The following is a 72,089-nucleotide window of genomic DNA, read 5'->3' as shown; positions in this document are numbered from 1 at the left end:
GGTTCGGGTATTAAGGGTTGGGTTTGGAAGGGAAAGGATGTGAATTTGAATGTTGAGGTAGGTGGGGTTTTTGGGGAAGAGTGGTTGGATGTGAGTGGTGAAAGGGTGATGGGGAAGAGAGATGGAGGTGATTGGTGAAGGGTATTTGGGGAAGGGTGTTATTGGAACGTGTGAAGAAGAGAGAGTGTGAGTTGAGGGAGGTGGGGATCCTGTGGGGTCCACAGATCCTGAGGTGTCAAGGATTTCTCATCCTTGCACCATTTTGGTGTGTAAACGCCCTCTGAGTGCTAATCATGGCGTTAAACGCCAGGTTGCTGCCCATTTCTGGCGTTTAACGCCAGCTTTCCTTCCCTTTCTGGCGTTGAACGCCAACTTGGTGCCCTTTTCTGGCGTTAAACGCCAGTCTGATGCCCTTTTCTGGCGTTAAACGCCCAGAATGGTGCCAGACTGGGCGTTTAACGCCCATTCTACTACCCTTACTGGCGTTTAAATGCCAGTAAGCTCCTCCTCCAGGGTGTGCTATTTTTAATGCTGTTTTTGAGTTTGCTTTGATTTTTGTAGTTGTTTTTGTGACTCCACATGATCATCAACCTAAAGAAAACATAAAATAACAATGGAAAATGGAAAATTATCATAAAATAAAAATTGGGTTGCCTCCCAATAAGCGCTTCTTTAATGTCAATAGCTTGATAGTGAGCTCTCATGGAGCTTCACAGATATTCAGAGCATGGTTGGGGCTTCCCAACACCAAACTTAGAGTTTGAATGTGGGGGCTTTGGTTGACTCTGTATTGAGAGAAGCTTTTCATGCTTCTTCTCCATGTGTACAAAAGGAGATCTTTAAGCCTTAAACACAAGGTAGTCCTCATTCACTTGAAGGACCAACTCTCCTCTGTCAACATCAATCACAGCTTTTGCTGTGACTAGGAAGGGTCTGCCGAGGATGATGGATTCATCCTTATTCTTCCCAGTATCCAGGATTATGAAGTCAGCAAGGATGTAAAGGCCTTCAACCTTCACTAATACATCCTCTACAAGTCCATAAGCCTGTTTCCTTGAATTGTCTGTCATCTCCAATGAGATTCTTGCAGCTTGTACCCCTAGTTTCTCCATTACAGAGAGTGGCATGAGGTTTACACTTGATCCCATGTCACACAGAGCCTTCTCAAAGGTCATGGTGCCAATGGTACAAGGTATTAAGAACCTTCCGGGATCTGATTTCTTATGAGGTATCTTCAGCTGAGCCAAGGTGTTTAGTTCATTAATGAGCAATAGAGGTTCATCCTTCCAAGTCTCATTACCAAATAATTTGGCATTCAGCTTCATGATTGCTCCTAAATATTGAGCAACTTGCTCTTCAGTAGTAACTTCATCTTCTTCAGAAGAAGAATATTCTTCAGAGCTCATGAATGGTAATAGGAAGTTCAGTGGAATCTCTATGGTCTCTAGATAAGTCTCAAATTCCTTTGGTTCCTCATGAGGGAACTCCTTTTCGTTCAGAGGACATCCGATGAGGTTTTTCTCACTAGGAATCACGTCCTCCTCACTCACTCCAGGTTCGGCCATGTTGATCATGGTTATGGTCTTGCACTCTCTCTTTGGATTCTCTTCTGTATTGCTTGGGAGAGTACTAGGAGGAGTTTCAGTGACTCTTTTACTCAGCTGACCCACTTGTGCCTCCAAATTTCTTATGGAGGACCGTGCCTCAGTCATTAAGCTAAGGGTGGTCTTAGATAGATCAGAGACTATGTTTGCTAAGCTAGAGAGGCTCTGCTCAGAATTCTCTGTCTGTTGCTGAGAAGATGATGGAAAATATTTGCTATTGCCAAACCTATTTCTCCCACCATTATTGTTGTTGAAGCCTTGTTGAGGCTTCTGTTGATCCTTCCATGAGAAATTTGGGTGATTCCTCTATGAAGAATTATAGGTATTTTCATAGGGTTCTCCCATGTAATTCACCTCTTCCATTACAGGGTTCTGAAGGTCATAAGCTTCTCCTTCAGAGGAGGCTTCTTTAGCACTGCCAGATGCAGCTTGCAATCCAGTCAGATTCTGAGAAATTATATTGACTTGCTGAGTCAATATTTTGTTCTGAGCCAATATGACATTCAGAGTATCAATCTCAAGAACTCCTTTCTTCTGTGTTGTTCCATTGCTCACAGGATTTTAATGAGTTCTGATGATGAGATTTGAGTGTCGGTTTAGATTTCCTTCTTATAGAAATAAGAACTACTTTGTTGTAAGCATAGTTCTAAATCAGCAAACAATCCTCCCAATCAAAAATATTGGTTGTCACAAGTACAAACCCCAAATAAGAATTAACCGAAGTATTTTAACTCCGGATCGTCTCACAAGGAATTGCAATGAAATGCTCAATTATTGGCTATGAGGATGCAAGAGGGTTTGATTTTATATTTTTTTTGCAAGAAAAGTAAATGGCAAGAAAAGTAAATGAACAATGAACTAACAAAAGAAATAGAAAAGTACTCTTGGCTAGACATAGGTAATTGATATCACCATCCTTGTCTACAAATCAAATATTGATAATTATGAGAGGCCAAGCTCATTAAGTCTACCTCCAAAAGCTTTAAGTACGTATAATCTACTCCTAAGCTTGAGGTATGTCAAATGGCTTGATCAACATCAAACCATAAGGTCTAACCTCACTACTAATTAACCTAGTAGTAGGCTAGTGTCAATGGCTATCAAGTTGATCACCAAGGATTCTCAAATCACCAATTCATTGAGACCCAATGACTCAAGGTTACTCAATTCCCTTAGCCTAGGCCAAGAGTAAAAGAAACTACACAAAAACTAGTGAAAGCATTTTAACAAACACCTAGAGTGCAAGAAAATTAAACATCACAAAATGTAAGAATTAGTGAAACACATGACTACCACAAGCAAAAAATCAACAATAGTAATTAATATGAACATAAAAAGGACATAGAAACATAAAATTGCATTAAAGAAAATTAAGATTCAACAATGGTTCATCAACATAAAAGAGAGCAAAACAAGAAATCAACAAGGGAAACTAAGAAGATTTAGACAATAGAACACTAAAATATAATGAAATTAAAATCAAAACAAGAATTGAAAGAGAAATTTGAGAGTGATTAACCTAATTTTACCCTAATTTCTATCCTAAATATAGAGAGAGGAGAAAGCCTCTTTCTCTCTAGAATTCTACCCTAAAACATGATGAAAACTAAACTATGACTACTTGGTTCATTCTCCCTTCAATCCTTGGGTTCAATAGCATCAGAAGTGAGTTGGATTGGGCCCAAAATAAGCTAGAAATCACTGGCCACAATTTCACTTTTAGTGAATCACGTGCTCCATCAGCATGCACGCGTACATGGCACGTCCGCGCCCCTATACGCAAAGCAACATATGACAAAATTTATATAATTTTGAAGCCCTGGATGTTAGCTTTCCAGCACAACTAAAACCGCTTCATTTGGACCACTGTAGCTCAAGTTATTATCGATTGAGTGCGAAGAGGTCAGGCTTGACAGCTTTACGATTCCTTCATTTCTTCATGAGTTCTCCCACTTTGCATGCTTTTCTCCTCACTTCTTCCATCCAATACTTGCCTTATGGACCTGAAATCACTTAACAAACATATCAAGGCATCGAATGGAGTTAAAGTGAATTAAAATCACCAATTTTAGGGCCTAAAAAGCATGTTTTCACATTTAATCACAAATCAAGGGAGAATTGCAAAACCATGCTATTTCATTGAATAAATGTGAGAAAAGGTGATAAAATCCCCCAAAATAAGCACAAGATAAACCACAAAATTGGGGTTTATCAAGTTCCTGGGCTTCTGCAGGCATTTTCTTTAGATGAATAAATCCGCCTGCAGAATGGTCCAATGACATTTTGGATAACTCAGACAGACCATCATAGAAGATACCTATGATGCTCCATTCTGAAAGCATGTCAGAAGAACACCTTCTAATCAATTGCTTGTATCTTTCCCAAGCTTCATAGAGGGATTCACCTTCCTTCCGTTTAAAGGTTTGAACTTCCACTCTAAGCTTACTCATCTTTTGAGGTGGAAAGAATTTAGCTAAGAAGGCATTGACTAGCTTTTCCCAAGAGTTCAGGCTGTCTCTAGGTTGTGAGTTCAACCATATACTAGCTCTGTCTCTTACAGCAAAAGGGAAAAGCATAAGTCTTATAGACCTTAGGATCAACTCCATTGGTCTTAACAGTGTCACAGATTTGCAAAAATTTAGCCAAGAACTGATGAGGATCTTCCAATGGAAGTCCATGAAACTTGTAATTCTGTTACATAAGAGAAACTAATTGAGGCTTAAGCTCAAAGTTGTTTGCTCCAATGGCAAGAATAGAGATGCTTCTCCCATAGAAGTCGGGAGTTGGTGCAGTAAAGTCACCAAGCACCTTCCTTGCATTGTTGGCATTGTTGTTATTTTCGGCTACCATGTCTTCTTCTTTTTCAAAGATTTCTGTCAGGTCCTCTCCAGAGAGTTGTGCTTTAGCTTCTCTTAGCTTTCTCTTCAGAGTCCTTTCAGGTTCAAGATCAGCTTCAACAAGAATGCCTTTATCTTTATTCCTACTCATGTGAAAGAGAAGAAAACAAAGAAAGTATGGAATCCTCTATGTCACAGTATAGAGATTCCTTGATGTGTCAGAGGAAAAGAAGAATAGAAAGATGAGGTAGATAAAGAAGAATTCGAACTTATAAAGAGGGAGGGGGTCTGAATTATCAAAGGAGGATAAGTGTTAGTGATTAAATAGAAAGAGATGAGAGAGAGTTTTCAAAAATTAAAAACATTTTTGAACAAGTGGTTAGTGATTTTCGAAAATTGGGAATGAAAAAGTGGTTAGGTGGTTTTGAAAAAGATAAGAAATAATGATTAGTTGAAAAAAAGATTTGAAAATCAATTTTGAAAAGATAAGAAGTTAGAAAAGATTTTTGAAATCAAAATTTAAAAAGATATGGTTGAAAAATATTTTTATTTTAAAAAGATGTGATTGAAAAGATATGATTACAAAACAATTTTAAAAAAAGATTTGATTTTTAAAATTGATGATTTGACTAACAAGAAACTAAAAGATATGATTCTAGAGTTCAATTTGAACCTTTCTTAACAAGAAAGTAACAAACTTGAAATCTTTGAATCACAACATTAATTATTAGCAAGGATTTTTTAAAATATTAAAAGAAAAAGGAAAAAGATTTGATTTTGAAAAAGATATGATTGATAAGAGAGGATATGAAAAAGATAAGATCTTTGAAAAATTAGTCTTAAAACTTGAAAAATTGAAAAAGATTTGAATTGAAAACAAAACTACCTCCTTGGTGCTATCCTGGCGTTAAACGCCCAGAATGGTATCCATTCTGGCGTTTAACGCCCACTTGTCTACCTCCTTGGGCGTTAAACGCACAGCCAGGTACCCTGACTGGCATTTAAACGCCAGAATTCCTTTTTCACTGGGCGTTTTGAATGCCCAGCTTTTTCTCTGTGATTCCTCTGCTGTATATTCTGAATCTTCAATTTTCTGTATTATTGACTTGAAAAGACATAATTTTGAAAATTTTTTTGAATTTTTAATGATGAGAGAGAAAAACAACAAAATGAAATTAATCATAAAAAACTAAGATCAAATAGACAATGCATGCAAGAACACCTTGAATGTCAAAATGAACATCAAGAACATATTGTTGAAAATTTTTAAGAAAAGAAAGACATGCAAGACACCAAACTTAGAAATTTTCATACTAGAGACACTAACAAATTGAGAATGCATATAAGAAACTACAAAAGACACAAAACAAGAGAATTTAAGGATCAGACAAAGAAAATCATCAAGAACAACTTGAAGATCATGAAGAACACAATGCATGAATGCAAGAAGAATAAAAACATGCAATTGACACCAAACTTAAAATTTCATACTAGACTCAAACAAGAAACACAAAAATATTTTTGATTTTAAAAATTTTTTTGTATTTTTTTTCAAAAATTATTTTGAAAAAGAAAATAAGAAACTAAAAAATTTTAATACGAATTCCAGGAATCATGTAATGTTAGTCTAAAGCTTCAGTCTAAAAAGATTAAACACGGTCAACCAAGCTTCGGCAGGACATTACATACAACAGCTAAATTGATGGGAATCAACTAGCTCCTGTGATGATAAAAGCATCATCTGAAACTCTAGAATTCGTTCTTAAAAATTCTGAAGAACAAAATAAAAAAGAAAAATACCTAATCTAAGCAACAAGATGAACTGTCAGTTTTCTAAACTCAAAGAATCCCCGGCAACAACGCCAAAAACTTACATGAGTTTCAGATATGGGTCGTCCAAGTAATACCTTACATGAGTAAGGGTCGATCCCACGGAGATTGTCGGCTTGAAGCAAGCTATGGTCATCTTGTAAATCTCAGTCAGGCAGATTCAAATGGTTATGGGGTTTTGCTAATTAAATGAACGAAATAGAACATAACGTAGGATAGAAATACTTATGCAATTCATTGGTGGGAATTTCAGATAAGCGTGTGAAGAAGCTTTGTTCCCTCTGAGCCTCTGCTTTCCTATTTCCTTCATCCAATAATTTATACTCCTTTCCATGGCAAGCTGTATGTAGGTGGATCACCGTTTGTCAGTGGCTACCATGCATCCTCTCAGTGAAAATGGTCCTCTACGTTTCCGCATGGCTAATCAGCTGTCGGTTCTCGATCATGTCGGAGTAAGATCCATTGATCCTTTTGCGCACTATAACTGCACCTCACAGTCGTGAGTTTGAAGCTCGTCACAGTCATCCCATCCCAGATCCTACTCGGAATACCACAGACAGGGTTTAGACTTTCTGGATCTCAAGAATGCTGCCAATTAGTTCTAGCTTATACTACGAAGACTCTGATCACACGGAATGGAAGCTCTGTTGTTAGGAGAGGCAACCATGCATCGTGAACCAGTAGGCCAAGAGATACACACTCAAGCTCTCGCAGATAGAACGGAAGTGGTTGTCAGGCACGCGTTCATAAGGGAGGATGATGATGAGTGTCACGGATCATCACATCCATCAGGTTGAAGTACGAATGAATATCTTAGAACAAGAATAAGCGTGAATTGAATGGAAAACAGTAGTACTTGCATTAATTCATGAGGAACAGCAGAGTTCCACACCTTAATCTATGATGTGTAGAAATTCCACCGTTGAAAATACATAAGAACAAGGTCTAGGCATGGCCGAATGATCATACCTCCCAAATATCATGAAACAAACGAATAAGGGGTTCAAAGACCTAATCCCAAGATCAAAGATGGTCAAAATATAAAAATACAATAGTAAAAGGTCCTATTTATAGTGAACTAGTAACTAGGGTTTACAGAAATAAGTAAATGATGCAGAAATCCACTTTCGGGGCCCACTTGGTGTGTGCTTGGGCTGAGCATTCAAGCTTTCACGTGCATAGACTTTTCTTAGAGTTAAACGCCAATTCTGGTGCCAGTTTGGGCGTTTAACTCCAGCTTTTATGCTAGTTATGGCGTTTAACGCCAGAAAAGGGTCTCTGACCGGCATTTTGACGCCAATTTGGGCCATCAAATCTCGGAAAAAATATGGACTATTATACATTGCTGGAAAGCCCAAGATGTCTACTTTCCAACGCATTTGAGAACGCACCAATTGGGCTTCTGTTGCTCCAAAAAATCCATTTTGAGTACAGAGAGGTCAGAATCCAACAACATCTGCAGTCCTTTTTCAACCTCTGAATCAGATTTTTTGCTCAGGTCCCTCAATTTCAGCCAGAAAATACTTGAAATCACATAAAAATACATAAACTCATGGTAAGGTCTAGAAATATGATTTTTGCATAAAAACTAATAATTATATACTAAAAACTAACTAAATCATACTAAAAATTACTTAAAAATAATAACAAAAAGTGTATAAATTATCCGCTCATCAGTTGCCTTAATGAACGCTACTTCCTTGGCATAATGAACGCTTGCTTCATTCTTTTCATTGCCAACTTAGTGCTTATTTCCTAATGAACGCTAGTGTTCATTTATTTATTCATTGGCATTTAATAATCATGCATGCATTCATTGGCATTACGTTAAAGCAATTTGCTTTAATAATGTACTTCATGCATTCTTCCATTGGCTTTAATTAATAATGCATTCATTTCATTCATTCTTCAATGCCAATGCATGGTTCATGATGATATCAATTAATCAAATGCATGCATGCTTTCATTAATTTTAATTACTTAGTAATGCCGTAAAGCTCATTCATTTAATTCATTAAATGCATGCATGCATGATATTTCATGATAATAAGGTCAAGACTTCATGGTCATGGGCCACGCTTTTAAAAACGTGGCCTAAAGTTCCAAGCGTGCTCAAACTTCAAAGTGTGTCCCAAAATCTTTCTTTTCTTCTTTTGAATTGATTTTGTGCTATTTTGCTTCTTTTTCCACTTATTTCCTACAAAATTTATAAAATCAAAAGATCAAGGAAATATATCATTTAAGCACAAAAAGAATGCAATATTTAAGCACTAATTATCAAGTTCTTGTATAAAAAAGCCTAAAAAAACATGACATGATGATATGTCATCAAGCGCTCTTCAAGTGATTCGGCTTTCCCTCAGCACCTAGCCTCCACTGAGAACCCGGAATGCATAATTTTTCAATGACCAGACCTAGCTCTTGATTATGGTCCATTCGCCAACTGTAACTGGGGCTAGTTGATGTGGACACAGCAGGTGGAGAACGTCTCTGACGCATTTTGGGGAGAATCTAACGGTCTTGCCTCTTACATAACTTTCATAAGTCTTCTCATTTACTCCCTCAATGTCCTTGTATGTGATCGAGAGGTTTCCGTAGAACTCTTGGACCATTAATTGCCCAACCTCCGTGTGTGGGTTGCACATAAAATTCCACCCTCTGCTGTCAATTTGAGACTGGATTTTTGGATAGTTGGTGCACGAAATTGTGATCATCAACAATGGCGGCAATAGACTTTGTGCTCTCAAACGTGAATCACACTTTGTCACAACTCCGCACAACTAACCAGCAAGTGCACTGGGTCGTCTAAGTAATTCCTTACGTAAGTAAGGGTCGATCCCACAGAGATTGTCGGCTTGAAGCAAGCTATGGTCACCTTGTAAATCTCAGTCAGGCGGATTCAAATGGGTGATAGAGTTTTAATAATTAAAAAGATAAATAAAACACAAAGTAAAGATAGAGATACTTATGTAATTTATTGGTGAGAATTTCAAATAAGTGTATGGAGATGGTTGATAAACCCCATTTTTAGGGTTTATCTTGTATTGAATATAGAGCATTTCATCAACCTTTTGTCACATTTAGCCAAGGAATTAGCATGATTTTGTAATCTCTCCCGTATTTGTGCTTGAATGTAAAAACATGCTTTTTAAGCCTTATTTTGATGAATTCTAATTCCTCCTTAATTCCATAAGATGCCTTGATGTGTCTGCTAGTAATTCCAGGATTGAAATAGGCTAGGCATGGATCAAAGGAGCAAGGAAGGAAGCATACAAATGGAGAGAAGCATAAAAATCCAAAGAAAAGAATTCGACCAAGCACGCGCACGCGCACAAGACGCTCGCGCGCACCTTGTGGAATCGGCCGAGGACGTGCACGCGTACCGTGCGCGCACGCGTCGCAGTCCACACGTGATCTCATTAAAGCAACACGTGCTTGGCGATTTTGGAGAGTTTATGGACCCATTTTGGCGCCAGAATTCTGGTTGAAAGGATTAAAAGGACCAAGGATGAAAGGGGGATTGATCATAGATTGATTCACAAGGAGTTAGTTTTAGTTTAGAGTTAGTTTTCTAGAGAGAGAAGCTCTCACTTCTCTCTAGAATTAGGATTAGGTTTAGGTTAATCTCTCCTCTTAGATCTAGGTTTAATTCATGCTTTAATTCACTTCTCCTTTACCAATTCTTACTCTTCTCATCTTCCTCTTTCTAGTTATGTGCTTTAATAATTGTAATTCTTCACTTTGTTTTGGATAGATTGTTGTTCCTTTGTTTTCTTTCAATAATGCAATATTGAGGTAATTCATGATAATTGTGGTTTTCTTGATTGTTGTTGTTAATTCTTTGCATTCAATTGTTGTTAGAATTCATTCTTGTTGTGATTTGCTATACTTTCCTTTGTACCTTCCAAGTGTTTGATTAAATGCTTGGAAGAATGTTAGAATAAAATTTTATATTCTTGGCTTGAGAAGGTAACTTAGGATTTCTTGAGTTACTAGTGTCTAATTGATTGATAGTTGATAGCCATTGACTCTAGCCTTCATTAATCCAATTAGTGAAAAGCTAGGATTTATAGACTAGGATTGATATAACTCACTTGACTTTTCTTTGTTAATTGATTTAAGGATGACTAAGTGGATCCTTGCAACTACCATACTTGTGGCTAGTGATAATGATGAAGTCCCTTGACAACAAACCTTGCCAATACCATTTTGTTAATAAAATTCCATTACCTTTTACCATTCATGTTCCTTATCTAAAATGCCAAAATAAACAAGTTCATAACCAATAACAAGAACACTACCCTGCAAGTCCTTTGAGAGACGACCCGAGGTTTAAATGCTTCGGTTTATAGATTTTAGGGATTTGTACTTGTGACAAACAAAATTTTTGTATGAAAGGATTATTGTTAGTTTAGAGACTATACTTTACAACGAGATTTCATTTGTGAAATTCTAAACAGTCAAAAATCTAATCATCAAAATGGCGCCGTTGCCGGGGACTTGAAATGGTGTTATGTTATTGGTTATTGTATATATGTGAATAGTGTGAATATCTTGCTTGTTGCTTTCTTACTTTGTTTGCTAGTTGTAGAATTTTGTTTCTCTTGTTTTCTATTAGCTTTTGATTTTTGTTTTTTTTTTCATAATGAATTCTCACTTTGGCTATGAGTGTAATTACAACTATGTTGTAGGAAGTGGAGATTACAATGAAGAGATGCATCAAGGATGGAACCAACAAAGATGGGAGGAGCCTCAAGGAATTGATCACTGGTGCGCGAAATTGTGAACAATACTTTTTCACAACTCTCATAATCCCCGGTCATGAACCCCAAAAACTTGGTAGTTCAGTACCATGGCATTACACAACTTCGCACAACTAACCAGCAAGTGCACTGGGTCGTCCAAGTAATAAACCTTACGCGAGTAAGGGTTGATCCCACAGAGATTGTTAGTATTGAAGCAAGCTATGGTCATCTTGTAAATCTTAGTCAGGCAAACTCAAATAGTAATGGTGATGAACGAAAATAACAAAAAGGTAAAGATAGAGATACTTATGAAATTCATTGGTAGGAACTTCAGATAAGCGCATGAAGATGCCTTCCCTTCCGTCTCTCTGCTTTCCTACTGTCTTCATCCAATCCTTCTTATTCCTTTCCATGGCAAGCTTGTGTAGGGTTTCACCGTTGTCAATGGCTACCTCCCATCCTCTCAGTGAAAGCGATTGCATATGCTCTGTCACAGCATAGCGGAATTCAGCTGTCGGTTCTCAGTCAGGCTGGAATAGAATCCATCGATTCTTTTGCGTCTGTCACTAACGCCCTGCCTGCTAGGAGTTTGAAGCACGTCACAGTCATTCAGTCATTGAATCCTACTCAGAATACCACAGACAAGGTTAGACCTTCCGGATTCTCTTGAATGCCACCATCAGTTCTTGCCTATACCACGAAGACTCTGATCTCACGGAATGGTTGGCTCGTTTGTCAGACGAGCACTCGGTTGTCAGGCGATCAACCATGCATCGTGCAATCAGGAATCCAAGAGATATTCACCCAATCGAAGGTAGAACGGAGGTGGTTGTCAGTCACACGTTCATAGGTGAGAATGATGATGAGTGTCACGGATCATCACATTCATCAAGTTGAAGAACAAGTGATATCTTAGAACAAGAACAAGCGGAATTGAATGGAAGAACAATAGTAATTGCATTAATACTCGAGGTACAGCAGAGCTCCACACCTTAATCTATGGTGTGTAGAAACTCCACCGTTGAAAATACATAAGCATAAGGTCTAGGCATGGCCGAATGGCCAGCCTCCCAATGAGGGTTCAATCATAAAAATGTATGATCAAAAAGCTCTAGTGATCGAAAGACTGTCAATACAATAGTAAAAGGTCCTACTTATAGAAAACTAGTATCCTAAGGTTTACAGAAATGAGTAAATGACATAAAAATCCACTTCCGGGCCCACTTGGTGTGTGCTTGGGCTGAGCAATGAAGCATTTTCGTGTAGAGACTCTTCTTGGAGTTAAACGCCAGCTTTAGTGCCAGTTTGGGCGTTTAACTCCCATTTGGGTGCCAGTTCCAGCGTTTAACGCTGGGATTTCTGAGGGTGATTTTGAACGCCGGTTTGGGCCATCAAAGCTTGGGCAAAGTATGGACTATCATATATTGCTGGAACGCCAGGATGTCTACTTTCCAACGCCGTTGAGAGCGCGCCAATTGGGCTTCTGTAGCTCCAGAAAATCTACTTCGAGTGCAGGGAGGTCAGAATCCAACAGCATCTGCAGTCCTTTTCAGTCTCTGAATCAGATTTTTGCTCAGGTCCCTCAATTTCAGCCAGAAAATACCTGAAATCACAGAAAAACACACAAACTCATAGTAAAGTCCAGAAAAGTGAATTTTAACTAAAAACTAATAAAAATATACTAAAAACTAACTATATCATACCAAAAACATACTAAAAACAATGCCAAAAAGCATACAAATTATCCGCTCATCACAACACCAAACTTAAATTGTTGCTTGTCCTCAAGCAACTGAAAATCAAATAAGATAAAAAGAAGAGAATATGCAATAGACTCCAAATTATCAATGAAACTTAGCTCCAAATTAGATGAGCGGGACTAGTAGCTTTTTGCCTCTGAATAGTTTTGGCATCTCACTCTATCCTTTGAAATTCAGAATGGTTGGCTTCTTTAGGAACTTAGAATCCAGATAGTGTTATTGATTCTCCTAGTAAAGTATGATGATTCTTGAACATAGCTACTTATTGAGTCTTGGCTGTGGCCCAAAGCACTCTGTCTTCCAGTATTACCACCGGATACATACATGCCACAGACACATAATTGGGTGAAGCTTTTCAGATTGTGACTCAGCTTTGCTAAAGTCCCCAATTAGAGGTGTCCAGGGTTCTTAAGCACACTCTTATTTGCCTTGGATCACAACTCTTATTTCTCTGTTTTTTTTTCGTTTTTTTTTTGAATAGAAATGCTTTTTCTTGCTTCAAGAATCATTTTGATGATTTTTCAGATCCTCAGTAACATGTCTCCTTTTTCATCATTCTTTCAAGAGCCAACATTCATAAACCACAAATTCAAGATACATATGCACTGTTTAAGCATACATTCAGAGAACAAGAGTATTGCCACCACATCAAACTAATTAAGCTAGTTTTAAAGATGAATTTGAAATCCTGTACTTCTTGTTCTTTTGTAATAAAAACAGTTTTCTTTTAAGAAAGGTGATGGATTCATAGGACATTCATAACTTTAAGGCATAGACACTAAGACACTAATGATCATAAGACACAAACATGGATAAACATAAAGCATAATTTTCGAAAAACAGAAAAATAAAGAACAAGGAGATTAAAGAACGGGTCCACCTCAGTGATGGCGGCTTGTTCTTCCTCTTGAAGGTCTTATGGAGTGCTTGAACTCCTCAATGTCTCTTCCTTGTCTTTGTTGCTCCTCTCTCATGATTCTTTGATCTTCTCTAATTTCATGGAGGAGGATGGAGTGTTCTTGGTGCTCCACCCTTAGTTGTCCCATGTTGGAACTCAATTCTCCTAGGGAGGTGTTGATTTGCTCCCAATAGTTTTGTGGAGGAAAGTGCATCCCTTGAGGCATCTCAAGGATTTCATGTGTGCTCCATCCTCTTCTTAGTGATGAGCTTGAGGTCATGCCTTCTCAGTTGAACCGGCCTTTTTTTTTTTGAATCTCTCTTCCATTGAGCGCCCTCTTCACAAATGTTTGTGAGGACTTGGTCCAACCTTTGATCAAAGTTGACCCTTCTTCATGGCCACAACTTCATTGAAGTGGTCTTGATGCACCCTTGAGATGAATCTCTCCATCTCCCATGACTCGGAGGTGAAAGCTTTTGCCTTCCCTTTCCTCTTTCTAGAGGTTTCTCCGGCCTTGGATGCCATAAATGGTTATGGAAAAACGAAAAGCAACGCTTTTACCACACCAAACTTAAAATGTTTGCTCGTCCTCGAGCAAAAGAAGAAAGAAGAGAGTAGAAGAAGAAGAAATGAGGAGAAAGGGAATGGCTTTGTATTCGGCCAAAGGGGAGAGAAATGGTGTTTAGGGTGTGTGAAAATGAAGGAGTGAAGATGATAGTGGGATTTGATAGGTGGGGGGTTTTTGGGAGAGAGGTGTTGAGGTGATTGGTGAATGGGTGAAGAAGAGAGAGGGTGGTGGGGTTGGTGGGGATCCTGTGGGGTCCACAGATCCTTAGGTGTCAAGGAAAAGTCATCCCTGCACCAAATGGCATTCAAAAACACGTTTTGAGCCAATTCTGGCGTTAAACGCCGGGCTGGTGCCCATTTCTGGCGTTTAACGCCAGCTTCTTGCCCCTTTCTGGCGTTTAACGCCAGTCTGGTGCCCCTTTCTGGCGTTAAACGCCCAGAATGGTGCCAGACTGGGCGTTAAACGCCCAACAGCTAACCTTACTGGCGTTTAAATGCCAGTAGGTGCGTCCTCCAGGGTGTGCTATTTTTCTTCCTGTTTTTCATTCTGTTTTTGCTTTTTTCATTAATTTTGTGACTTCTTATGATCATCAACCTACAAAGAAATAAAATAACAAAAGAAAATAGTTAATTATAAAACATTGGGTTGCCTCCCAACAAGCGCTTCTTTAATGTCAATAGCTTGACAGAGGACTCTCATGGAGCCTCACTGGTGCTCAGAGCAATGTTGGAACCTCCCAACACCAAACTTAGAGTTTGAATGTGGGGGTTCAACACCAAACTTAGAGTTTGGTTGTGGCCTCCCAACACCAAACTTAGAGTTTGACTGTGGGGGCTCTGTTTGGCTCTGTTTTGAGAGAAGCTCTTCGTGCTTCTTCTCTATGGTGATAGAGGGATATCCTTGGGCCTTAAACACCAAGGATTCTTCATTCACTTGAATGATCAACTCTCTTCTATCAACATCAATCACAGCCTTTGCTGTAGCTAGGAAGGGTCTACCAAGGATGATGGATTCATCCATGCACTTCCCAGTCTATAGGACTATGAAATCAGTAGGGATGTAATGATCTTCAATTTTAACCAGAACATCCTCTACAAGTCCATGGGCTTGTTTTCTTGAGTTGTCTGTCATCTCTAGTGAGATTTTTGCAGCTTGTACCTCAGAGATCCCTAACTTCTCCATTACAGAGAGAGGCATGAGGTTTACACTTGACCTTAAGTCACACAAGGCCTTCTTGAAGGTCATGGTGCCTATGGTACAAGGTATTGAAAACTTCCCAGGATCCTGTCTCTTTTGAGGCAGTTTCTACCTAGACAAGTCATCCAGTTCCTTGGTGAGCAAAGGGGATTCATCCTCCCAAGTCTCATTTCCAAATAACTTGTCATTTAGCTTCATGATTGCTCCAAGGTATTTAGCAACTTGCTCCTCAATGACATACTCATCCTCTTCAGAGGAAGAATACTCATCAGAGCTCATGAATGGCAGAAGTAAGTCCAATGAAATCTCTATGGTCTCAGTTTGAGCCTCAGATTCTCATGATTCCTCATTGGGGAACTTATTGGAGGTCAGTGGACGTCCAGTGAGGCCTTCCTCAGTGGCGTTCACTGCCTCTTCTTCCTCCCAAAATTCGGCCACGTTGATGGCCTTGCACTCTCCTTTTGGATTTTCTTCTGTATTGCTTGGGAGAGTACTAGGAGGGAGTTCAGTAATTTTCTTGCTCAGCTGACCCACTTGTGCCTCCAAATTTCTAATGAAGGATCTTGTTTCAGTCATGAAACTTTGAGTGGTTTTGATCAGATCAGAGACCATGATTGCTAAGTCAGAGTTATTCTGCTTAGAACTCTCTGTCTGTTGCTGAGAAGATGATGGAAAAGGCTTGCTATTGCTAAACCTGTTTCTTCCACCATTATTGTTATTGAAACCCTGTTGAGGTCTCTGTTGATCCTTCCATGAAAGATTTGGATGATTCCTCCATGAAGGATTGTAGGTGTTTCCATAGGGTTCTCCCATGTAATTCACCTCTTCCATTGAAGGATTCTCAGGATCATAAGCTTCTTCCTCAGATGAAGCTTCCTTAGTACTGCTTGGTGCATTTTGCATTCCAGACAGACTTTGAGAAATCATATTGACTTGTTGGGTCAATATTTTGTTCTGAGCCAATATGGCATTCAGAGTGTCAATCTCTAGAACTCCTTTCTTCTGACTAGTCCCATTGTTCACAGGATTTCTTTCAGAAGTGTACATGAATTGGTTATTTGCAACCATTTCAATCAGTTCTTGAGCTTCAGTAGGCGTCTTCTTCAGATGAAGAGATCCTCCAGAAGAGCTATCCAAAGACATCTTGGACAGTTCAGAGAGACCATCATAGAAAATACCTATGATACTCCATTCAGAAAGCATGTCAGAGGGACATTTTCTGATTAATTGTTTGTATCTTTCCCATGCTTCATAGAGGGATTCTCCTTCCTTCTGTCTGAAGGTTTGGACTTCCACTCTAAGCTTACTCAATTTTTGAGGTGGAAAGAACTTTGCCAAGAAGGCATTGACTAGCTTTTCCCAAGAGTCCAGGCTTTCTTTAGGTTGAGAATCCAACCATGTTCTAGCTCTGTCTCTTACAGCAAAAGGGAATAGCATAAGTCTGTAGACCTCAGGGTCAACCCCATTAGTCTTGACTGTGTCACAGATTTGCAAGAACTCAGCTAAAAACTGATGAGGATCTTCCAGTGGAAGTCCATGGAACTTGCAATTCTGTTGCATTAGAGAAACTAATTGAGGCTTAAGCTCAAAGTTGTTTGCTCTAATGGCAGGGATAGAGATGCTTCTCCCATAGAAGTTGGGAGTAGGTGCAGTAAAGTCACCCAGCACCTTCCTTGCATTGTTGGCATTGTTGTTGTTTTCGGCTGCCATTTGTTCTTCTTCTTTGAAGAATTCGGTTAGGTGCTCTAAAGAGAGTTGTGCTTTGGCTTCTCTGAGCTTTCTCTTCAAGGTCCTTTCAAGTTCAGGATCAGCCTCAACAAGAATGCCTTTGTCTTTGCTCCTGCTCATAAGAAAGAGAAGAGAACAAGAAGTGTGGAATCCTCTATGTCACAGTATAGAGATTCCTTGAAGTGTCAGAGGAAAAGAAGAGTAGAAGACAGAAGTAGAAAATTCGAACTTATCAAAGGAGATGGAGTTCGAATTTTGCATTAAGGGATAGTGTTAGTCCATAAATAGAAGGATGTGAGAAGGAGGGAAGTGATTTTCGAAAATTAAGTAGAAAATTTGAAAACATTTTTGAAAAACATTACTTAATTTTCGAAAATGAAAGTGGAAAAGAAATCAAGTGATTTTTGAAAAAGATTTTGAAATTAGAAATCAAAAAGATTTGATTGAAAACTATTTTGAAAAAGATGTGGTTAAGAAGATATGATTAGTTTTAAAAAGATGTGATTGAGAAAATATGATTTGAAAAACATTAAAAAGATTTGATTTGAAAATTAAAAACTTGACTAACAAGAAAAGATATGATTCAAACATTAAACCTTTCTCAACAGAAAAGGTAACATACTTGAAATGTTGAATCAAATCATTAATTGATAGTAAGTATCTTTAAAAATGGAAAGAAATTGGTTTTGAAAAAGATTTGATTGAAAAATTGATTTGAAAAAGATTTGATTTTGAAAAGATTTTGAAAACTTAGAAAAAAATTTGATTTGAAAACAAAATCTTCCCTTCTAGCCATCCTGGCGTTAAACGCCCAGAATGGTGCACATTCTGGCGTTTAACGCCCAAAATGCTACCCTTTTGGGCGTTAAACGCCCAACCAGGTACCCTGGTTGGCGTTTAAACGCCAGTCTGTCCTTCTTCACTGGGCGTTTTGAACGCCCAGCTTTTTCTGTGCAATTCCTCTGCTGTATGTTCTGAATCTTCAATTCTCTGTATTATTGACTTGAGAAGACACAAATTAAAAATATTTTTGGATTTTTAATAATCAAAATGCAACTAAAATCAAATAACAATGCATGCAAGACACCAAACTTAGCAGTTTGTATACTACTGACACTAACAAAATGGAAATGCATATGAGACACACAAAACACTCAAGTCAATTGAATTCAAAGATCAGAGCACGAAAATTTATCAAGAATTACTTGAAAATCCTTAATACATTTGAATGAATGCATGCAATTGACACTAAACTTAAGATGAGACACTAGACATAAACAATAATTTTTTTGATTTTATGATTTTTTTTTAATTTTTTTGTGTTTTTCAAAAATTAAGTGGAAAAAGATATCAAAATTCTCAATGAGAATTCCAGGAATCAGTGCAATGCTAGTCTAAGACTCCGGTCTAGGAATTAGACATGGCTTCACAGCCAGCCAAGCTTCCAAAGAAAGCTTCGGTCCAAAACACTAGACATGGCCAGAGGCCAGCCAAGCCTTAGCAGATCACTGCTCCAAAAGCAAGATTGATAGAAATCAACAAGCTCTTGTGATGATAAGTTGAAACCTCAGTCCAATGAGATTAGACATGGCTTCTCAGCCAGCCAGATTTCAACAAATCATCATGAAACTCTAGAATTCATCTTCAAGAATTTCGAAAAAATAAATACCTAATCTAAGCAACAAGATGAACCTTCAGTTGTCCAAACTGAACAATCCCTGGCAATAACGCCAAAAACTTGGTGTTGTTGCCGGATCTTGGCACTGATGTTACCAAAAGCTTGCTCAAAACTTGAACAATCACCGGCAACGGCGCCAAAAACTTGGTGTTGTTGCCGGATCTTGGCACTGATGTTACCAAAAGCTTGCTCAAAACTTGAACAATCCCCGGCAACGGCGCCAAAAACTTGGTGCGCAAAATTGTGAACAATACTTTTTCACAACTCTCATAATCCCCGGTCATGAACCCCAAAAACTTGGTAGTTCAGTACCATGGCATTACACAACTTCGCACAACTAACTAGCAAGTGCACTGGGTCGTCCAAGTAATAAACCTTACGCGAGTAAGGGTCGATCCCACGGAGATTGTTAGTATTGAAGCAAGCTATGGTCATCTTGTAAATCTTAGTCAGGCAAACTCAAATAGTAATGGTGATGAACGAAAATAACAAAAAGGTAAAGATAGAGATACTTATGTAATTCATTGGTAGGAACTTCAGATAAGCATATGAAGATGCCTTCCCTTCCGTCTCTCTGCTTTCCTACTGTCTTCATCCAATCCTTCTTATTCCTTTCCATGGCAAGCTTGTGTAGGGTTTCACCGTTGTCAATGGCTACCTCCCATCCTCTCAGTGAAAGCGATTGCATATGCTCTGTCACAGCATAGCGGAATTCAGCTGTCGGTTCTCGGTCAGGCCGGAATAGAATCCATCGATTCTTTTGCGTCTATCACTAACGCCCCGCCTGCTAGGAGTTTGAAGCACGTCACAGTCATTCAGTAATTGAATCCTACTCAGAATACCACAGACAAGGTTAGACCTTCCGGATTCTCTTGAATGCCGCCATCAGTTCTTGCCTATACCACGAAGACTCTGATCTCACGGAATGGTTGGCTCGTTTGTCAAACGAGCACTCGGTTGTCAGGCGATCAACCATGCATCGTGCAATCAGGAATCCAAGAGATATTCACCCAATCGAAGGTAGAACGGAGGTGGTTGTCAGTCACACGTTCATAGGTGAGAATGATGATGAGTGTCACGGATCATCACATTCATCAAGTTGAAGAACAAGTGATATCTTAGAACAATAACAAGCGGAATTGAATGGAAGAACAATAGTAATTGCATTAATACTCGAGGTACAGCAGAGCTCCACACCTTAATCTATGGTGTGTAGAAACTCCACCGTTGAAAATACATAAGCATAAGGTCTAGGCATGGCCGAATGGCCAGCCTCCCAATGAGGGTTCAATCATAAAAATGTATGATCAAAAAGCTCTAGTGATCGAAAGACTGTCAGTACAATAGTAAAAGGTCCTACTTATAGAAAACTAGTATCCTAAGGTTTACAGAAATGAGTAAATGACATAAAAATCCACTTCCGGGCCCACTTGGTGTGTGCTTGGGCTGAGCAATGAAGCATTTTCGTGTAGAGACTCTTCTTGGAGTTAAACGCCAGCTTTAGTGCCAGTTTGGGCGTTTAACTCCCATTTGGGTGCCAGTTCCAGCGTTTAACGCTGGGATTTCTGAGGGTGACTTTGAACGCCGGTTTGGGCCATCAAATCTTGGGCAAAGTATGGACTATCATATATTGCTGGAAAGCCCAGGATGTCTACTTTCCAACGCCGTTGAGAGCGCGCCAATTGGGCTTCTGTAGCTCCAGAAAATTTACTTCGAGTGCAGGGAGGTCAGAATCCAACAGCATCTGCAGTCCTTTTCAGTCTCTGAATCAGATTTTTGCTCAGGTCCCTCAATTTCAGCCAGAAAATACCTGAAATCACAGAAAAACACACAAACTCATAGTAAAGTCCAGAAAAGTGAATTTTAACAAAAAACTAATAAAAATATACTAAAAACTAACTATATCATACCAAAAACATACTAAAAACAATGCCAAAAAGCATACAAATTATCCGCTCATCAATCACTCCTATTGGCAACAACCTCCGGACACTTATAGGTATAATTCTCATCCTAATGCATGCCAATTCAATGGCTATGGTGACTCCTTTTATGATAATCAACCACCACCATATGCTTATGAATCTTATCCTCAACATGATGCTCAACCATACTCACAAGCCTCTCCATACCAAGCACCTTCCTATGATCCATATCCACCATATGACCAATCACCCATACCACACCCTCGTGACCATCATGAGCAAGAACCTTTAGAACCACCACAACCCTACCAAGATTACTACCAAGAACCACATCAATGCACACCATCTCCACAATTTTACCAAGAGGAACCACCTTCTTACCATGAACCCTCTCTCCAACATAATCAACCTTCCTACTCACCCCGAGTCCCAATAGACGATCCTCTCACCTTGTTACTTCAAGGACAAGAAGCCATGAAGTGGGATACATTTGTGTTTGTAACCAATTTGACCAAGGTGGTGCACGCTTTAGCCCACCAATATTTGAATACTCAAGTTATCCCCGTAGCCTCATGTGGAAAGCCTAAGGAAGAGCAAAGCATGGAGGAGATATCGGATAATCCGGTGAAAAAGGAAGAATCGGTAGTATTAATGGAGCAATTGGAGAAGCCTACGGTTATTGAAACAAAGGAGGAAGTGGTCCAAAATTTAAGAGATGTGGAACTACCATGTGAATCTCAACAACCTCTAGAGCATATCAAGATCAAAGAATACGAGAAGGTTAATCAAGAACTAGATTCAATCATGGAGGAATTTTTATCTACAATTGAATCTCTTCCTAGTAGACATGAAGTTGAAACCATAGAAGAGTGTGCACAACCCCCCAAGGAAGAAGAAAACGGCATGGTGTATATTGAAATTGAAGAATATAAAGAGGTTGATCAAGAGATGGATTTATTCATCAATGAGTTCCTATCCAAAATTGAATCACCTCCCATTGGGCAAGAAATCGAGGTCCTTGAAGTCAACACCAAGCCAAGTGATAAAAAGGAAAAGGTTGAAATTGAAAAAAATTATCAAGAGGTGGAATTACACAAAGAAGAGCACAGGGAAGTAGACCTTGCATTGTCTAAGTGTGGGGAAGTATCCCTTCCCAAGTCACCATCCAACACAATATTCGAGTGGGTAAAATCCTTATCTCTAAGCTTTATTTTCTCACTTGAATTTAGTTTGATTGAAACAGCCGGACAACTTAGAGCTCTTTGTGAAATTAAAAGTAAGAACGAGTTGTGTAGTGGTCGGAAATTCGGTGTAAAGCTCACCAAGGTCAAAGCTTAAAGGTATAGTGATTATGATGGGACAAGAACCACTTTGTATGGGTCTAGAAGGAAGAATCGGGGGACTAAAGAGAATTCTATGTGTCAACCACCCGGAAAGAAAAAGTATGAATACCAAATTGGAGACGGGTGCGAAAATAAGATATGGGACCCCGGATCGAAGAATGAAGACCAATTAGGAGGACTCATATCTTGGGTAAAACTTTGCCCAAGTTTGGTGAAGATGGTTGGAAATTCTGTCAACCATTCAAGAAGCAAAGATCCTTGGAGATTCAAGGAATGTCCAACATAAGGACTTAAACTAAAAGTGCTAGGTGGGAGACACCCCACCATGGTAAACTCTTTCCACTCTCTTTTAATTTTGTCTAATAAGTGATTTGAGTTGCCATTGTAGGTACATTTCATGTAGATTTGTTTGTATAAATTGATTGTTAGCATAGTCACATATATGCTGTGTTTAGTAGTAGATGAATAAAATCAAATAGCATTTTTTATGAATTGTATGATAGTTGGAAGAATAAAGAGTTGTGAGCATTATAGGGAGCACCTGGGCATCTTTTTCTGCTTAGAGGGCAATTAAAAAAAGGGGGGGAAGGACACGCACGCACAACGTACGCGCACGCGTCCATAAGCGGAAGCACCATCATACACTTTCCAGAGAGTTGGGCCTCTCTCGGGCGAACCCTATGCCCTGAGCCCAACATGCCTCCCGTGGACGCGCATGACGTGCGTGCGCGCCCATCATAAAAATAAGGGAGTGCGCACGTACACGCACCTTCCGCGTACGCGCCGGTCTGGTGATGCAACTTCTAAGCCAAAATCCAGAGAGTTGCGCTGGCTCTGGGCCAACCTTAAGCCCCCCGCCCAACTCAAGTCACACGGACACGCACTTACCGCGTACACATCTCTACGCAAAAAAGGGGAAGCACACGAGCGCAGCACATATCACGCTTGCGCGCCATTAAGATAAACTGTCAATGCACGCGGACGCACGCCTACTGCGTACGCGTCACCTAGCTGATGCAACCATCCCATACATTCGTCCAGAGAGTTGGGCGAGCACTGGGCCAGCACTAAGCCCCCAGCCCAACTCCTTGCACACGTGCGCGCACCATACGCACACGCGTCCATACCAATTTTCACCATCCACGTATAAGCGCTCAAGACGCGCACACGTCAGTTCCCAAATCCATCAATTCACGCAGACGCGCACCGTGCGCGCCCGCGTCGATATAAAAATATGTTAACCCTAAGGACGCGAGGAACGCTGCGCAGTCACGCACCCCACCCTCCACCCTCCCTCTTCTCCCTCTCGCCATCTCTTCCCTCCTTCTTCTGCCACCGACCCCCAACCTCTGCCACCACCGCGCGCCACCGCCATCGCCGCCGGTGGGTGTCCAGCATCACCCTCAGCCCCACTTTCTCTCCCTCTCATTTCCTTTTCCTTTTACAACACTTTCTCAACCCACTCTACCTCTGCCCATTCTCTCTCTCTCTCTCATCCCCTCTGCCTCACCCACTCTATCTCTCTCACCGATCCGGCACTGCTTCACCGCCGTGAAGCCCAGCCACCGCAGCTCTGCCGCTACCATCTGAGGTGGCACGTCTCCCCTCCTCCACCCCGCTGCCTAACCACCCCTATTTCTGATTCTGCCCATCTTCCAGGTTACCTGCTTCAACTCTATTTCCTTTCCTCTTTATTACTGTTATTTTCAGTTAGTTAGAACTTGATTTTTGCATGCTATGCTAGATAGATATAACTGCGGTTAGGTAGCTAGGTTGTGGTTAGAGGATTCTAAGCTTGATAATTGCTCCGTTTGTGTTCATTCTCCGCTTGATTACTTGTCTGTTGAATGCTGATTTTGGGATGCTCTGTATTCAATTTGTGTTGCCTGGATTCTATCTCACTGCTGCTGTGATTAATTGATGTTGTCCTCATACTATTTGCGCTATGTTGCTATCTAGGAACCTCCAATTTTAAGCCGAAGTGCTGCCCAATTTTCAAGAAAACTGTTTTCACTTCTAATTTCTATTGACAAATTGAACTTGGCATATACATTTTCTATGCTTTACTTAATGCACACCAAGTTCGAATTGGGCTAATCTCCATTTCTATTTGACTCTCGCGATTGGCATTGACCTAATGGGATTGAGAATTGCCTAACACTCTCTGTAAACCAATTATTGCAATTTTTCAATCTCATTCCTTCACAAACATTGGTGTACCCTTATGTGTAACTTCTTTTCTTTTTCCAAATTCGATTTCTACTTGTTCATAGTTGCACATTCACTTTCTATTGTTTATAACACCAATTATTGTGAAAGCTAATTTTGTTATGTCTATACTCTCATGATTGTGAACATGATTCGTATGCTTAGTCACAACTCTTCCTTCGTTAAGCTCATCTATCATCATACCACTAATTTCTAATTCCACATTCCTAACTCACTAATTTCTTTAGCCACCGACTTAACTTCACTTACACTTAACTTTCTTTAATCATTTTTTCAAGGTATGATGGGAAATGCTTAATTTGTGAGAGTTGTTTATTTCATTGAACATTGAATCCTTGGTTTATGTTTCCACTTATGCTTATTTGCAAACCAAGTTTCCAATTCACATCATGATTACTTTCCACTCCTACATCGCGAATATACCTATTATTTGCTATTTGCCTACTTGCTTAATTGCTTATTCTACTTTTCAGGATGTCCGACAAAAGAAAAGGGAAAGCATCATCTTCCAAAAAGAGAAAGAAAACACCAGATCCTACTTTTGCTTCACTTCTAGCTTATGCTCAAAACCCTCTAAATGACATAGACAAAGCAAACCAATTACTACCGGCTTAGGATACGGTCAAATTTCCCAATCTCTACTGTGAACTCAGATTCCCATCCTACAATTCAAAGAATCTGAATACTGAGAAGAAGCTAGTTATCCCATCGGATTTGACTGACATCATCCACCAACGCATTGACCGGATGGATTTGGCTTTTGTGGATAGAGAGTTGAGGCGGGTGAACCGGTCTTGGGTGCAAGAATTTTACTGCAATTTCTTCCGCCACACCCTTGACTTGGTACTTGTTAGAGGGATTGAGATACCTATCACAGAGCAGGCCATTGAGGATGCCCTTACCTGCCGGCCTAAGACCGGTGACACTGATGCCTTCCTACAGGCTGATATAGACCTTCATTGCATGACCTTCGATTTTGACGCACTGAGAGCCGTGGTTGCTACTCTGGAAGCCCCCTGGGTGATGGATGCCGATAACAAGGCACCCAAGGGGATGCACTTCAGTTATCTGAGCTGAGAGGCCAAGACTTGGCAGCAGATCTTCGCTCACTACGTCATGCCTACCACCCATTTTACAGAGATCCCGGTTGCTATGCTGATCTTGATCAGCTATGTGATAGAGGGGAAAGAGGTTTATTACCCCCAGTTGATCAGGCGGTTCATGTGGAGAGCCCATATCCGAGGCATCATTCCTTTCTCGGTTATGGTCACTCAGATGATTCAGAGAGCCAGAGTTTCGTGGCACCAGGATGATGTATCGCCACCTCCACCGCTACCTCAGAAGGAGCCAGTTACCATTCCATGGGGATCCTGGGTGCACGATAAGCCTGCCTCTCGACACCGATCTCGGGCTAGAGCAGCAGTTGAGGGAGCTAGACCCTCTTCATCATCAGCCCCTGCAGGAGCATCTGCCTCAGCCACAGCACTTCCTATGCCACCACCGACCACACCTCAGCCGACTTACTTACTAGTTCAGCGTCTCTTCCGCTACATGGAGCGCAGCAAGCGCCAGATCAAACGTCGCCTGGACCAGCTTGACCAGCTGTTTGTGGCCCAGGGCCTTGAGCTACCCCCTCTACCAGAGTCTTCCGGTTCCGATGAGGAGAACCATGAGGAGGAGCAGCCCAATTTACATGATGAGAGTACTCATGAGGAGGAGCCAGTTCACGTGGAGATACCACCTCAGACTCAGGAGACTCAGTCTCAGCCGACACCTGCCTACCGGTGTACCTATCCCTGATCTTCAGGATTAGCATCGAGGACGATGCTTGATGTTAAGTGTGGGGAGGTTGCCGGTGGCACCATTAGAGGACCGGTGAACATTTTAGCTATTTCCTAGTTATGCTATCTAGTTATCCTATTTTGCGCACTTTTGTATATACCTGACATTTTGGTTTATTTTGGGATATTCTTACTGCGTATTTTGGATTTTAGATGTTTTGGATGCTAGATTCTATACTTTTATTTGGATTTTTCTTTATATACTTTTGCATATCTTTCTTTTTAGCTTATAGTTGTGATTAGGAACCATGTTGAATTGATAAAACTTAGCCACCCTTTTTGCATAAGAAATTGGTTTTAAATTGATGAAGAAAAGGGTAAACGAGGGAATTTTTTAGAATTTCTCAATCACAACAATGCTTAGTCAAATATTGAGATTTTCCAAGGAACTTAATTATAGGGCAACAATCCAATTAATTGAAAAAAAATATTTTTGTGAAACTTGCTTGAATTCTATACTTTGTGAAGCATGTATTGAGCTAAGAACACAAGCTTGTGAGTTTTTGAGCCTATTAATGTGGTTACATTTTATAACCATTTATTTTCCTTCTTGTGTGTAATTATTCTCTTTCTTATGATTGTGATCTTTGATTTGCCCAAATCTATATGTCCAATTACTCCTTGTATTTATGCATTTATATGATTGAGGCCATCATTTCATTTAACTCACTTACCCAAATAGCCTTACCTTTTATCTCCCATTGTTAGCCAATTTTAAGCCTACGCTTAACCCACTAGTTCTTAATTTAGCACATTACAAGCCTTAAAGCGGAAAATAAGAAAAGTCCTTATTTGGATCCTTGATTGGCTTAGACTAGTGTGTGTGAGTATCATTCAAGTGTGGGAACCTTGAGACAGTGGGTGAATAAAAGGGTAGTTTTGTATTATCATTGAAAATATTGGGAATTAGGTACATATTCATGTATTGATCAATTATAAAACCTTATGCATTGAGATTCTTGTATATAGAAAAAAAATGAGGAGAAAAACAAAAGAAAAAAAGAAAAATCCTCATTGTATGGACAGGAAAAGAAAAGCAAAATATAGAAAAGAGAAAGAGAAGAAAAATAATAAAAGGGGTCAAAATACCCCAAAGTGAACCGTCAATAAAGGATCAATGCATAAGTGTTGTGAAATGAGAAGCAAACGCATGAGTATGTAGAAAAGTGAAAGAAGGGTAGTTAAGTTAGAACTCAATTATATAGGTCATTATATAGGTTAGGTGGAAAAGTTTAAGCTCATCAAAGATCCAATGCTAGTCCACTTATCCATATATGATCCTACCTTGACCCTAGCCCCATTACAACCAATGAAAAGACCTCATGATATTTGTATACATGCATTGAATGGTTGTTGATTGTTAGAAGAGGAACAAATCATGGAAAAACATGACTAGAAGAGAATTGAGTGAATTAACCCTTAAACACTTGAGTGAATAGAACGGATACACATCCGGTGAGGGTTCAAAAGTTCAATTACATGTATTCACCTATATTATCTATATTCTTGCAAGCTTGAATTTCTTTTCATAATTCAATACAATTGTGGTTTGGACTCGATTCCTATTGCCCTAGCTCTTGTTCTTACACGTGTTCTCTTGGGAATTGATTTGTTTGAACTAAGTATTTTCATTTACTATAGATAGTCGCATTTAGATAGGTTCATGTAGCTTAGTTGCATTTAATAAATGTCATACCCCTTAGTTCCTTCTTATTTTAGCATGAGGACATGCTAAGGCTTAAGTGTGGGGAGGTTGATAAACCCCATTTTTAGGGTTTATCTTGTATTGAATATAGAGCATTTCATCAACCTTTTGTCACATTTAGCCAAGGAATTAGCATGATTTTGTAATCTCTCCCGTATTTGTGCTTGAATATAAAAACATGCTTTTTAAGCCTTATTTGATGAATTCTAATTCCTCCTTAATTCCATAAGATGCCTTGATGTGTTTGCTAGTAATTCAAGGATTGAAATAGGCAAGGCATGGATCAAAGGAGCAAGGAAAGAAGCATACAAATGGAGAGAAGCATAAAATGCCAAAGAAAAGAATTTGACCAAGCACGCACACGCGCACAAGACGCTCGCGCGCACCTTACGGAATCGGCCGAGGACGCGCACGCGTACCGTGCGCGCACGCGTCGCAGTACACACATGATCTCATTAAAGCAACATGTGCCTGGCAATTTTGGAGAGTTTTTGGACCCATTTTGGCGCCAGAATTCTGGTAGAAAGGATTAAAAGAACCAAGGATGAAAGGGGGATTGATCATAGATTGATTCACAAGGAGTTAGTTTTAGTTTAGAGTTAGTTTTCTAGAGAGAGAAGCTCTCACTTCTCTCTAGAATTAGGATTAGGTTTAGGTTAATATCTCCTCTTAGATAATTCATGCTTTAATTCACTTCTCCTTTACCAATTCTTACTCTTCTCATCTTCCTCTTTCTAGTTATGTGCTTTAATAATTGTAATTCTTCACTTTGTTTTGGATAGATTGTTGTTCCTTTGTTTTCTTTCAATAATGCAATATTGAGGTAATTCATGATAATTGTGGTTTCCTTGATTGTTGTTGTTAACTCTTTGCATTCAATTGTTGTTAGAATTCATTCTTGTTGTGATTTGCTATACTTTCCTTTGTACCTTCCAAGTATTTGATTAAATGCTTGGAAGAATGTTAGAATAAAATTTTATGTTCTTGACTTGAGAAGGCAACTTAGGATTTCTTGAGTTACTAGTGTCCAATTGATTGATAGTTGATAGCCATTGACTCTAGCCTTCATTAATCCAATTAGTGAAAAGCTAAGATTTATGGACTAGGATTGATATAACTCACTTGACTTTCCTTTGTTAATTAATTTAAGGATGACTAAGTTTGATTAATCCTTGCAACTACCATACTTGTGGCTAGTGATAATGATGAAGACCCTTGACAACCAAACCTTGCCAAGACCATTTTGTTAATAAAATTCCATTACCCTTTACCATTCATGTTCCTCTTCTAAAACCCCAAAATAAACAAGTTCATAACCAATAACAAGAACACTACCCTGCAAGTCCTTTGAGAGACGACCCGAGGTTTAAATACTTCGGTTTATAGATTTTAGGGGTTTGTACTTGTGACAAACAAAATTTTTGTATGAAAGGATTATTGTTGGTTTAGAGACAATACTTTACAACGAGATTTCATTTGTGAAATTCTAAACCGTCAAAAATCTAATCATCAATGCTTTGCTCCTTTTGAATCTCTGCTTTTCTACTGCCTTCATCTAATCCTTCATACTCCTTTCCATGGCAAGCTGTATGTTCGGGTTTCACCGGCATCAATGGCTACCTCCCGTCCTCAGTGAAAATGGTCCAAATACGCTGTCACCGTATGACTAATCATCTGTAGGTTCTCGATCATGTTGGAATAGAATCCAGTGATCCTTTTGCGTCTGTCACTACGTCCAACACTCGCGAGTTTGAAGCTCGACATAGTCATCCCTTCCCAGATCCTACTCGAAATACCACAGACAAGGTTTAGACTTTCTGGATCTCAAGAATGGCCGCCATTAATTCTAGCTTATACCACGAAGACTCTGATCTTTCAGAACGGAGGCTAAGAGATACACACTCAATCTTAAGTAGAACAGAAGTGGTTGTCAGTCACACGTTCATAGGTGAGAATGACGATGAGTGTCATAGATCATCACATTCATCAGGTTGAAGTGTGAGTGAGTATCTTAGAACAAGAATAAGCATGAATTGAATAGAAGAACAATAGTAATTGCATTAATACTCGAGGAACAGCAGAGCTCCACACCTTAATCTATGTTGTGTAGAAACTCCACCGTTGAAAATATATAAGTGATGAAGGTAGGCATGGCCGTGAGGCCAGCCCCCAATGTCTAAGAAAAACGTTCCAAAGATGTCTGATTCCAAAGATGTCCAGATGAAAATACAATAGTAAGAGGTCTTATTTATAATGAAACTAGCTACTAGGATTTACAGAAATAGGTAAATGATGCAGAAATCCACTTCCGGGCCCACTTAGTGTGTGCTTGGGCTGAGCATTGAGCTTTACACATGTAGAGACTTCTCTTGGAGTTAAACGCCAGCTTTGGTGCCAGTTTGGGCATTTAACTCCAACTTTTATGCCAGCTCTGGCATTTTGACTTCAGAATAGGGCAGAGAAGGGGCGTTTGAACGCCAGTTTACATTGTCAAAACTATGGAGAATTATGAACTATTATATATTGCTGGAAAGCCCTAAATGTCTACTTTCCAATGCAATTGAGAGCGCGCCATTTGGTATTCTGTAGCTCCAAAAAATCTACTTCGAGTGCAGGGAGGTCAAAATCCAACAGCATCTGTAGTCCTTTGTCAGCCTCTGAATCAAATTTTTACTCAGGTCCTTCAATTTCAGCCGAAAAATACCTAAAATCACAAAAAAACACCCAAACTCATAGTAAAGTCCAGAAATATGAATTTTGCATAAAAACTAATGAAAACATCCCAAAAAGTAGCTAGATCCTACTAAAAACTACCTAAAAACAATGCCAAAAAGCGTATAAATTATCCGCTCATCAATAGTCATCTGGCTTCAGAGCAAATCTTACCTCCAAAACCACAGGCCTCTTTATAGTATACTCATAAAAATGTTTTTCGTGGAGCTTGGACCTGAATCTGTTTGTGTCATAAGAACTAGTGGGCGGTTCTTTCCCTTTTCTTTTCTTTGAAGGTGTAGTCTTGGGTGCAATTTCAACAGAAAGAAAATAGAAAGCAGAGCGACAACACCAAATTTAAACTCTTTTCTCATCCCCAAGCAAACTAAAGAAATACAGAGGGGGAGAAAAAGAAATACAGACTGTGAACCAAAAATTAATAAAACAGAAAATAAAAAGAGCCAATGCTAAAAGTTTTTTTTTCAATCAGAAAAGAAAAAAACTAAAACAGAAAAAGAAAACGGGGATGAGGGGGCAGAGGAAATGAAGAGAGAGTTCTGGGAAGGTGATGTATGATAGAGTTTGTGGTGTGGAGGGCGTGAAGGAGGGAGGTAGAGGAGGTTGGGGGACGAGAGATGGAAAGAGGGGTAGATGATTGTTGTAAGAAGGAGTGGGGCTTATATAGAAGGGTGGGGTTGATGGTTGATGAATGAGGGGGTAGGTGTGGGTGATCACGGGAGTTTGGGGAGGTTTCAAGGCAAGGTTTTGGTTGGAGTTTGGGAAGGGGGGTGCTGCGGTCAAGGGGGCAAGGGCTTGTGTTCAGGGTGTGTAGTGTTGGAAAAGGGGGAGAATATAATGGGAAAGAGAAGGTGGACAGGGGAATATGTGGGGAAGAGGCGCAAGTCACGGGTGGTGTTGGGTTGTAAAAGATGGGAAAAGATAGGCAAGATAGGGATGATCTTGGATTTGGTGGGGAGGTTTGGGGATGGTTTGATTTGATTTGGAGTGAGGAGGAGCAGCTTGAGTGTTGATTTGGTGGGAGGAAGACCTGGGACGTTGGGTTGCACCTTACATGAAGCATGACGCGCCTTACTTGGGCCAAGTAACAGGGCCTTGCACCTTACTTGGGCTGAGGTTGCGCCGAACCCCTCACTTTTTTAATTTAGGCGCCTAACTTGGTGGATGTTGCATTCCTCTCTTACGCCTTACTCAAGGCATTGTCCTCATGGCTGCGCCTTACTTGGACTAAAGCTGCGCCTTACTTGGAGCAAGAAAGTAAGGCCTGCGCCTTACTTGATGGTTGGAGGCGTGGACTGGCGCCTTACTTGAGGCAGGAGTGCGTCTAACTTGAATGCTTGGAAGTAAGGCATGAACTGTCCCAAATTGAGCTCTCCTTTCTGCGCCTAACTTGAATGCTTGGAAGTAAGGCGTGGACTGTCCCGAATTGAGCTCTCCTGGCTGCGCCTAACTTGGAAATTCTCAAGTTAGGCGCACACACTCCCAAGAGTAGTAGTTCTTGATGTGTATCACGGTGCCTAACTTGGAAATTCACAAGTTAGGCACAGGCCCTCCTGAGAGTAATTCTCCTCTGCGCATCCTGTAATTCTGTATTTTTGTTTTATTTTGTAAGAACCTGTTCTGTTTCAAAGTAATTCTTCATGATCCAAACATACGTAAAACAAAGGAAAAATAGTAAAAATTTCGACCAAAACTAAATGAATAACAAAATCAAACCACTAATAATTAAAACAAAGGATACGAAAACATCGGGTTGCCTCCCGACAAGCGCTTCTTTAACGTCACTAGCTTGATGGTCAATTCTGCTAATTCAGCAGATGAGCAGACCTCTGGCGATCAATCTCGCCTCCAAGATAGTGCTTCAACGGCTGGCCATTCACTGTAAATTTCCTGTCAGAATTCTCTTCCTATATTTCCACATGACCATATGGTGAAGCTCTGGTAACCACAAACAGTCCTGACCACCGGGAGTTCAGCTTCCCAGGAAAGAGTTTGAGCCTTGAATTATACAGAAGCACTCTCTGTCCTAGCTCAAATACTCTGATGGTAGTCTTTTTGTAATGCAATAACTTGGTTCTCTCCTTATAGAGCTTGGCATTCTCATAGGCTGAATATCTGAATTCATCAAGCTCATTCAACTGAAGCATTCGCTTAATTCCTGCAGCTTCTAAATCAAGATTCAGATACCTGATTGCCCAGTAAGCTTTATGCTCCAGCTCAACTGGCAAGTGACAGGCTTTGCCATAGACCAACTGATAAGGGGACATGCCAATAGGAGTCTTGTAAGCTGTCCGGTATGCCCAGAGAGCATCATCAGGCTTCCTAGACCAGTCCTTTCTGAAAACACTGACGTTCTTCTTTAGAATCCTCTTGAGTTTCCTGTTGGAAACTTCAACCTGTCCACTTCTCTAAGGGTGATAGGGGGTTGCCACTTTATGATGGACTCCATATCTCTGCAGAAGAGAGTCTAGCTATCTGTTACATAAGTGGCTTCCTCCATCACTAATGAGTGTCCTTGAGACACCAAACCGGCTAAAGATATATCTTTGAAGAAAGCTCATTACCACCGTGGCATCATTGATGGGTAGAGCCACAGCTTCCACCCACTTGGACACATAGTCGACTGCCACTAGAATATAGTTATTTGAATGTGAGGGTGGGAAAGGTCCCATGAAATCAATACCCCACACATCAAATAACTCAACCTCAAGAATCCCCTGCTATGGTATTTCATGGTTGGCAGGGAGATTTATGGATTTTTTGTATATGTCACAGTGCTTCACAAATGATCTTGAGTCCTTGAAGAGAGTCGGCCAGTAGAACCTATTCTGAAGGACCTTTGTAGCTGTCTTTTCACTACCAAAGTGGCCTCTATAATCAGAACCATGACAATGCCAAAGAATCTGCTGCTTTTCCTCATTTGGGACACATCTCCGGATTATACCATTTGAACACCTTTTAAAAAGGTACGGTTCCTCCCAAATGTAGTACTTTGCATCAGTCAATAGCTTCTTTACTTGTTGCCTACTGTACTCCTTTAGAATAAAATTTATGGCCTTGTAATTTGCAATGTCTGCAAATCATGGAGCCTGCTGAATGAGAAATAATTGCTCATCAGGAAATGTTTCAGTCACAGCTGTGGGTGGTTGTACTCCTGCATCAAGCTCAATTCTGGATAGATGGTCAGCTACTTGATTTTCTGACCCTTTCCTGTCTTTTATCTCAATATCAAACTCCTGAAGGAGTAACACCCATCTGATTAATCTTGGTTTAGAGTCCTGCTTGGTTAGAAGGTACTTCAAAGCAGCATGGTCAATATAAACAATAACCTTAGAACCAATTAAATAGGACCTAAACTTATCAATAGCATATACAATAGCTAATAATTCTTTTTCTGTAGTTGTGTAATTCTTTTGGGCATCATTTAACACACGACTGGCATAGTAAATGACTGATGAGCGGATAATTTGTACGCTTTTTGGCATTATTTTTAGTATGTTTCTAGTAGGATTTAGTTAGTTTTTAGTATATTGTTATTAGTTTTTAGTTAAAAATCACTTTTCTGGACTTTACTATGAGTTTGTGTGTTTTTCTGTGATTTCAGGTATTTTCTGGTTGAAATTGAGGGACCTGAGCAAAAATCTGATTCAGAGGCTGAAAAGGACTGCAGATGCTGTTGGATTCTGACCTCCCTGCACTCGAAGTGGATTTTCTGGAGCTACAGAGGCCCAATTGGCGCGCTCTCAACAGCGTTGGAAAGTAGACATCCTGGGCTTTCCAGCAATGTATAATAGTCTGTACTTTTCCCAAGATTTGATGGCCCAAACTGGCGTTCCAAATCAGCTCAAAACTGCCCGGTGTTAAATGCCGGAACTGGCACAAGAATGGGAGTTAAACGCCCAAACTGACACAAAAGCTGGCGTTTAACTCCAAGAAAAGTCTCTATATGAAAATGCTTCAATGCTCAGCCCAAGCACACACCAAGTGGGCCCGGAAGTGGATTTTTATGTCATTTACTCATTTCTGTAAACCCTAGGCTACTAGTTCACTATTAATAGGACCTTTTGCTATTGTATTTTCATCTTTGGATCACTTTAGATCTTTGGATCATTTAGATCTTTTGATCATCTTTGGACATCTAGTTCTTAGATCATTGGGGGCTCGCCATTCGGCCATGCCTAGACCTTGTTCTTATGTATTTTCAACGGTGGAGTTTCTACACACCATAGATTAAGGTGTGGAGCTCTGCTGTACCTCGAGTATTAATGCAATTACTATTGTTCTTCTATTCAATTCAACTTGTTCTTATTCCAAGATATTCATTCGCACTCAAAAACTTGATGAATGTGATGATTATGTGATGCTGGTGGACGAAATTGTGATCCTCAAAGTTGGTCTCTTTGTATTTTGTATGAAATCAAAAATTCCCCAAAGAGATCATGGTGTGATAAATTGGGATCTTAATAATCCCTGGTGTGATCATAACTCCGTTCAACTTAACCAGCAAGTGTACTGGGTCATCCAAGTAATACCTTACGTGAGTAAGGGTCGATCCCACAGAGATTGTTGGTATGAAGCAAGCTATAGTCACCTTGTAAATCTCAGTTAGGCAGATTAAATTGGTTTATGGGTTTTTGAAAATAGGAATAAGAAAATAAATTATAAAAGGGATAGAATACTCATGCAGATTCATTGGTGGGAATTTCAGATAAGTGAATGGAGATACTGTATGGCTCAAGGACGCCTGCTCTCCCACTACTTCAACTCAATCCTTCTTACTCCTTTCCATGGCAAGCTGTATGTAGGGCATCACCGTTGTCAATGGCTACATCCCATCCTCTCAGTGAAAACGTTCCTATGCTCTGTCACAGCACGGCTAATCATCTGTCGGTTCTCAATCAGGTTGGAATAGAATCCCTTGATTCTTTTGCGCTTGTCATCACGCCCAGCCTTCAGGAGTTTGAAGCTCGTCACAGTCATTCAATCACAGAATCCTACTCGGAATACCATAGACAAGGTTTAGACTTTCCGAATCCTCATGAATGCCGCCATCTATCTAACTTATACCACGAAGATTCTGTTGGGGAATCTAAGAGATACACATTCAAGCTCTTGTTGCATGTAGAACGGAAGTGGTTGTCAATCACGTGCATTCATAAGTGAGAATGATAATGAGGGTTACTTATCATCACATTCATCATGTTCTTGGGTACGAATGAATATCTTGGAATAAGAATAAGAGAGAATTGAATAAAAGACAATAGAATTGCATTAATACTTGAGGTACAGCAGAGCTCCACACCCTTAATCTATGGTGTGCAGAAACTCCACCGTTGAAAATACATGAGTAATAGGTTTAGGCATGGCCGAATGGCCAGCCCTCTCCATGATCAACTGACCGAATAGTCAAGAGATTAAACTGTCAAAAGATGTCTAATACAATAGATAAATGTTCTATTTATAATAAACTAGCTCCTAGGGTTTACATGAGTAAGTAATTGATGCATAAATTCACTTCCGGGGCCCACTTGGTGTATGTTTGGGCTGAGCTTGATCAATCCACGAGCTAAGGCTTCTCTTGGAGTTGAACTTCGAGTTATGACGTGTTTTGGGCGTTCAACTCCGGATCATGACGTTTTTCTGGCGTTTAACTCCAGACAGCAGCATGAACTTGGCGTTCAACGCCAAGTTACGTCATCAATCTTCGAATAAAGCATGGATTATTATATATTGCTGGAAAGCTCTGGATGTCTACTTTCCAACGCCGTTGAGAGCGCGCCAATTGGAGTTCTGTAGCTCCAGAAAATCCATTTCGAGTGCAGGGAGGTTAGATTCCAACAGCATCAGCAATCCTTTTGTCAGCCTTCTTCAGAGTTTTGCTCAGGTCCCTCAATTTCAGCCAGAATTTACCTGAAATCACAGAAAAACACACAAACTCATAGTAAAGTCCAGAAATGTGAATTTAACATAAAAACTAATGAAAACATCCCTAAAAGTAGCTCAAACTTACTAAAAACTATATAAAAACAATGCCAAAAAGCGTATAAATTATCCGCTCATCACAACACCAAACTTAAATTGTTGCTTGTCCCCAAGCAACTGAAAATCAAATAGGATAAAAGAAGAGAATATACTATAAATTCCAGAATATCAATGAATATTAATTTAATTAGATGAGCGGGACTTGTAGCTTTTTGCTTCTGAATAGTTTTGGCATCTCACTTTTTCCTTTGAAGTTCAGAGTGATTGGCGTCTCTGGGAACTCAGAATTTCAGATAGTGTTATTGACTTTCCTAGTTAAGCATGTTGATTCTTGAACACAGCTACTTATGAGTCTTGGCCGTGGCCCTAAGCACTTTGTTTTCCAGTATTACCACTAGATACATCAATGCCACAGACACATAACTGGGTGAACCTTTTCAGATTGTGACTCAGCTTTGCTAGAGTCCCCAGTTAGTGGTGTCCAGAGCTCTTAAGCACACTCTTTTGCCTTGGATCACGACTTTAACCACTTAGTCTCAAGCTTTTCACTTGGACCTTCATGACACAAGCACATGGTTAGGGACAGCTTGATTTAGCCGCTTAGGCCTGGATTTTATTTCCTTGGGCCCTCCTATCCATTGATGCTCAAAGCCTTGGATCCTTTTTACCCTTGCCTTTTGGTTTTAAGGGCTATTGGCTTTTTCTACTGCTCCTTCTTTTTCTTTCTATTTTTTTTTTCGCAAGCTTCCTTTTTCACTGCTTTTTCTTGCTTCAAGAATCAATTTCATGATTTTTCAGATCATCAATAACATTTCTCTTTGTTCATCATTCTTTCAAGAGCCAACAATTTTAACACTCATAAACAACAAGATCAAAAATATGCACTGTTCAAGCATTCATTCAGAAAACAAAAAGTATTGCCACCACATCAATATAATTAAATTAAATTCAAGGATAAATTCGAAATTCATGTACTTCTTTTTCTTTTGAATTAAAACATTTTTCATTTAAGAGAGGTGAAGGATTAATGGATTTTATTCATAGCTTTAAGGCATGGTTACATACTAATGATCATGAAGTAGAGACACAAAACATAGATAAACACAACATTAAAAAACCGAAAACAGAAAGAAATAAAGAACAAGGAATGAATCCACCTGAGTGAGGGTGGCGCCTTCTTGAAGGTCCAATGGTGCTTTTTGAGCTCCTCTATGTCTCTTCCTTGCTTCTGTTGAATGATTCTTAGTAATTTTGGTGTTTCTACCCTTAGTTGCTTCCAATATTTGTGTGGAGGATAACTTATTCCCTGAGGTATCTCAGGGATCTCTTGATTTGCAGCCACATGTTCTACCACTGAGCTATGACGGCTTATATGAGTCTTTCCATCTCCCAAGACTCAGAGGTGGAAGCTTTTGTCTTCCCTTTGAGGTTTCTCTGGCCTTAGGTGCCATTAATGGTAATGGAAAAGCAAAAAAAAGCTATGCTTCTACCACACCAAACTTAAAATATTGCTCGCCCTCGAGCAAGAGAAGGTAGGTGGGGTTTATGGGGAAGAGTGGGTTGATGTGAGGAGTGTTGGGATTTGTGACATGGGGGATACAAATCACAAAAATAGGATTAAGAGGTAAGGTGGGAATATGGTAGGTGGGGATCCTGTGGGGTCCACAGATCCTGAGGTGTCAAGGAATTCCATCCCTGCACCAAATAGGCATGTAAAATGCCTTCGTGCATCATTCTGGCGTTTAAACGCCCATTGGTGCACGTTCTGGGCGTTCAACGCCCATGTAAAGCATGTTTCTGCCGTTGAACGCCAGTTTCAGGCTTGTTACTGGCGTTCAGCGCCAGTTTTTCCTCTCTGGGCACATTCCTGGCGTTCAGCGCCAGGATGTTGCTTGTTTCTGGCGTTCAGCGCCAGAATGGTGCTCTGTTCTGGCGTTGAACGCCGGCCAGATGCACCTTACTGGCGTTGAACGCCAGCCCGTGCGTCCTCCAGGGTGAAAAATTTTTTTCTTCTGTTTTTGACTCTGTTTTTAATTTTTTTGATTTTTTTCGTAACTCCTCATGATCATGTACCTAATAAAATACAAAATAACAATAAAATGAAAATTAGATAAATAAAATTGGATTGCCTCCCAACAAGCGCTTCTTTAATGTCAATAGCTTGACAGTGGCTCTCATGGAGCCACAAGGTGATCAGATCAATGTTGTATAGTTGCCAACACCAAACTTAGAGTTTGGATATGGGGTCTTAACACCAAACTTAGAGTTTGGTTGTGGCCTCACAACACCAAACTTAGAGTTTGACTGTGTGGGCTCTTCTTGACTCTGAACTGAGAGAAGCTCTTCATGCTTACTCTCTTTTGTCACAGAGGGATGGTGGAGCGCAAAATTGTGAACAATACTTTTTCACAACTCTCATAATCCCCGGTCATGAACCCCAAAAACTTGGTGTTCAATACCATGGCATTACACAACTTCGCACAACTAACCAGCAAGTGCACTGGGTCGTCCAAGTAATAAACCTTACGCGAGTAAGGGTCGATCCCACGGAGATTGTTAGTATTGAAGCAAGCTATGGTCATCTTGTAAATCTTATTCAGGCAAACTCAAATAATAATGGTGATGAACGAAAATAACAAAAAGGTAAAGATAGAGATACTTATGTAATTCATTGGTAGGAACTTCAGATAAGCGCATGAAGATGCCTTCCCTTCCGTCTCTCTGCTTTCCTACTGTCTTCATCCAATCCTTCTTATTCCTTTCCATGGCAAGCTTGTGTAGGGTTTCACCGTTGTCAATGGCTACCTCCCATCCTCTCAGTGAAAGCGATTGCATATGCTCTGTCACAGCATAGCGGAATTCAGCTGTCGGTTCTCGGTCAGGCCGGAATAGAATCCATCGATTCTTTTGAGTCTGTCACTAACGCCCCGCCTGCTAGGAGTTTGAAGCACGTCACAGTCATTCAGTAATTGAATCCTACTCAGAATACCACAGACAAGGTTAGACCTTCCGGATTCTCTTGAATGCCGCCATCAGTTCTTGCCTATACCACGAAGACTCTGATCTCACGGAATGGTTGGCTCGTTTGTCAGACGAGCACTCGGTTGTCAGGCGATCAACCATGCATCGTGCAATCAGGAATCCAAAAGATATTCACCCAATCGAAGGTAGAACGGAGGTGGTTGTCAGTCACACGTTCATAGGTGAGAATGATGATGAGTGTCACGGATCATCACATTCATCAAGTTGAAGAACAAGTGATATCTTAGAACAAGAACAAGCGGAATTGAATGGAAGAACAATAGTAATTGCATTAATACTCGAGGTACAGCAGAGCTCCACACCTTAATCTATGGTGTGTAGAAACTCCACCGTTGAAAATACATAAGCATAAGGTCTAGGAATGGCCGAATGGCCAGCCTCCCAATGAGGGTTCAATCATAAAAATGTATGATCAAAAAGCTCTAGTGATCGAAAGACTCCCAATACAATAGTAAAAGGTCCTACTTATAGAAAACTAGTATCCTAAGGTTTACAGAAATGAGTAAATGACATAAAAATCTACTTCCGGGCCCACTTGGTGTGTGCTTGGGCTGAGAAATGAAGAAGTTTCGTGCAGAGACTCTTCTTGGAGTTAAACGCCAGCTTTAGTGCCAGTTTGGGCGTTTAACTCCCATTTTGGTGCCAGTTCCGGCGTTTAACGCTGGGAAATCTGAAGGTGACTTTGAACGCCGGTTTGGGCCATCAAATCTTGGGCAAAGTATGGACTATCATATATTGCTGGGAAGCCCAGGATGTCTACTTTCCAACGCCGTTGAGAGCGCGCCAATTGGGCTTCTGTAGCTCCAGAAAATCCACTTCGAGTGCAGGGAGGTCAGAATCCAACAGCATCTGCAGTCCTTTTTGGTCTCTGAATCGGATCTTTGCTCAGGTCCCTCAATTTCAGCCAGAAAATACCTGAAATCACAGAAAAACACACAAACTCATAGTAAAGTCCAGAAAAGTGAATTTTAACTAAAAACTAATAAAAATATACTAAAAACTAACTATATCATACCAAAAACATACTAAAAACAATGCCAAAAAGCATACAAATTATCCGCTCATCACAACACCAAACTTAAATTGTTGCTTGTCCTCAAGCAAATGAAAATCAAATAAGATAAAAAGAAGAGAATATGCAATGAATTCCAAAAACATCTGTGAAGATCAGTATTAATTAGATGAGCAGGGCTTTTAGCTTTTTGCCTCTGAATAGTTTTGGCATCTCACTCTATCCTTTGAAATTCAGAATGGTTGGCTTCTTTAGGAACTCAGAATCCAGATAGTGTTATTGATTCTCCTAGTAAAGTATGATGATTCTTGAACATAGCTACTTATTGAGTCTTGGCTGTGGCCCAAAGCACTCTGTCTTCCAGTATTACCACCGGATACATACATGCCACAGACACATAATTGGGTGAACCTTTTCAGATTGTGACTCAGCTTTGCTAGAGTCCCCAATTAGAGATGTCCAGGGTTCCTAAGCACACTCTTATTGCCTTGGATCACAACTTTATTTCTTTCTTTCCTCTCTTTTTCGTTTTCTTTTTTTTTCTTTTTTTTTCGATTTTTTTTTTATAGCTTTTTCTTGCTTCAAGAATCATTTTTAATGATTTTTCAGATCCTCAGTAACATGTCTCCTTTTTCATCATTCTTTCAAGAGCCAACATTCATGAACCAAAAATTCAAAAGACATATGTACTGTTTAAGCATACATTCAGAGAACAAAAGTATTGCCACCACATCAAAATAATTAAACTGTTATAAAATTCAAAATTCATGCAATTCTTTCTTTTATCAATTAAGCACATTTTTATTTAAGAAAGGTGATGGATTCATAGGACATTCATAACTTTAAGGCATAGACACTAAGACACTAATGATCACAAGACACGAACATGGATAAACATAAGCATAAAATTCGAAAAACAGAAGAACAAAGAACAAGGAAATCAAAGAACGGGTCCACCTTAGTGATGGCGGCTCTTTCTTCCTCTTGAAGATCCTATGGAGTGCTTGAGCTCCTCAATGTCTCTTCCTTGTCTTTGTTGCTCCTCCCTCATGATTCTTTGATCTTCTCTAATCTCATGAAGGATGATGGAGTGTTCTTGATGCTCCACCCTTAGTTGTCCCATGTTGGAACTCAATTCTCCTAGGGAGGTGTTTAATTGCTCCCAATAGTTTTGTGGAGGAAAGTGCATTCCTTGAGGAATCTCAGGGATCTCATAATGAGTGGGATCTCTTGTGTGCTCCATCCTTTTCTTAGTGATGGGCTTGTCCTCCTCAATGGGGGTGTCTCCCTCTATGTCAACTCCAACTGAATAACAGAGGTGACAAATGAGATGAGGAAAGGCTAACCTTGCCAAGGTAGAGGACTTGTCCGCCACCTTATAGAGTTCTTGGGCTATAACCTCATGAACCTCTATTTCTTCTCCAATCATGATGCTATGGATCATGATAGCCCGGTCTATGGTAACTTCGGACCGGTTGCTAGTGGGAATGATTGAGCGTTGTATAAACTCTAACCATCCTCTAGCCACGGGTTTGAGGTCATGCCTTCTCAATTGAACCGGCTTTCCTCTTGAATCTCTCTTCCATTGGGCACCCTCTTCACATATGACTGTGAGGACTTGGTCCAACCTTTGATCAAAGTTGACCCTTCTAGTGTAAGGATATTCATCTCCTTGCATCATAGGCAAGTTGAACGCCACCCTCACACTTTCCGAACTAAAATCCAAGTATTTCCCCCGAACCATAGTAAGATAATTCTTTGGATTCGGGTTCACACTTTGGTCATGGTTCTTGGTGATCCATGCATTGGCATAGAACTCTTGAACCATCAAGATTCCGACTTGTTGAATGGGGTTGGTAAGAACTTCCCAACCTCTTCTTCGGATCTCATGTCGGATCTCCGGATATTCACCCTTCTTGAGTGAAAAAGGGACCTCGGGGATCACCTTCTTCAAGGCCACAAATTCATAGAAGTGGTCTTGATGCACCCTTGAGATGAATCTTTCCATCTCCCATGACTCGGAGGTGGAAGCTTTTGCCTTCCCTTTCCTCTTTCTAGAGGTTTCTCCGGCCTTGGATGCCATAAATGGTTATGGAAAAACAAAAAGCAATGCTTTTACCACACCAAAATTAAAATGTTTGCTCGTCCTCGAGCAAAAGAAGAAAGAAGAGAGTAGAAGAAGAAGAAATGAGGAGAAAGGGAATGGCTTTGTATTCGGCCAAAGGGGAGAGAAATGGTGTTTAAGGTGTGTGAAAATGAAGGAGTGAAGGAGGGTTTATATAGGAGGGGGGAGAGGGATGTTCGGCCATTTGAGGGTGGGTTTGGGTGGGAAATTGGTTTGAATTTGAATGGTGGGGTAGGTGGGGTTTTATGAAGGATGGATGTGAGTGGTGAAGAGAAAGATGGGATTTGATAGGTGAAGGGTTTTTTTGGGGAAGAGGTGTTGAGGTGATTGGTGAGTGGGTAAAGAAGAGAGAGAGAGTTGTAGGGTAGGTGGGGATCCTGTGGGGTCCACAGATCCTGAGGTGTCAAGGAAAAGTCATCCCTGCACTAAATGGCAAACAAAATCACGTTTTGTGCCTTTTCTGGCGTTAAACGCCGGGCTGGTGCCCATTTCTGGCGTTTAACGCCAGCTTCTTGCCCTTCTCTAGCGTTTAACGCCAGTCTGGTGCCCCTTTCTGGTGTTAAACGCCCAGAATGGTGCCAGACTGGGCGTTAAACGCCCAACAGCTAACCTCACTGGCGTTTAAACGCCAGTGGGTGCGTCCTCCAGGGTGTGCTGTTTTTCTTCCTGTTTTTCATTCTGTTTTTTCTTTTTTTCATTGATTTTGTGACTTCTTATGATCATCAACCTAAAAAAAATAAAATAACAAAAGAAAATAGTTAATTATAAAACATTGGGTTGCCTCCCAACAAGCGCTTCTTTATTGTCATTAGCTTGACAGAGGACTCTCATGGAGCCTCAGAAATGCTCAGAGCTATGATGGAACCTCCCAACACCAAACTTAGAGTTTGAATGTGGGGGTTCAACACCAAACTTTAGAGTTTGGTTGTGGCCTCCCAACACCAAACTTAGGGTTTGACTGTGGGGGATCTGTTTGGCTCTGTTTTGAGAGAAGCTCTTCATGCTTCCTCTCCATGATGACAGAGGGATATCCTTGGGCCTTAAACACCAAGGATTCTTCATTCACTTGAATGATCAACTCTCCTCTATCAATATCAATCACAGCCTTTGCTGTGGCTAGGAAGGGTCTGCCAAGGATGATGGATTCATCCATGCACTTCCCAGTCTCTAGGACTATGAAATCAGTAGGGATGTAATGGTCTTCAACCTTTACCAGAACATCCTCTATAAGTCCATGGGCTTGTTTTCTTGAGTTGTCTGCCATCTCTAGTGAGATTCTTGCAGCTTGTACCTCAGAGATCCCTAACTTCTCCATTACAGAGAGAGGCATGAGGTTTACACTTGACCCTAAGTCACACAAGGCCTTCTTGAAGGTCATGGTGCCTATGGTACAAGGTATTGAAAACTTCCCAGGATCCTGTCTCTTTTGAGGCAGTTTCTGCCTAGACAAGTCATCCAGTTCTTTGGTGAGCAAAGGGGGTTCATCCTCCCAAGTCTCATTTCCAAATAACTTGTCATTCAGCTTCATGATTGCTCCAAGGTATTTAGCAACTTGCTCTTCAGTGACATACTCATCCTCTTCAGAGGAAGAATACTCATCAGAGCTCATGAATGGCAGAAGTAAGTCTAGTGGAATCTCTATGGTCTCATTTTGAGCCTCAGATTCCCATGGTTCCTCATTGGGGAACTCATTGGAGGTCAGTGGACGCCCAGTGAGGTCTTCCTCAGTGGCGTTCACTGCCTCTTCTCCCTCCCAAAATTCGGCCATGTTGATGGCCTTGCACTCCCCTTTTGGATTTTCTTCTGTATTGCTTGGAAGAGTACTAGGAGGGAGTTCAGTAATTTTCTTGCTCAGCTGACCCACTTGTCCTTCCAAATTTCTGATGGACGACCTTGTTTCAGTCATGAAACTTTGAGTGGTTTTGATTAGATCAGAGACCATTGTTGCTAAGTCAGAGGTATTCTGCTTAGAGCTCTCTGTCTGTTGCTGAGAAGATGATGGAAAAGGTTTGCTATTGCTAAACCTGTTTCTTCCACCATTATTGTTATTGAAACCCTGTTGAGGTCTCTGTTGATCCTTCCATGAAAGATTTGGATGATTCCTCCATGAAGGATTGTAGGTGTTTCCATAGGGTTCTCCCATGTAATTCACCTCTTCCATTGAAGGATTCTCAGGATCATAAGCTTCTTCCTCAGGTGAAGCTTCCTTAGTACTGCGTGGTGCATTTTGCATTCCAAACAGACTTTGAGAAATCATATTGACTTGTTGGGTCAATATTTTGTTCTGAGCCAATATGGCATTCAGAGTGTCAATCTCTAGAACTCCTTTCTTCTGACTAGTCCCATTGTTCACAGGATTTCTTTCAGAAGTGTACATGAATTGGTTATTTGCAACCATTTCAATCAGTTCTTGAGCTTCAGTAGGCGTCTTCTTCAGATGAAGAGATCCTCCAGAAGAGCTATCCAAAGACATCTTGGACAGTTCAGAGAGACCATCATAGAAAATACCTATGATACTCCATTCAGAAAGCATGTCAGAGGGACATTTTCTGATTAATTGTTTGTATCTTTCCCAAGCTTCATAGAGGGATTCTCCTTCCTTCTGTCTGAAGGTTTGGACTTCCACTCTAAGCTTACTCAATTTTTTAGGTGGAAAGAACTTTGCCAAGAAGGCATTGACTAGCTTTTCCCAAGAGTCCAGGCTTTCTTTAGGTTGAGAATCCAACCATGTTCTAGCTCTGTCTCTTACAGCAAAAGGGAATAGCATAAGTCTGTAGACCTCAGGGTCAACCCCATTAGTCTTGACTGTGTCACAGATTTGCAAGAACTCAGCTAAAAACTGATGAGGATCTTCCAGTGGGAGTCCATGGAACTTGCAATTCTGTTGCATTAGAGAAACTAATTGAGGCTTAAGCTCAAAGTTGTTTGCTCCAATGGCAGGGATAGAGATGCTTCTCCCATAGAAGTCGGGAGTAGGTGCAGTAAAGTCACCCAGCACCTTCCTTGCATTGTTGGCATTGTTGTTGTTTTCAGCTGCCATTTGTTCTTCTTTTTTTGAAGAATTCGGTTAGGTGCTCTAAAGAGAGTTGTGCTTTGGCTTCTCTGAGCTTTCTCTTCAAGGTCCTTTCAAGTTCAGGATCAGCCTCAACAAGAATGCCTTTGTCTTTGCTCCTGCTCATAAGAAAGAGAAGAGAACAAGAAGTGTGGAATCCTCTATGTCACAGTATAGAGATTCTTTGAAGTGTCAGAGGAAAAGAAGAGTAGAAGACAGAAGTAGAAAATTCGAACTTATCAAAGGAGATGGAGTTCGAATTTTGCATTAAGGGATAGTGTTAGTCCATAAATAGAATGATGTGAGAAGGAGGGGAGTGATTTTCGAAAATTAAGTAGAAAATTTGAAAACATTTTTGAAAAACATTACTTAATTTTCGAAAATGAAGAGTGGGAAAGAAATAAGGTGATTTTTGAAAAAGATGTGGTTAAGAAGATATGATTAGTTTTAAAGAGATGTGATTGAGAAAATATGATTTGAAAAACATTTTAAAAAGATTTGATTTGAAAATTAAAAACTTGACTAACAAGAAAAGATATGATTCAAACATTAAACCTTTCTCAACAGAAAAGGTAACATACTTGAAATGTTGAATCAAATCATTAATTGATAGTAAGTATCTTTAAAAATGAAAAGAAATTGGTTTTGAAAAAGATTTGATTGAAAAATTGATTTGAAAAAGATTTGATTTTGAAAAGATTTTGAAAACTTAGAAAAAATTTGATTTGAAAACAAAATCTTCCCTTCTAGCCATCCTGGCGTTAAACGCCCAGAATGGTGCACATTCTGGCGTTTAACGCCCAAAATGCTACCCTTTTGGGCGTTAAACGTCCAACCAGGTACCCTGGCTGGCGTTTAAACGCCAGTCTGTCCTTCTTCACTGGGCGTTTTGAACGCCCAGCTTTTTCTGTGCAATTCCTCTGCTGTATGTTCTGAATCTTCAATTCTCTGTATTATTGACTTGAGAAGACACAAATTAAAAATATTTTTGGATTTTTAATAATCAAAATGCAACTAAAATCAAATAACAATGCATGCAAGACACCAAACTTAGCAGTTTGTATACTACTGACACTAACAAAATGGAAATGCATATGAGACACACAAAACACTCAAGTCAATTGAATTCAAAGATCAGAGCACGAAAATTTATCAAGAATTACTTGAAAATCCTTAATACATATGAATGAATGCATGCAATTGACACTAAACTTAAGATGAGACACTAGACCTAAACAATAATTTTTTTGATTTTATGATTTTTTTTTAAATTTTTTTTTTTGTGTTTTTCGAAAATTAAGTGGAAAAAGATATCAAAATTCTCAATGAGAATTCCAGGAATCAGTGCAATGCTAGTCTAAGACTCCGGTCCAGGAATTAGACATGGCTTCACAGCCAGCCAAGCTTTCAAAGAAAGCTTCGGTCCAAAACACTAGACATGGCCAGAGGCCAGCCAAGCCTTAGCAGATCACTGCTCCAAAAGCAAGATTGATAAAGATCAACAAGCTCTTGTGGTGATAAGTTGAAACCTCGGTCCAATGAGATTAGACATGGCTTCTCAGCCAGCCAGATTTCAACAAATCATCATGAAACTCTAGAATTCATCTTCAAGAATTTCGAACAAAAATAAATACCTAATCTAAGCAACAAGATGAACCTTCAGTTGTCCAAACTGAACAATCCCTGGCAATAACGCCAAAAACTTGGTGTTGTTGCCGGATCTTGGCACTAATGTTACCAAAAGCTTGCTCAAAACTTGAACAATCCCCGGCAACGGCGCCAAAAACTTGGTGCGCGAAATTGTGAACAATACTTTTTCACAACTCTCATAATCCCCGGTCATGAACCCCAAAAACTTGGTGTTCAATACCATGGCATTACACAACTTCGCACAACTAACCAGCAAGTGCACTGGGTCGTCCAAGTAATAAACCTTACGCGAGTAAGGGTCGATCCCACGGAGATTGTTAGTATTAAAGCAAGCTATGGTCATCTTGTAAATCTTAGTCAGGCAAACTCAAATAGTAATGGTGATGAACGAAAATAACAAAAAGGTAAAGATAGAGATACTTATGTAATTCATTGGTAGGAACTTCAGATAAGCGCATGAAGATGCCTTCTCTTCCGTCTCTCTGCTTTCCTACTGTCTTTATCCAATCCTTCTTATTCCTTTCCATGGCAAGCTTGTGTAGGGTTTCACCGTTGTCAATGGCTACCTCCCATCCTCTCAGTGAAAGCGATTGCATATGCTCTGTCACAGCATAGCGGAATTCAGCTGTCGGTTCTCGGTCAGGCCGAAATAGAATCCATCGATTCTTTTGCGTCTGTCACTAACGCCCCGCCTGCTAGGAGTTTGAAGCACGTCACAGTCATTAAGTCATTGAATCCTACTCAGAATACCACAGACAAGGTTAGACCTTCCGGATTCTCTTGAATGCCGCCATCAGTTCTTGCCTATACCACGAAGACTCTGATCTCACGGAATGGTTGGCTCGTTTGTCAGACGAGCACTCGGTTGTCAGGCGATCAACCATGCATCGTGCAATCAGGAATCCAAGAGATATTCACCCAATCGAAGGTAGAACGGAGGTGGTTGTCAGTCACACGTTTATAGGTGAGAATGATGATGAGTGTCACGGATCATCACATTCATCAAGTTGAAGAACAAGTGATATCTTAGAACAAGAACAAGTGGAATTGAATGGAAGAACAATAGTAATTGCATTAATACTCGAGGTACAGCAGAGCTCCACACCTTAATCTATGGTGTGTAGAAACTCCACCGTTGAAAATACATAAGCATAAGGTCTAGGCATGGCCGAATGGCCAGCCTCCCAATGAGGGTTCAATCATAAAAATGTATGATCAAAAAGCTCTAGTGATCGAAAGACTCCCAATACAATAGTAAAAGGTCCTACTTATAGAAAACTAGTATCCTAAGGTTTACAGAAATGAGTAAATGACATAAAAATCCACTTCCGGGCCCACTTGGTGTGTGCTTGGGTTGAGCAATGAAGAAGTTTCGTGCAGAGACTCTTCTTGGAGTTAAACGCCAGCTTTAGTGCCAGTTTAGGCGTTTAACTCCCATTTTGGTGCCAGTTCCGGCGTTTAACGCTGGGAAATCTGAAGGTGACTTTGAACGCCGGTTTGGGCCATCAAATCTTGGGCAAAGTATGAACTATCATATATTGCTGGAAAGCCCAGGATGTCTACTTTCCAACGCCGTTGAGAGCGCGCCAATTGGGTTTCTGTAGCTCCAGAAAATCCACTTTGAGTGCAGGGAGGTCAGAATCCAACAGCATCTGCAGTCCTTTTTGGTCTCTGAATCGGATCTTTGCTCAGGTCCCTCAATTTCAGCCAGAAAATACCTGAAATCACAGAAAAACACACAAACTCATAGTAAAGTCCAGAAAAGTGAATTTTAACTAAAAACTAATAAAAATATACTAAAAACTAACTATATCATACCAAAAACATACTAAAAACAATGCCAAAAAGCATACAAATTATCCGCTCATCAGATGGCCATGTGCCTTAAACACAAGGTAGTCCCCATTCAATTGAAGGACTAACTCACCTCTGTTGACATCTATCACAGCTCCTGCTGTGGCTAGGAAAGGTCTTCCAAGGATGATGCAATCATCCTCTTCCTTCCTAGTGTCTAAGATTATGAAATCAGCAGGGATGTAAAGGCGTTCAACCTTGACTAACACATCCTCTACTATTCCATAAGCTTGTCTCAAGGACTTGTCTGCCAATTGTAATGAGAACAGGGCAGGTTGTACCTCAATGATCCCCAGCTTCTCCATTACAGAGAGTGGCATAAGATTTATCCCTGACCCTAGATCACATAGAGCTTTTTCAAAGCTCATGGAGCCAATGGTACAAGGTATTAAGAACTTGCCAGGGTCTTGTTTCTTTTGAGGTAGAGTTTTCTGAATCCAAGTATCCAGTTCACTAATGAGCAAGGGAGGTTCACTTTCCCAAGTCTCATTACCAAACAACTTGGCATTCAGCTTCATGATAGCTCCTAAATATTGAGCAACTTGCTCTCCATTCACATCTTCATCCTCTTCAGAGGATGAATAATCTTCAGAGCTCATGAATGGCAGAAGGAGATTTAATGGAATCTCTATGGTCTCTATATGAGCCTCAGATTCCTTTGGATCCTTAATAGGGAACTCCTTCTTGCATGAGGGACGTCCCAGGAGGTTTTCCTCACTAGGATTTTCGTCCTCCTCCTCCCTTGTGCATTCGGCCACATTGACTATGTCAATGGCCTTGCACTCTCCTTTTGGATTCTCTTCTGTATTGCTTGGGAGAATACTGGGAGGAGTTTCAATGACTTTCTTACTCAGCTGGCCCACTTGTGCCTCCAAATTTCTGATGGAGGATCTTGTTTCATTCATGAAACTAAAAGTGGCCGTTGACAGATCAGAGACAATATTGGCTAAATTAGAAGTGTTTTGTTCAGAATTTTCTGTCTGTTGCTGAGAAGATGATGGATATGGCTTGCTGTTGCCCCAGCCTATTGCGTCCACCATTGTTAAAGCCTTGTTGAGGCTTTTGTTGATCCTTCCAGGAGAAATTTGGATGATTTCTCCATGATGGGTTATAGGTGTTTCCATATGGTTCACCCATGTAATTGACCTCTGCCATGGCAGGGTTCTCAGGATCATAAGCTTCTTCAGAAGCTGCCTCTCTAGTACTGTTGGATGTATGTTGCAATCCATTCAGATTTTGAGAGATTATGTTGACCTGTTGAGTCAACATTTTGTTCTGAGCCAATATGGCATTCAGAGCATCAATTTCAAGAACTCCTTTCTTCTGAGGTATCCCATTATTTACGGAATTCCTCTCAGAGGTATACATGAATTGGTTGTTTGCAACCATGTCAATGAGTTCTTGAGCCTCTTCAGGCGTTTTCTTCAGGTGAATAGATCCACCTGCAGAATGGTCCAATGACATTTTCGAAAATTCAGAGAGACCATAATAGAATATATCTAATAAGGTCCATTCTGAAAACATGTCAGATGGACATCTTTTGGTCAGCTACTTGTATCTTTCCCAAGCTTCATAGAGGGATTCACCATCTTTTTGTTTGAAGGTTTGAACATCCACTCTCAGCTTGCTCAGCTTTTGAGGAGGAAAGAATTTATCCAAGAAGGCAGTGACCAGCTTATCCCATGAGTCCAGGCTATCCTTAGGTTGTGAATCCAACCATATTCTAGCTCTGTCTCTAATAGCAAAAGGGAAAAGCATGAGTCTGTAGACTTCAGGATCAACTCCATTCATCTTTACAGTCTCACAGATCTGCAAGAACTCAGTTAAAAACTGATAAGGATCTTCAGATGGAAGTCCATAAAACTTGCAGTTTTGTTGCATTAAGGCAACTAGCTGAGGTTTCAGCTCAAAGTTATTGGCTCCAATGGCAGGAATGGAGATGCTTCTTCCATCAAACTTGGACGTTGGCTTTGTGAAGTCACCAAGCATTCTTCTTGCATTATTATTATTATTTTCGGCTGCCATATCCTTCTCTTGTTCGAAAATTTCTGAAAGGTTGTTTCTGGATTGTTGTAATTTAGCTTCTCTTAATTTTCTCTTCAGAGTCCTTTCAGGTTCTGGATCAATTTCAACAAGAGTGCCTTTTTCCCTGTTCCTGCTCATATGAAAGAGAAGAAAACAAGAAAAGAAAGAGGAATCCTCTATGTCACAGTATAGAGATTCCTTTATGTTAGTAGAGGAAGAAAGGGGGAAAAGAATGAAGAAGGGTGGATTCGGATTTTTGGATGAAGAGAGGGGAAGAGAAGTATTAGTAATTAATTAATTAAATAGAATAAGAGAAGAGAAGAGAAATTTCGAAAATAATTTTTGAAAAAGAGGTTAGTAATTTTCGAAAATTAAAGATAAGATAAGATTAAAATTAAAATTTAAAACAAAAAGAATTTTTGAAAAAGAGAGGGAGGTATTTTCGAAAATTAGAGAGGAAAAAGTAGTTAGGTAGTTTTGAAAAAGATAAGAAACAAACAAAAAGTTAGTTAGTTGATTGAAAAATATTTGAAATCAAATTTGAAAAAGATAAGAAGATAAGAAGTTAGATAAGATATTTTGAAATCAAATTTTGAAAAAGATAAAAAATTTTTTGAAAAGGATAAGATAAAAGATAAAAAGATATATTTGAAAAAGATATTTGAAAAAGATTTAATTTTAAAAATTACTTAACTAACAAGAAACTACAAGATAGGATTCTAGAATTTAAAGATTGAACCTTTCTTAACAAGAAAGTAACAAACTTCAAATTTTTGAACCAATCACATTAATTGTTAGCTTAATTTTCGAAAATTTGATAAAAAGATAAGAAAAAGATTTTGAAAATATTTTGAAAAATAATTTTTGAAATTTTCGAAAATTATATAAAAAAATGAAAAAGATATGATTTTTGAAAAAGATTTTGAAAAGATAAGATTTTTAAAATTGAAATTTTGACTTGACTTGTAAGAAACAACTAATTTTAAAAATTTTTGACCAAGTCAACCCAAAATTTCGAAAATTTGGAGGAAAATAAGGAAAAGATATTTTTTTTGATTTTTGAATTTTTAATTATGAGAGAGAAAAACAACAAAAATACTCAATGCATGAAATGTTTAGATCAAAACAATGAATGCATGCAAGAATGCTATGAATGTCAAGATGAACACCAAGAACACTTTGAAGATCATGATGAACATCAAGAACATAATTTTGAAAAATTTTTGATGCAAAGAAAACATGCAAGACACCATACTTAGAAATCTTTAATGCATGAAAAATATGAATGCAAAGATGCACATGAAAAACAAGAAAAGACACAAAACAAGAAATCATCAAGATCAAACAAGAAGACTTGTCAAGAACAACTTGAAGATCATGAAGAACACTATGAATGCATGGAATTTCGAAAAGTGCAAGAAAATTTTTTTTAAAAGCATGCAATTGACACCAAACTTAAAAATTAACACAAGACTCTTTCAAGAAACACAAAATATTTTTGATTTTTATGATTTTCTAATTTTTTTGTATTTTTATTAATTTAATTTTTTTTCGAAAACATTTTTGGAAAAATGAAAAAGAAAAGAAAAATTTTGAAAAAGATTTTTGAAAAGAAAATTACCTAATCTGAGCAACACGATGAACCGTCAGTTGTCCATACTCGAACAATCCCCGGCAACGGCGCCAAAAACTTGGTGGACGAAATTGTGATCCTCAAAGTTGGTCTCTTTGTATTTTGTATGAAATCAAAAATACCCCAAAGAGATCATGGTGTGATAAATTGGGATCTTAATAATCCCTGGTGTGATCATAACTCCGTTCAACTTAACCAGCAAGTGTACTGGGTCATCCAAGTAATACCTTACGTGAGTAAGGGTCGATCCCACAGAGATTGTTGGTATGAAGCAAGCTATAGTCACCTTGTAAATCTCAGTTAGGCAGATTAAATTGGTTTATGGGTTTTTGAAAATAGAAATAAGAAAATAAATTATAAAAGGGATAGAATACTCATGCAGATTCATTGGTGGGAATTTCAGATAAGTGAATGGAGATACTGTATGGCTCAAGGACGCCTGCTCTCCCACTGCTTCAACTCAATCGTTCTTACTCCTTTCCATGGCAAGCTGTATGTAGGGCATCACCGTTGTCAATGGCTACATCCCATCCTCTCAGTGAAAACGTTCCTATGCTCTGTCACAGCACGGCTAATCATCTGTCGGTTCTCAATCAGGTTGGAATAGAATCCCTTGATTCTTTTGCGCTTGTCATCACGCCCAGCCTTCAGGAGTTTGAAGCTCGTCACAGTCATTCAATCACAGAATCCTACTCGGAATACCATAGACAAGGTTTAGACTTTCCGGATCCTCATGAATGCCGCCATCTATCTAAATTATACCACGAAGATTCTGTTGGGGAATCTAAGAGATAAACATTCAAGCTCTTGTTGCATGTAGAACGGAAGTGGTTGTCAATCACGTGCATTCATAAGTGAGAATGATAATGAGGGTTACTTATCATCACATTCATCATGTTCTTGGGTACGAATGAATATCTTGGAATAAGAATAAGAGAGAATTGAATAAAAGACAATAGAATTGCATTAATACTTGAGGTACAGCAGAGCTCCACACCCTTAATCTATGGTGTGCAGAAACTCCACCGTTGAAAATACATGAGTAATAGGTTCAGGCATGGCCGAATGGCCAGCCCTCTCCATGATCAACTGACCGAATAGTCAAGAGATTAAACTGTCAAAAGATGTCTAATACAATAGATAAATGTTCTATTTATAATAAACTAGCTCCTAGGGTTTACATGAGTAAGTAATTGATGCATAAATTCACTTCCGGGGCCCACTTGGTGTATGTTTGGGCTGAGATTGATCAATCCACGAGCTAAGGCTTCTCTTGGAGTTGAACTTCGAGTTATGACGTGTTTTGGGCGTTCAACTCCGGATCATGACGTTTTTCTGGCGTTTAACTCCAGACAGCAGCATGAACTTGGCGTTCAACGCCAAGTTACGTCATCAATCTTCGAATAAAGCATGGATTATTATATATTGCTGGAAAGCTCTGGATGTTTACTTTCCAACACCGTTGAGAGCGCGCCAATTGGAGTTCTTTAGCTCCAGAAAATCCATTTCGAGTGCCGGGAGGTCAGATTCCAACAGCATCAGCAGTCCTTTTGTCAGCCTTCTTCAGAGTTTTGCTCAAGTCCCTCAATTTCAGCCAGAATTTACCAGAAATCACAGAAAAACACACAAACTCATAGTAAAGTCCAGAAATGTGAATTTAACATAAAAAATAATGAAAACATCCCTAAAAGTAGCTCAAACTTACTAAAAACTATATAAAAACAATGCCAAAAAGCGTATAAATTATCCGCTCATCAGATGCTCATCATCATTCTCACTTATGAACGCGTGCCTGACAACCACTCCCGTTCTACAAGCAAACAAGGCTTGAATGTTTATCCCTTGGATTCCTTAATCAGAATCTTCATGGTATAAGCTAGAACTGATGGCAGCATTCAAGAGAATCCGGAAGGTCTAAACCTTGTCTGTGGTATTCTGAGTAGGATTCAATGATTGAATGACTGTGACGAGCTTCAAACTCCTGAAGGCTGGGCGTTAGTGACAGACGCAAAAGAATCAATGGATTCTATTCCAACCTGATTGAGAACCGACAGATGATTAGCCGTGCCGTGACAGGGTGCGTTGAACATTTTCACTGAGAGGACGGGATTGTAGCCACTGACAACAGTGATGCCCAACATACAGCTTGCCATGGAAAGGAGTAAGAAGGATTGGATGAAGACAGTAGGAAAGCAGAGAGACGGAAGGGACAAAGCATCTCCATTCGCTTGTCTGAAGTTCTCACCAATGAATTACATAAGTATCTCTATCCTTGTTTTATGCTTTATTCGTATATCACCCATAACCATTTGAATCCGTCTGACTAAGATTTACAAGGTGACCATAGCTTGCTTCATACCAACAATCTCCGTGGGATCGACCCTTACTTGTGTAAGGTTTATTACTTGGACGACCCAGTGCACTTGCTGGTTAGTTGTACGAAGTTGTGATAAAGAGTTGAGATTGCAATTGAGCATACCATGTTGATGGCGCCATTGATGATCACAATTTCGTGCACCAATGACAGGTATAAGCTTACCATGCCTCTGTCTTGAAACAGCTCCTATAGTAAAGTCACTAGCATTACACATCAATTCAAATGGTAAATCCTAGTCAGGGGGAGCTATAATGGGAGCAGATATAAGGTTTGCTTTTAGAGTTTCAAAAGCATGCAGACATTCAGCATCAAACACAAAAGGAACATCAATAACCAACAGGTTGCTCAATGGTTTAGCAATTTTAGAAGAGTCCTTTATAAATCTCCTATAAAATCCTGCATGACCCAAGAAACTCCTGACTGCCTTAACATTAGCTGATGGTGGTAATTTTTCAATTACCTCCACCTTTGCTCTGTCAACCTCAATCCCCTTACTTGAAATCCTGTGCCCAAGAACAATGCCTTCTGTAACCATAAAATGGCATTTTTCCAATTTAAAACAAGGTTTGATTCTTGACACCGTTTCAGGACAAGGGATAGATGCTTAAGGCAGGATTAAAAAGAATTACCAAAAACAGAAAAATCATCCATAAATACCTCAATGAATTTTTCAACCATATCAGAAAAATTGAAAGCATATACCTCTGAAAAGTTGCTGGAGCCTTACAGAGTCTAAATGGCATTTCCTGTAGGCAAATACTCCAAAGGGGCATGTGAAGGCTGTCTTTTCTTGATCTTGAGGGTCTACTACAATTTGATTATATCTAGAATATCCATCTAGAAAACAATAAAATGCATGACCAGCTAACCTCTCAAGCATCTGATTAATGAAAGGCAGGGGCTTGTAGCAGTGTTAAGCTTCCTGTAGTCTATGCACATTCTCCATCCTGTGACTGTCCTTGTAGGAATAAGCTCATTTTTTTCATTCTTGATCACTGTCATCCCTCCTTTCTTGGGAACTACCTACACAGGACTTACCCAAGGACTGTCAGAAATAGGGTAAATAATATCTGCATCCCAGAATTTCATTACCTCTTTTTGGACCACCTCTTTCATGGTTAGATTGAGTCTCCTTTGTGGTTGCACAACTGGTTTAGCATCATCTTCAAGGAGGATCTTGTGCATACACTTGGTTGGACTAATCCCTTTCAAGTCACTAATGGTCTACCCAAGAGCTGTTTATGGCTCTCGAGCACTGAAATAAGCGCCTCTTCCTGTTTAGGCTTCAGGGAAAAGCTAATAATCATCGGATATAAATCATTTTCACCCAAGAACACATATTTTAGAAAAGGAGGTAAAAGGTTTGAGCTCAAACTTAGGGGCTTCCTCCTCTGCTTTAGGCATGTGAACCATAGTCTTCTGGGGTGGTGAATCATCAACTTCCACTAATTCATACTCAGAAATAAGATCCAAAATGTCATCAAGTACCTCAACTTTCAGTATCACTTGAACAAGTGGTTCAATAACATCTATTTTCATACACCCTTCAGAATCATTAGGGTGCTTGAAGGCTTCAAACACATTAAGGACCACCTGTTCTTCATTGACCCTCACGGTTAATTCACCCTTTTGCATATCAATCAGAGCTCTACCTGTAGATAAAAAGGGTCTACCAAGTATAATAGAGGATTTTACCTCCTCTTCCATGTCTAATATAACAAAATCAACAGAAAAAATAAATAGTCCTACTTTAACAAGTAAATCCTCAACAACAGGTAATTTAATAGAAAGATCAGCAAGTTAAAGAGAAATACGAGTGGGTTTTACCTCCTCAATTTGAAGCTTTTTCATCACTGAAAATGGCATGAGATTAATGCTAACTCCAAGATCACATAAAGCTCTCTGAATGGTGACATCTCCAATGGTGCAAGGAATGACAAAACTCTCTGGGTCTGGCATCTTCTCAGGAAGGTTGTGTTCAATAATAGCACTACATTCTTTGGTTAACACCACTGTTTCTTGTTCCTTCTAGTTCCTCTTGTAGGTCAACAACTCTTTCATAAATTTAGCATAGAGAGGCATTTGCTCAAGAGCCTCTGCAAAAAGAATGTTGATCTGTAGCTTCTTGAAGACATCTAAAAATGTAAAAAATTATTTTTCTTTGGAAGCCTTCTGAAGCCTCTGAGGATATGGCATTTTTGGCTTGTATTTAGGAGCCTTTGGCAAGGTGGGATAAGTGTCAAGAGAATCAGGGAATGGGTTATCTGCACGCTTAGGGGGGCGTGTTCTACTTCTTCCTTCTTCTCCTCTGGAGCTTCTTTTTCAATTAACTCCTCATTGACCTTAGTCTCAGAGTCAGCTACTTTACCACTTCTCAATTGAATAACCTTAAAATCTTTTCTTGGGTTCACCACTGTATCACCTGGGAATGTACTTGTAGACCTCTCAGGTATTTGCTTGCTCAGTTGGCCCATTTGCACCTCTAAGTTTCTAATGAAGGCTCTGGTTTCCTGCATAAAACTTCTCATCATCTCCCAATTAGAATTTTCTTGGGATTTAGAGTTTGTCTGTTGTGGTGGTTGTTGTTGCTGAGACTGAAATTGGCGGTTATTGTAATTGTTCTGTTGGAAGCCGCCCAGAGAATTATTGTTGAAATTCTGAAGTCTCTAAGGTTGGTCCCTCCACCCAAAATTTAGGTGATTTCTCCACCCCTGATTGTATGTCTTAGAATATAGGTCATTATTGGGATTTCTAGGACCACTCTCCATGTAATTGACCTGTTCAGAAGGGGATTGAGTATAATCATAATGATCATTTTGCACAAAATAACCTGTCATGTCATAAGGGATCTCTTGAGGTGGATTTTGGGTGTTGATAGCTGAGACTTGCATGCCACACATCTGTTGAGTAAGTAGACTTATTTGCTGAGACATAAGCTTATTCTGAGCAAGAATAGCATTAAGAGCTTCTACTTCCATAACATCCTTCTTCTGAGGAGCCTCGGAGTTCACAGGATTCTTGTTAGATGAGTATAAATATTGGTTGCTAGCAACCAATTCAACAAGCTCAATAGTCTCCTCCGGTGTCTTCTTCTTGTGCAATGAACCACTTACAGAATTATCTAAGCACATCTTGGACATTTCACCCAAACCTTCATAAAAGATATCTAGTTGGGTCCATTTGGAGAACATGTCCGGAAGAAATTGCCTAGTCAGTAGCTTGTATCTCTTTCAAGCTTCATAAAGAGTTTCACCATCCTTCTGCCTGAAAGTCTAAACCTCCACCATAAGCTTAGTTAGCTTCTTTGTGGGAAAAATTTAGTAAGAAACTCAATAACAACATTATCCCAAGTATCCAAACTCTCATTGGGTTGGGAATCTAGCCATAGCTTTGCTCCATCCCTTAAAGCAAACGGGAAGAGGATGAGTTTGTACAGCTCAGGGTTCACTCCATTTGTCTTCACAGTATCACAAATCTGCAGAAAATTAGAAATAAATTGATTTGGGTCTTCGTGGGGAAGACCATGATACAGGCAGTTTTGTTGCACCAGGGTGACCAATTGTGGCTTCAACTCAAAGTTGTTTGCAGCTATAGGAGGCACCACAATACTTTTTCTATAAAGATCTGCAGTAGGAGCAGAGTAAGAGCGAAGTACTCTCCTTTGTTGCTCATTCCCATTTGGATTTGCCACATTGGCATTAGCAGCATTGTTAGGATCCATAGTGGATTCTGCAGCCTTGTAAATTTTTGTTTGTTGCAAACGTCGCCTAAAAGTCCTTTCAGGTTCAGGATCAAAGTCTAAGAGAGGTTTCTTGTCTCTGTTCCTGCGCATAAATAGACAGAAGATAAGAAAGATGGAACTCTCTACGTCAGAGTGCAGAGAATTCCTAGTGAGATAACCTATGTAAAGAGATAAAAAATATTGAATAAAACAAACACTAAAATTTGAAAATTACTATTAAAATTAAGACTAAAAATTTTCGAAATTATTAGGCAAATTAAATAATAAAAATTAAAATAAGACTAAATAGGGAACACCAAACTTAATTTCATAAATTAAGAAAAATATTAGTATTAGATTATTTTTTATTTTATTATATATATATATATATTGAAAATAACAACGCTTAAAATTTAAATGAAACTAATGAAATAAGAAAAATAAAAATATTAAAAGGAAATAAAGAAGACAAAACAAAAATGAACTAAAATGAAGAAAAGAAAAACGAAGGAAGGTGGAAACAATCAAAACTAAGTTAACGAAATAAAAATATAAAACGAAACAGGGCTTGATGAACGAATAGGAAGAAAAATAAAGGGAAAAAATGAAAAACAAAATTAACAATTCTAAAATAAAACCAATTAAATGAAAGATTATCTAATCTAAGGAATCAAACAACGAGTAGTTGTCAATCTCTGGCAACGGCGCAAAAACCTTGTTGCAGAATTTATAACCACAAACTAATCGGCAAGTGCACCGGGTCGTACCAAGTAGTACCTCAAGTGAATGAGGGTCGATCCCACGAGGATTGATGGACTAAGCAACAATGGTTAAGTGATTTACTTAGTTAGACAAACAAAAAATGGTATTTGAGAATTCAAAAAGCATTAAACAAGAAACTCAGAATATCAGAAGAAAGGCAATAAATAAGTTGGGAATACAATATGGAGAAGGCAGTTAAGGCTTCAGAGTTATCTATTTTCCGGATTGACTCTTCTTATTAATTTATTTTAATCATGCAAGATTTAATTCCTGGAAAACTATATATGACTAAACCCTAATTCCTTAGACCTTTTTAGTCTCCTCTAAAATTCATGAACCACAAATTCCTTGGTCAATTAATTCCAATTAGATGGTGAAGTTCAATTCTAGTTATATACCACAGAAATCCTAATTACCCAAATATAAGGGGATTATATGTCACGTATCCCGTTAAATCCAGATAAATTAGAAATTTAGGAGAATATGTTTGCAAGCTTTTGTTCAAGCAAAGAGCTTTTCCAAGTTATACAAGAACTCAATTAGAAAGAGGGTCATACTTCCGTTATAAAGAACGAAAACAATTCTTGAAATATAAATCAGTACATTAGTTAAAATAGAAAAAAAAGGAACAGAATCAATCCAAACAATAGACAGAGCTCCTAACCTTAACAGTGGAGGTTTAGTTGCTCATGGAAAAGAGTGAAAACTATTATTCTGGTAAACTGTGAATTTTTGGGATGAGATGGAATAATTCCCAGAAGAGAAGTTTCTTTTCTCTTTTATATCTAATCTTAATTAATTTAAAATCTATTTTCTAAAATTAAAATAATGTCTTTTCCTATTTTAAAATAAAAAAAGTTTAAATCAGAATTAATTAAATAATCCGCACCTTGTAACGTGGGGACCACTTGGCTTCACTAGGATCCACGCCTAACTTCATGTTGTTCACCACACAAGGCGCCTAACTTGAACTGAAGAGCATGCCTTACTTGCTTGATTCATGGGTGGACCATGCCTTACTTGAATGGTTCATGGGCGGGGCACGCCTAACTTGATCTTGCCCTTCACTGCGCGCCTTACTTGGACTAAGTAACAAGGCCTTGCACCTTACTTGGCTGAGAGGAGGGCATTGGCGCCTTACTTAAAGTGAGGGGTGGAGGCTGCGCCTTACTTGGTACAAAGGGCCTTCTTTGCTGCGCCTTACTTGTACCTTCCCGAGAGTACAAGCTTCCATGGTGCCTAACTTGGTTACCTTTGCACCTAACTCGCCATGAGTCGCCATAACTTGCGTGTGGTTGTTGTGTCTTGCACCTAACTTCAGAAATCTTAAGTTAGGCGCAGCCTTGGCAGAATTGGTGGAAAATAAGTGTAAACTATTATATATTGTTGGAAATCTCTAGAAGTTAGCTTTTCAACGCCACTGGAATCACGTTCATTGGATCCATGTAGCTCGAGTTATTCATGTTTGAGTGCAGAGAGGTCAGGGTTGACAACATCATTCGCCTTCTCTTTTTATGCAGAAACTCCATCGAATCCATATGAATGCTACCTAAAATAAAAAAATTGCACATGAATCAAAGTAGCATCCATAGTGGCTAAAAGATAATTAATTCTTGATTAAACTCAACAAATTAAATGCAAATTCACTAGGAAAAGATAGAAAAGATGCTCATGCATCAAAGAACTTGGGTGGGTTTTATAGAGCTCTCCACAAGGAATGCATAGCCACAAACGATGCGGCGATCGGAGCTCTGTAGCTCAAGATATGAGCTTGAGAAGATGATGATGAATAGTGCTCAAGGGATCTCTTCTTCCCCTTCTCTTTCAGCTGGGTGTGTGTGTTTGAGTGTGGTTTGTGCTGATTGGTTCATTAAATGAACCTTATATATGTTGGGCTTGGGCCTGGTCCAACCCGTTAGCATTTTTAGCCCGTCGTTTGGCCCAACTTCGGGCCAAACCTTTAAAATAAATGCTCGGTTTTCAATTTCTAATATTTTTCTAAGGTTTTTGGCTGTTTTCACTTTTTCTCACGCAGCACCGGGCAGACTTGAACCGGTTCAACAAGTTCAACTGCCAGTTTACGATTTTTCAACACATTTTCTGACTCAGAAAAACCTACTGAGTCCAAAAATCACATTTAAATCCTCAAATTCTCATTCTAACTTTTTGGAATCTAATTTGGGCAATATAATCACTTAATTAACCGGTTGATTAGTTGCGGTTCTTACAGAAGACCTACTTTTTTTTTAAGGGGTGGTCACTCTTTGATTTTTTATTATTTTTGTAAACAATTTTTTTTGGTGGGGCCACTGCCTCCTCTGAAACATTCGAAAGCTTCCCCCCTGTCTCAAAGGCTCTCATTGTAAGAAGTGCTTGATGCAAATCACTGAAATATTTTTTGCAATGTTCATTGTCATGTAATCTCTTTATGAGAAAGTTTAGGGCTCAATATTTTTATTAAAATCTGGTCAGCACTTAAAATTTGGTCAGCACTTTTATTAAAATTTAGTCAGCACATAATTAATCCCATATCATTATATGTAATTTCACACAATTAAAAATACTAATAATGGCTAATTGATAACTACAAATCACAAAATCTGCTAGTTCCCTAGTACTCCTCTCGATTTATTTCAATAGGAAAGACTATAGATTTAAACAAACCTATTCTTGAATAGAGAAAAATCATATATCTAGTTACATGCATCAAAACTAAGCGTTGTATTTTTTTCTTTGTAATGTTGTGTTCTAACTTATCTTGTTGTCTAACATGGTTTGATGTTATGGGCTAGCTACCACACAAAATGATTTAAGGAAATTGAATTATTGTGTTTCAATGTGAAAGTTATGCAAAATTATTTGTACTTGTGATTCCTCAAAGCCAACCTTGGGCAACTCACCATCTTCCACCTTCACTTCAATCTTGCAATGCTCCTACACATTTTTTAATCCATATTAGCACATAGAATACTCTCACTAGCTAAATTCAACAATGTAAAAACTAGGTGTACCTTTAGTTTAGCTTATTTTAAATTCTAAATAGCTTATAATTAAAAGCTTTCATAGATTACATGATTTGTTGAAAAAACATACTGCAACTAACTTTCATATGTAGAATTCAAATTACTATTTACAACTGCAGTTGCAGCTGCAACATTGATGTTTATGATGTTCCATGCCAATTTCTATTGCAGCCACACTTTGCCTTGATTTTTTGCATATTCTGCAATGTAAATGCAACATTAGAGTTTATTAATAATAGAATTTATCAATTTTATTCACAATTTTAATATTAGAGTCTGGTGATTCCATTGGAGTCTAATTTTTAGTTGAACAAATAGTAGAGCTTTCTTAATTTTGCCACAAATTACACAACAAAAAAAATCAAAATTCTAGAATAAAAAAAATAAAAGAGAGGGAATGAAGAATGAGAATTGAAGTAGAACAAATTAATAAATTGATGAGAGTAACTCACTGTTAATTAGAAGACAACTAGTATTTTTATCCGTAATATGTAAACCCTGCTAAAATCAGTAAATAATTAGTTAATAAATTGAATTTTAATTAGAAAGATTAAAAATATAAATCTAATATTAAAATAGGATAGAGCTCTTCAAAATAAGAATTTTGACACCAATTTCAAAAAAATTAGCCCAAAATTAGATCAGATGAACTGAACTAATTGAACCGGGCCCAAAACTGGGCCCGTGGGTCCAACTGGACTCATAACTTAAAATGGGCAGGGGCTTCTCCTTCCCCATTCATCAAAAAGAATGTTGAATAGATTGGGGGAGAGGAGAGCTTCCCAAACCCTTACCATCATTTCAATTCACCATAACATCTCCGTTTGAGCTCCGATCGCCGCACCGTTCACGGCCGCGTATCCAGCGCGTCGAGCTCTACGTTTTTATCAGATTAATTTCACAAGTAAGCCTCAATTTCATCTCAGATTCTCTACCCCCTTCCTATTTGTGAAATTGAGCCCTTGTGATGAAATCTTGCCAATTTGGTGTTTTAGGTTCGATTTAGCTTGCGGAACTCATTGGGTTTGAGTTGCTATGTGTGTCGGTATGGCAAGGATCACCTAAACCTTAGTCCAATCTTGATTTTATTATGTGAAATCTGAATTTGAGATATACATGTGTATTAGGTGTGAATTAGGTGGATATATGTGCATTGGAATTTAATTGTGGATATTTGGAGGCTTGGTGTTGATTAGTGCTAAGATTTTGGTTGATTTCTCAAGCTTAAGGGGATGTGTATGTAACTAGTGTGGCTGTCTTGGACCAAACATAGTGATTGGCCAAGGTATGGTTTAGGTTTCGCGCATTTAACATGCAAGGCTCTGTGAATACTTAGGCTAGAAAACTATAGGATAAGTTGAAATGGTGAAATGTGTTAAATGATTAGTTTATGTGATGTTGATGGATAATTTGGTGTTAGGCTTGTTTTGGGCACTTGACAATGTGGATGATGGTGTTGAAATTAATGAATATGAATTATTGAAATGAATGAATGTGAGTTATTAGAATTAATGAATATGAATTATTGGAGTTAATAAATATGAGTTGTTGGAATTAATGATGGTGAGTTGAAGATATTGTTGATACATGATAATGGAATTTTGTTGTTGTTGCTTTTTGATTGGTTAATGGTGATTGATAGTTTGTTGTTAATGAATTGAGGATTTGAGTTAATGAATTTTAAAGTTGTAGCATGTGGTTGGAATGGTGGATTTTTGAATAATGTATGAGTTTATGGGTTGGTATGAGCATTAATATGTTGGTAGTTGGTTTTAATGAAAAGGGATTTGTTATGTTGCAAATGTGCAGGTTTTGTGGGTTATGGTATGTGATTTTGGGTAAAAATGGGGTTTGGCATAATTTGGTAAAACTTGATTTTTGATGAACTTTGGTAGTCTATAACTTGCTCCTTAAATTTTGGATGCAAATGAGGTTTGTTTTAAATCAAAGAATGTTTGATAAGCTTGAGATTGATATAAGGTTTGCGGAAAACTGAATTCTGTAGAGGAAGTTATGGACGCCGAAAATCCAGTGTGAAAAACTGAAATTTTCAAAGTTGCAGCAAAATCAGGTTTTCTGATGTGTGCCCACACACACTGTTGTGCGCACGCACCCAACAGGAGCAGAAATTTTACCTATGCGTACGCATGCCATTGTGCGCATGCACACCTGGTGTTTTTCAAAAAGTGTGCGTACGCACGCTCTTGTGCGCACGCACACACCAGGATAGGCTTTCTGTTGGTGGTGCTCAAAGGGAGTGAGGCGAACGTAAACTAAGTAATCCCTGGCTGGTGTGCACACACATGCATTCGTGCGCACGCACACGTTCTGCTTTCTTTTTGAGCTGTGCGCACGCACACCCTCTGTTTTCCAGCACCTGTGGTTTATGATCTAAACATGGTTTTGAACCCCTAAACCCCTATTTTTGCTCTGTTAACCTTAGATTTTATCGGTAAGCTTAGTGTTCATATCCAGGGTCGAGCTATGTAACCTGGGTTAGCTGAAGACAAAGCGACCGACCTCCTCAGTACAAGTTCCCCGACCCCTTCATAAAGAGCTCGGCCAAATCACCATAGAGGCCCAAAAGTAGGCTCACACAAAAGGACACAGCCCAATCTAAAGGCGGTAAGAGCCTAGAAAGATAAGATGGTTATCCTAAAGAGATAAGATGACTTCACTCAAAGATAAGATAAGATAATTACCATATCTCCAGAAAGGTCACTCCACACTACTTTAAATACACTGGAGCACCTAGGTATAACTCATACTCTGATTTTACTAAAAATATGCCTAAAGCACGTGCTAACTTAAGCATCAGAGTCTCTTGCAGGTACCACCATCCTCCGGTGATCAAGGCTCAACAGCTCCACCAGATCCAACAAGTCGGATGCGACAGCTCTGGCCACCACCGTAGATCTTGTCCGAGATCGACCTAAAGTTTCAGGTAACCCTCGGAAAATTGGTGCCGTTGCCGGGGAACCTGGAAGTCACTCCATCATCATGGCGGACAACCTTGACAACGACCACAACTCTGATTTGAAAAACAGGATGCCACATAAAAATGCGGACACCACACCGAAAGAAACACCTCAACAAAATGGAGACAAGCATCCTCCAAACACAGAAATTTTAAATGCCCTCCGAGAACAGCAGGAACATCTCAAGCAGCTTGAACAGGAGGCCGAACACTAGCGCAAAGTCGAAAGAAATCTCCGGAGAGAAACTAGGCAATGCCGAGAGCTAGAGGACAAGCTCCTAAAACTCGAAGCCGGCCTTAAAACCAAAACCATTCAGTCTAGTCACGACAATAGCTCCCACAAGGACCAAGATCCCTTCACCAAAGAGATCATGAAAGCTAAAGTTTCAAAGAATTTTAAAGCTCCCGACATGACCCCATACGACGGTACCTCCGATCCAAGCCATCATCTCAGCAATTTTAGAAGCAGAATGTACCTCACCGATGCCTCATAAGCTATTTGATGCAAAGCCTTCTCAACTACCCTAACAAAGACAACAATTAAATGGTTCGACAGTTTGCCTCCTAGATCCATCACAAGTTTTGATGACTTAGCCAAAAAATTTCTTGCCAGATTTTCTATCAAGAAGGACAAAGCCAAACACGCCCCAAGCCTATTAGGGATCAAGCAGGGAGATCGGGAGAGTCTTCGCAACTACATGAAAAGATTCAACAAAGCGTGTTTGGTCATACAAAGTTTGCCAACAGAAGCAGCCATCATGGGTCTCATTAATGGCCTACAAGAAGGGTCTTTTAGCCACTCCATATAAAAAAGTATCCCACATCTTTAAACGAGGTACAGGAATGGGAACTCGGTTAAGGACACTCAACATAAACTACATCATAGTCGACATGAGCTCAGCTTACATCGCCCTAATAGGTCAGACACACTGAATCAGCTCGCCGTAGTGGTCTCCACCCCACACCTGTACATGAAGTTCCCAACTCCAGAAGGGATCGTCACCAAAAAAGGTGACCAAAAGATTGCACAACGCTGTAACAATGAAAGTCTAAATTTTAAAGGCAACCACAAAAGAAGAGAAATCAACACTATCGAACTCGGGGGAGTTCAAGTTCGCGAGGAACTTCATCCACAACCTGAAGGCGAAACCGAAGAAGTCTAGATCGACGATGCTCGGGATAAGACAACAAATATCGGGGCAACCTTAAAAGGAGATTTAAAGGACCCCCTGATACAGTTCCTGAAGGATAACGCCGACCTCTTTAGATGGAAGGCGGCAGATATGCTGGGCATAGATTCCAAACTAATGTGCCACAAACTGGCGGTATACTCAGGATCTCGGCCAGTACAACAGAGGCGTAGGAAGCTCGGCCCTAAAAGGTCCCAAACAGTGGAAGAGCAGGTACAAGCCCTACTGGAAGCAGGATTCATAAGAGAGGTCAAGTACCCATTATGGCTAGCCAACGTTGTCTTGGTAAAAAAGTCAAATGGAAAGTGGCGGATGTGCACCGATTACACCGATCTCAATCAAAGCATGTCCAAAAGATCCCTACCCACTCCCAAGTATAGATACTGTTCATACCCTAGATCAAGCTGTCCGACTCGGGATGTTCTACAGTCAAAGCAACTGACCTCTTCAGGTCAGGACAACCCGACCTCTTTCTTAAGAGCTCGGCCAAGTCATCAGAAAAGCCCAAAGAAGGGCCCAAATAGAGGAATATGCCCCAAATCCTAAGGCAGCCCAAGCCTACAGAGGGAAAGGCGGTTCCCATGAAAGATAAGCTGACCTCACCTAGAAGGTAAGATAAGATAAAATAACTAACTTATCTTATCTAAAAAGGTCACGCCTCATCACTATAAATACACTAGAGCACCCAGGTATAACTCATACTCTGATTCTACTAAATACCTATTTAATACCCTTGCTAACTTAAGCATCAGAGTCCCTTGCAGGTACCCCCTACCCTCCGGGGACGAAGGATCAGCACCATCACCAAGTCGGACACAACACCCCCAACCAGCACAGAAAATCTCGTCCGAGATCGACCTACAGTTTCAGGTAACCCCCAGAACATTGGCGCCATTTCCGGGGAACCTGGAAGTCATCTCAGCACCATGGCGGATGACCATGACAACAACCACGACTCAGATCTAGAGGACAGAACGCCGCACAAAAACGCGGACACTACACTAAAAGACACTCCCCAAATCAACAAAAAAACAAGGGAGCCCTGGATGCGTTTCAAGATCGGTTAAAACAACTTGAAGAAGAAGCTCTACGTCAACGAGAAGCTGAGAAGGACCTACAAAGAGAAATAAGACGACGCCGGGAATTGGAGAACAAACTCCTAAAACTTGAAGCCGTTGTTAAGACTAAAGCCAGCCGATCCACTCCTGAAGATAGCACCCGCAAAGAGCAAGATCCATTCACCAAAGAGATCATAAAGACAATAATCCCAAAAGCCTTTAAACTCCTAAACATGACCTTGTACGACAGCACTACGGATCCCAGCCATCATCTCAGCAACTTCAGGAGTAGAATGTATCTCACCGACGCCCCGGATGCAGTTCGTTGCAAAGCCTTTCCAACTACGTTAACAAAAACAGCAATTAGATGGTTCGGCAACCTCCCTCCTAGATCCATCTCGAGTTTCGACGACATGGCCAAGAAATTTCTGGCCAGATTCTCCATCCAAAAGGACAAAGCTAAACATGCGCCGAGCTTATTGGGAATCAGACAAGGAGAAAGGGAAACCCTGCGCAACTACATAGAGAGATTCAACAAGACATGCCTGGATATACAAAACCTGCCAACAGAAGCCGCTATCATGGGCCTCATTAATGGCCTACGAGAAGGGCCTTTTAGTCAATCTATATCAAAGAAGTACCCCACGTCTCTGAACGAGGTGCAAGAACGAGCGGAAATGTACATCAACATGGAAGAAAACTCCCGATTAGGAGAGACCTCAAAGGCCGGGTTCACCTCTCGGGATAAAGACAAAGATTCGAGAAAGAAAGAAGATCGCCATGGAGAGAAAATCAAAAAATACCACAATTACACCCCTTTTCGGGTGTCTCTTGTGGATGTCTACAAAGAGGTTTGCAACACAGAAAAAATACCACTAGCTCGACCACTCAAAGGTAAAAAAGGGGGAGGAAACCGGACTGAATATTGTGAATACCATCGGATCCGCAGGCACTCCACCAATGAGTGTTTTGACTTAAAAAATGTCATAGAAAAGCTCGTACGAGAAGGAAAGCTAGATCGATACCTGGCCACCCGTGATGATGGACAAAGGAAAAGAAGAAGAGCAAAAGATGTCGGACCAACCGCGTGATCATCCCGGATGCCAGAAAGACATGTCCACATGATACACGGCGGATTCGCCGGGGGAGAAATCTCCAAATCATCCCGCGAAAGACATCTCAAAGACGTATACCACGTCACAAAAAAGAAGGAAGCACCCGACATCCCGGCGATCCCTTTTACCAAGGAAGACGCATCCGGCGTCGCGTCAAGGCATGACGATCGCATGGTCATCACTATTATACTGGCAAACACAAATCTTCACCGCACATTGATAGACCAGGGGAGCTCTGCCGATATCTTATTTAAAACCGCTTTCGACAAACTCGGCTTGGAAGAAAAAGAACTCAGAGAATATCCCGACAGCCTGTTCAGGTTAGGAGATACCCCGGTTCAACCAATGGGATACATCCCGCTCCACACAACTTTTGGAAAGGGAAGTCAGTCAAGAACACTTAAAATAGATTACATCGTCGTTGACGTAAGCTCAGCATACAATGCCCTAATAGGTCGGGAAACGTTAAATCAACTCGGCGCAAGAGTCTCAACTCTGCATCTATGCATGACGTTCCCAACCGCAGAAGGAATAGCCACAGAAAAGACAGATCAGAAGATGGTGCACCGTTGTTACAACAAAAGTCTAAACCTCAGAGGCAGAGGAGAAGAATTCCACACAATCGAGCTCGGGGGAGTTCGGAGGTGGGAAGAGCTCCGCCAACAACCTGAAGGAGAAATAGAGAAAATACAGATTGGGAACACCCCGGACCAAACAACCAACATCGGCACACTCCTAAAAGGGGACATAAAAGAATCACTCATACAGTTCCTACGCGACAACGCCGACCTCTTTGCGTGGAAGGCCGCAGACATGCCAGGCATAGATCCCAAACTAATGTGCCACAACCTAGCAGTCTACCCAGGATCTCGGCCGGTACAACAAAGGCGTAGAAAGCTAGGACCAGAATGCTCTCAAGCGGTGGAAGAACAGGTACGAGCTCTACTGGAGGCAGGCTTCATAAGAGAAGTCAAATACCCGCTATGGCTTGCTAATGTCGTTTTGGTAAAAAAGTCAAATGGGATGTGGAGAATGTGCACCGACTATACCGATCTCAACAAAGCTTGCCCGAAAGATCCTTATCCGCTCCCAAACATCGACACACTGGTAGATGCCTCCTCTGGATACAAATACCTCTCCTTTATGGACGCATACTTGGGATATAACCAAATCCCAATGTACCCACCCGACCAAGAAAAAACCTTTTTCTTAACCCTAAAGGCAAATTACTGCTACATTGTTATGCCCTTCGGTCTCAAAAACGCGGGAGCCACTTACCAAAGATTAATGAACAAAGTTTCTTCGGATCACATCAGAAAGATCATGGAGGTCTACGTAGACGACATGCTAGTGAAGACGCAACACGAAGAGATTTTATTATCTGACCTGACACAAGTATTCAACACCATAAGACGACACGGCATGCGGCTCAATCCCACGAAATATACCTTCGCAGTAGAAGTTGGTAAATTCTTGGGTTTTATGATCACACAGCGAGGAATCGAGGCTAACCAGGACAAGTGCAGGGCCGTACTCGACATGAAAAGCCTGACTTGTATCAAAGAGGTACAACAACTCAACGGACGGTTGGCAGCCTTGTCGCGATTCTTGGCTAGATCAACAATAAGATCTCTCCCCATCTACGCCATTCTAAGGAAGGGAAAGGAGTTTGAATGGATAGCTGAATGCGAGTAAGCCTTCCAAGACTTCAAAAAATTTCTGGGACGGCCACCTATATTAAGTCAGCCATGGGAAGGAGAACCACTCATCTTGTACCTCGCAGTGGGAAATCGGGCAATAGCCTCAACACTGGTCCGAAAAGACAACAGTGGGCAACAACCCATCTACTTTATCAGCAAAGCGTTACAAGGGTCCGAGCAGAACTACCAGAAAATAGAAAAGTTCGCTTACGCTCTCATAATAACATCTCGACGACTTCGCCCATATTTCCAGTCTCATACTATTAAAGTTCGGACCAACCAGCCTATAAAAGGAATCTTATAGAAAATAGACTTGGCAGGCAGAATCTTGCAATGGGCAGTCGAGCTGTCCGAATTCGACCTTCAATACGAAGCTCGGACGGCCATCAAATCTCAATATCTGGCCGACTTCATTGCGGAATTTACGGACACACCGGAAATCCTCGCAGAATGGAATCTATATGTGGACGGCTCCTCAAATAAAACGGAAAGTGGTGCAGGTGTAATAATTGAAAGCGACCAGGGGACCCAAATCGAACTCTCCCTCAAATTCGGGTTCCCTGCCTCAAACAATCAAGTGGAATATGAGGCACTACTAGCTGGTTTGAAACTGGCTAGGGAGTTTGGAGCTCAAAAACTTATCATCTTCAGCGACTCACAGGTAGTCACTTCACAAATAACAGGAAGCTACCAAGCCTAAGATCCCACTATGAAAAAGTACTTGGACAAAACTAGGGAACATCTCGGACAACTCGGAGAGTATGAAATTCGACACATACCCCAAGAACAGAATGCCCGGGCCGATGCACTCTCAAAACTAGCCAGCACCAAACCAGGAGACAACAATAGAAGCCTCATCCAAGAAATTCTACAGAATCCATCAATCTCAGAAGGAGAAAAGGTCCTAGCCATAACAGGTCGCGATCAGGGATGGATAACCCCCCATAATTAATTACCTCACGACAGAAGCCCTCCCTACAGATGAGAAAGAGGAAAAGAGGTTAAAACGAGAAGCACAATACTACACCATCATAAATAATACTTTATACAAAAGAGGAATTTCAACACCATTGCTAAAATGCGTGCCGACCTCCAACACTAAGGATATCCTACAAGAAGTACACAGTGGCATTTGTGGCAATACCTCGGAGCGCAGGCACTCGCCAAAAAACT

General features: G+C 39.9%; 3 non-coding genes across 3 annotated transcripts; all 3 read left to right on the top strand.

The window, feature by feature from the left end:
- The first annotated feature begins 16,636 nt into the window (after positions 1-16,636).
- Positions 16,637-16,744, top strand: LOC112719328 (small nucleolar RNA R71). The gene has a single exon (XR_003161634.1). It is a non-coding gene; the product is annotated as a small nucleolar RNA R71 (small nucleolar RNA).
- Positions 16,745-45,306: 28,562 nt separating this feature from the next.
- LOC112718864 (small nucleolar RNA R71) lies at positions 45,307-45,414 on the top strand. Its single transcript, XR_003161191.1, has one exon. It is a non-coding gene; the product is annotated as a small nucleolar RNA R71 (small nucleolar RNA).
- A 5,443-nt stretch (positions 45,415-50,857) lies between these two features.
- Positions 50,858-50,961, top strand: LOC112718852 (small nucleolar RNA R71). Its single transcript, XR_003161179.1, has one exon. It is a non-coding gene; the product is annotated as a small nucleolar RNA R71 (small nucleolar RNA).
- The last annotated feature ends 21,128 nt before the right edge of the window (positions 50,962-72,089 follow it).

Source organism: Arachis hypogaea, chromosome 10 (genome assembly GCF_003086295.3).
Source record: "Arachis hypogaea cultivar Tifrunner chromosome 10, arahy.Tifrunner.gnm2.J5K5, whole genome shotgun sequence".
Lineage (NCBI taxonomy): Eukaryota > Viridiplantae > Streptophyta > Magnoliopsida > Fabales > Fabaceae > Arachis > Arachis hypogaea.
Note: the sequence above shows the minus strand (reverse complement) of the source record. Positions and strands in the feature narration are given on the sequence as shown.